At 31.3% G+C, this 72,089-nt stretch overlaps 4 protein-coding genes and 1 pseudogene across 7 annotated transcripts in view; 1 reads left to right on the forward strand and 4 right to left on the reverse strand.

Moving 5' to 3' along the window:
* LOC113849417 (uric acid degradation bifunctional protein TTL) overlaps positions 1-9,231 on the reverse strand; it is a 10,421-nt gene extending 1,190 nt beyond the window's left edge. For both annotated transcript variants that reach the window (XM_027479317.1, XM_027479318.1), the window contains exons 1-4: positions 8,825-9,231; positions 8,299-8,356; positions 7,850-7,951; positions 6,972-7,122 (exon numbers count right to left, since the gene is read on the reverse strand). In XM_027479317.1, coding sequence (XP_027335118.1) covers positions 6,972-7,122; positions 7,850-7,951; positions 8,299-8,356; positions 8,825-9,054 — 541 coding nt within the window. In that variant the 5' untranslated portion in view covers positions 9,055-9,231. The remainder of the gene's footprint in view (positions 1-6,971; positions 7,123-7,849; positions 7,952-8,298; positions 8,357-8,824) is intronic.
* Positions 9,232-11,162: 1,931 nt separating this feature from the next.
* On the reverse strand, positions 11,163-15,656 carry LOC113849416 (cytochrome P450 72A68-like). The gene is made up of 5 exons (XM_027479316.1): positions 15,377-15,656; positions 13,629-13,846; positions 13,305-13,549; positions 11,832-12,219; positions 11,163-11,594 (listed from the first exon to the last, which is right to left on the reverse strand). Exons 1-5 carry the CDS (start codon positions 15,654-15,656, stop codon positions 11,163-11,165), a joined length of 1,563 nt encoding a protein of 520 aa, XP_027335117.1.
* Positions 15,657-18,844: 3,188 nt separating this feature from the next.
* On the reverse strand, positions 18,845-19,745 carry LOC113851401 (protein yippee-like At4g27740). The gene is made up of 2 exons (XM_027481866.1): positions 19,623-19,745; positions 18,845-19,152 (listed from the first exon to the last, which is right to left on the reverse strand). The coding sequence occupies exons 1-2, from the start codon at positions 19,716-19,718 to the stop codon at positions 18,928-18,930; spliced, it is 321 nt and encodes a 106-aa protein (XP_027337667.1). The 5' UTR covers positions 19,719-19,745; the 3' UTR covers positions 18,845-18,927.
* A 15,365-nt stretch (positions 19,746-35,110) lies between these two features.
* Positions 35,111-37,059, forward strand: LOC113850639 (annotated as a pseudogene).
* A 9,546-nt stretch (positions 37,060-46,605) lies between these two features.
* LOC113849478 (putative disease resistance protein RGA3) lies at positions 46,606-59,359 on the reverse strand. 3 transcript variants are annotated; one of them, XM_027479413.1, is made up of 3 exons: positions 59,313-59,359; positions 50,568-50,700; positions 46,606-50,300 (listed from the first exon to the last, which is right to left on the reverse strand). In XM_027479413.1, the coding sequence occupies exons 1-3, from the start codon at positions 59,357-59,359 to the stop codon at positions 47,592-47,594; spliced, it is 2,889 nt and encodes a 962-aa protein (XP_027335214.1). In that variant the 3' UTR covers positions 46,606-47,591. The 3 variants fall into 3 exon arrangements, 2 of the variants coding, with proteins under 2 accessions (XP_027335214.1, XP_027335213.1); XM_027479412.1 differs by lacking the exon at positions 59,313-59,359 and having other exon boundaries at positions 46,629-47,107; positions 47,691-50,741; XR_003502097.1 differs by lacking the exons at positions 50,568-50,700; positions 59,313-59,359 and having other exon boundaries at positions 46,990-47,107; positions 47,963-48,050.
* Between the last annotated feature and the right edge of the window lie 12,730 nt (positions 59,360-72,089).

Here is a 72,089-nt window from a genome sequence, read left to right on the forward strand (position 1 = left end):
AAATCCTTCCCCTTTCTATAATAGGGTCATGCAATAATCAATCATTTCCTACATTTCAAAACAGTTCACAATGAGGATCAATGAGAAACACACTGTAATCATTTATAGTTTACTCTTGATTGCCACATTAAATAGCTGAGGTGTAGGATTTAGGGTTCCTTTCAACTGGAGGAGCATTGAGGACTAAGGAAGAATGTGTCCCACTTGTCAAAACAACATGCCTTTGCTAAGCAGTGCAAGGAAAACAGCCCAGGTTCAATCATGAGATGGCACATAGCAATTGGTGGAAGGGAATTTGCATGATTTTAGAGTATAACAAAAAAACTGCAAATTTCTTTTTGCATAGCACAGAAGCCAATTATATCTGGAGTAGAGTTTTCACGTGCTTTCTGAATCTTGATGGTCCCCAAAGCTTGGAAAAGTTATTTTATTTTTAAATGCGCTTACAAGCTTTGGAAGGAGTAAGACTAAGGAGGGGATTTCCATTCTATGGTATGTTTGGTTGGATAGAAATGGGTCTGATTTTCATAAGGAAATTTTGGTCTTGACACACAACATTCTGGGACAGACTTATTTTTCTATATCAATATAGTGCTTGGCATTGGAATTTCTTGATTTTTACAGAGAACCACCTTACACCTTAGATCCTCCTATCCCTTTGTATGAAACCGGATCTTTTCCGGTTTGCACAAAAACAAGATCGTTCAATTCCATTTTCACTTAAACGAATTCTTCCCTACTCGCTTAAGCAAGAAAAATATTTGCTTAAGCGAATATGATTAGCTTACACAAATCTAAACCTTGCCTAAGTGGGAAGACATTGGCATAAAAGGCAGTCACTTAAGCAAATTTCATCTTGCTTAAGCGAATATTAATAACCTTAAATTAAATTGGAACAAAGAGCAGAGATTAAGATAGAGGTGATCACTTGAGCAAGCCTTAAGTGAATTAAAACTCACCTAAGCAATTATTAAACAGCTTAAGTGAATTATGAACATAGAGCAAACTTTACTGGATACAAAAGTTGACTTAAGTGAATTATGCAAAAAAAACTAAAACTAGTACAAAATCTAACAATTGAAACATGGTTAGACAAACTTACAATTAAAAGACTTGCTAAAAGACATTGTTAATATTTGTGGTCTTGTAGGTTTTCCCTCAAAGTCAAAACATTAGACATTTTTAATATACAATTAGTCATTGAAATAAGGAAATAAAGTGTAATAAGGAAATAAAGTGTCAATAAGGAAACAATTCCTAAGATTACTCCAATAGATAATATACATTGCTAAAAGACATTGTTAATACACAATAAAACCTAAAAACACATTACAAAATTAAAGGAAATAATGTGGAGCCTAAATGAAAGTGATTACATAATTAACGAAATAAAGTAGTAATTAAGGAAATAAATTGAAGTGCTCCAATGTGCCCTTCAAGTCCCCCCCAATGAGTATATTTGCCACAAACTCCTCCTCCATGTGTTGTCCTTCGTTACTAACATTACTGTCATTGTGCTGATCCTCTAGTCCTTCTCTCTGTCCTGTGCATTCTTGCCACCATCATGTTGATCTTCTAGTCCTTCTCCTTGTCTTGCTTCATCCACATTTTGGTCCTCCTCATTTGGGAAACTAGGACTGTCTCCAGGCCATGAGACGTGTGTTGCAAACTTTGTTGGTGTAGGCCATGGGAAAGGGGAAGACTCTTCATGATGTTGGTGTAATGTAAACTTGTAAAATGAATCATTGAGTTGGGTGTACGCTCGATGATTGGCCGCCATTTGCTGTTGTAGGTGAATGAGATATCGTGTTAGGCGAGACTCCATGGGTGTCATGTCAGGCATGGATGCTAGGGCTGGTGGTGGTGCTGATGAGGACAGATGAGAAGAAGCTGCACTAGGCTGCTCCAATGAGTTGATGCAGTAATTCTTGATGAAATGGGCATTAATGGGCATCTTCAATTTGATAGTAGATTGAGAAGCGTTCGGAATCTGAACACCTTGGGCAACACAAAGAGCAGTGATCAGAACTGGGAATCCCAATGGTTTTGTGGCTGCTACAGAAGTAGAAGGGTTGGAGATGACAAATTGATGAATTTCCTCTGAAATGACACTAGCAATGTCTACTGTTATGTTCTCCATGATGCTATAAATCAAATATGCTCAAGACATTCGCACATCAGAGGTGTGAGTAGTTGGAGCAATGTTGGCAAACAAAAAAGAAGTCCAAATCTGAGCTAATGTCTTCAAACTTTGCCTCTTGAACCTCATGGGCTTCCCATGAGCATTTGTTTCATACGATTTGTTAGGAATGCATAAGGTCTCAGCTATGGTGCCATCCAAAAATATTGTTGTCTGCCTTTTGTTTTGTTGGTATTGGCACAACTCTCCTTCTTGTAAGGTCAAGGGGTTACCTAGCAAGGCATTTATAGCATTCCTGTCATAACACACCTCCACCTTTCGAACCCATGACCTTTTATCCTTTTTCTGTATATCCAATGGCCATGCATTGGCATAAAACTCCTTGACAATGTCTTTACTAATATGATTTGGAAGATTTGCCAAAAAGTGCCATTTCCTTCTATTTATCTCCTCTTGAAATTCTACATATTCTCCTTCACCTAATTGGACATTACGCTCTGGTAACAATTCCCTTAGTTGCAATTCTAAGAACCTTTGATATTTGGCTTTAGTCTTGAACTTAAATCGATCCCATGAAGGTAGGGGAGTGTCTATGGTGGGTGTTGGTGGTGCTTGTTGCTGAGTATGTCTTTCCTCAAGTTCTTGTGAACTTTGCCCCGATTCAAGTTTCTGTTTTTCCTATGAGGGATTAATTTCCTAGGAGTCATTCCTGCAACAACCACAACAATGGAAATTGCATGATTAACAAAGGCATTACCATTGAATATCTCACGAAAGGATGCACGAAGAATTCTGAGCATGTGACATTCTGACAAATTCGCTTTTAGAGGCACTTGAGCAATAAATTAGCTTAAGCAACACATATTCGCTTAAGCAAATTTATGGCATAAAGCAATGATTTGTTAGGGACATCAACTTCACTTAAGCAAATTAATTTTGTCTTAAACGAATTTGATTCTAATAACCTATTGAAGTGATAAAATTCACTTAAGTGATTTTATCACCTTAAGAGTATGAGTTATTGAAGACAAATGTTACAGTGAGTTAACTTGAGCATGATTCCTGCCATAAGTTAGCATTGTTGTGATATGAGGTGTCTCCAATATTAATGCAAATGGACAAAGTTTACACACATGTTGTGTTTAACTTATTCCAATAAGAGTTTGTTTTCTTCTTTATTCGAATACGTCATTACTACAATCAACTAAGAAAGATCATGGAGTGTATCACTTGATCATGTCTCAACTTCTATATCTTGCAGCTTTAATTTATTCTCAAGCATTGAAAGTGTTTAAAGCAAATGATATGAATGTTATTCTTGAAAAATATATACTAAAGAAATGGACAAGAGAAGATCGTTGTGGCATTATATATAATATAAAAGGAATAGAGGTTGAGAGGGATCTTAGACATTCTTGCATATGACGATTCCAACAACTAGCATATCAAATGATTAGTCTGGCATCCGAGGTATCTACTTTTGAATAGTATTGTCAACTACTAGATGAAAGTATAACACTATATGTCAAAAATCACAAAGCTTTGATTATAAGCAAAAACGTATTGATAAGCACAGCAATGATGTCTCTACATTGGTGACATGCCAAAAGGGAAAAGAAAACTTCAATTAGAAGTCAAGCATCTCAAGTACATATATGTATGCATATAGCAATAAACAAATCAATTTTTACTTCTTTATTATAACCATATGTCAATTTTTGGTGATATGTCCACTTAGCTATCCTTTAAAGTTAAAATCATCAAATTACCTAGCATGGTACAAATCGGTTCACATCCTTGTCAGTTTCTCATGACCTTACAAGATATGTCGCTGATGATATGTCATGCCACTATCATTGAAGGCGATTCTACCACTTTGAATCCATCTTACACATTCTGTATTCTTTAGGACAAACTCCTCTATATTGCTCTATCAAGATCTTGTGATATTGAAGCTCAAGTTGTCATGACCTTGGTCGATACCTCGTGATGCTTGGCTCCTTCTTCAGTGAGCCTTCTCCAATCACTCTTCACTCTGGAGTAAGGAGTGACTTAACTCTATTTCCAAAGGATTGGACTTTGTCGCCATCTACCTACAAACTATCCAGTTCATAGTTCACAAGCTTTTGCTGATTGGTCACCCTTTGGATGCTATTTTGATCTTGTCATCCACACACTTAATGGATTCAGACCTTCATATTTTGAATTCATTGCCTCCATTCAAACCTGTGACAATCCCATTGCATTTAATGAACTATATGTTAAACTAATTAACTTTGATATGTTCCTTCAAAGAGAAGAACGTCTACAATACTCTAGACATGTGACTGCCAATTTTGCTCAATGCCACCCTTCACAATGGAGCAAACATCCTCAAAATCATTCATCTAACTCCCCTCATTCTGGTGGACGTCAAAACAATGGGTCTATCATTTGCCAAAGTCTACAAATAAGAGGGGTCATAGTGCCTTACAGTGCTATAAGCTCACCAAAAACTTGTGAAAAAGCAACCACTCTGCCAATGTTGTTCAGACTATTGTCCCACCTCTAGAATGACTTTTTGATTTGGGTGCCTCAAACTGCTTTACAAATGACTTAAGCAATCTTCCCCTCAAATCTAAATATGATAGCTCAGACCAATTGCATGTTGCAAATGGTACACGCCTTTCCATAACCCATCAAGGTTCTGGTATTATTTCCTCATCTAAGAAACTGATAGGTACTGAACAAGAATAGATTTCTTTATTGGATCTTCTCTGAACAAGAGACGAGAATAGGAAACTGTACAACACCTTCCTACTGGAATTTCGAGAGTTCCAGCCTCTACCTCCAATCTCTGATTTCTCCAAAAAATCCCTTCCCTCTTTCTAACTAACTATTTATAGAGCATGAATCAAAATACAGTTATAACTAATACAGTTATGATTGACAATTCAAATCCTCTACAGCTGTCCTATTCTTACACTTCCTCTAATAAACTTTCATTAAAGGTGGCATATGCTTAGTAATACCCGGCGCCAAAAGCTTCACCTTGTCCTCAAGGTGGAAGGAAGGAAATGCCTCTTGCATCCTAGCTGCAGATTCCCAACTATTCTCACAAGAAGGAAGCCCTTGCCATTGTATCAAAACTTCCACATCACCCATAGTGGATTCTCTAAACTCCAAAACTGCTTGTGGGCAAACCCGCAATTCCTGATCTTCCGACAACATTTCTGGAGTGGCTGTGTTTGAACTAACGGACCCACCATTTTTTTTAACCATGAAACATGAAACACAGGATGAATCCTGCTAGTTTCTGTTTCACAATTATGCTAGTTTAATAATGTTTTTATTGAATATTTTCCATGGCATTTTGAGGTAAAGAACTTGAGCACAAGAGTGGTTTTGCTGTGCGGTTTGAATAAAGACAATGTGTACAAGTTCTCTCCTTAGTCATTTTCAACTCAAAAATCTTCCATCCACCTATGACATCATAGACTTGGTCACATGTCCTCTCGTGTCTTCATCAAGCTCTCAAGACTAATTACATATGCTTTCTTGATTCTCCAAATAAATGCTCTCACTGTCTAGCTAATCAATATTGACTTAAGCAAATATTTTTCTCGCTAAGGCGCATAGGTAAGAATTCTCTTAAGAAAATTTAGATTTGGTTAAGTGAACATAAAATTGAACAATCATGTTCCCTTTGTAGTTTGTACCCTTTCCCATATAAATAAAATTTCATTTTTTATCAATAGGCAAAAGTAACTATGCATTGAAACAAAATCTAAGAGAATGGACAATAGATTCACCACATATCCAAAACTTTGTGTTAAATAAATTAACACACAAATAGACAAATGATGCCCCCACGTGAACACACTTTTCAGTGCTCACTTCACAGTTTCTACTTACTAAAATTTCATAGGTAAATATTATTCCACTCTAACACCAATTTAGTTCATCAGAAGTACTATTCATAATTATATATTGCATGGTATACCATGCCTCTTTTTTCTTTGTCAACAATCAACTCTCTCAAAACCTTAAGCTGCTAGGTAAAAGACTCAAATGTGGTTTTATATATAACATGCCTTCTCATGGTAGGAAAACAAAATCAAGCTAAACCAATTTCAGAAAACAGCGCATCAAGTATTAGCAAACATAACTGAAGGAGAAAGAAAAAGCCTGACTATTTAAACTGGTAAAAGGGCACAGGCAAGTTGGACTACAGCGGAGTAATGCTGTGAAATAAACAATGCCCATAGGACAGCAAGCATAATTCAAGCATACAAATTTTGTTTTTCCATGGTAAAACTTAATAACTTATGGAAAAAAAATAGAAAGTGTAAATTTTATAAAACCTGTTAAATTTGGACTTTTGAGGCACTTACAAAGGACTCTTGATTTCCTGAAATTAATTATGCACCTTACAATGGGATTTATTCACATTGCCTTTTCTATCCTCTATTTGATTCATACAGTTAATGACACATGGCAATCACATGATTCTAACAATTAGTTAACATTAATTATTTGAATCTAAGATTTACCTATTAACTCACAACTTTTGATACGCAGAACGAATGGATGAAAAACTCTTCTTTTTTTTCTCCTGCTACTTCTAGCAAAAAATTTATGACTCATGATGGTTGATTCTAAATGGCCGATGATCTGCTACATTTTAATAAATACAACTACAGGCAGAACCAAAATTCAATAGTAAAAGGGTTGTCAAGGAAACAATTAGAACACCAAGCTATATCTTGCCAAAACAGATTAAAATTTGAAAAGATGTTCTTAAACTTAATCACTAACCAAACATAAAACATAACAAAGAGTATCAAAGTACCTTCTGCTTTTTTAGAAGTGGAATGCTTATCAGCTGTAGAAGAAATGTTTTCTCTATTTGAAAAGAGCTTTGCAAGGCGCAGTTCTGTAATTTTCATTTGCTCCTGAGCAGCAATCTCAAATTCAACAATTGGCCTGTTATTATAACGTCTCTGCAGAGTGTAAAATAAATTAATTTAAATTCAAATGAAAAGAAATATATGACCATTTTACTGTATCACTCAAATTCTTTTATTGGTGAAAAATTCAAAATATTGAGTTCCTGAATTTAGTAGAAACTTTTAATGGTTCAATCATGCATATACAAGAGATGATAAAGGAGATGAAAAGCCTCTGAGAAACGAATATTCTCCAACCTAACATATTTCAAAACTTGATAACATAACAACCATTCCCCCAAGTAACCAGCAACCTGGAAGAGCATATTCATGAGAAATAGACTTCCAGGAACTTGCTGAATTTTAACAGTGATTAGGTTGCCAATGCCTGCATTGAGTCATATTTAACATGAATTAATTGGTGATATTATGAAATAGTCTTTTAAAAATTGCATTAGTCTATATTGACCAAACCAATGTCAAATCAATCACCATGAAAAGTTCCCCAAATTACTGCGCATGGGTGGGTATTTCAAATCCCAAAATGACACACATTTTGTCATTTGAATATTAAATCTAGAAAAAAAAATCATCACACTCACAAGCTCAACCTTCTAAAAATAATAAACAATTCATTTCTCTATCTTTCAATAAGAAACAAATGCATATTCGTAATATAATAGCTCCACAGAAATTTGCCCGTGTAGACATTAGATGAACAATAAAAATAAAATAAATAAACACAAATATTGCCATAACTAAACTTTAAAGTCAAAAATACCTTCAGTTCAGCAAGTATCTCATCAGTGGTTCTCCCAGATGCACATATGAGAAACACAAACCCAAACTTTTCCCTATACCGAGCATTCCATTCAGACATTTCCTGCATAGTGGACCACATCTAGATGACTAACTTTCATTTACCAACAGTTAACATAACAGCTGAAGCTCGAAGCTCTTTCTCCACAATAATATTAATAATAATAATAAAAACAATAGCAAACCGTGATGCAGGTCCAGCCAATGAAGGATGCAACAATGAAACCAAATGAAATATTTGGCAAGAAACATAACTCTCTACAAGGTGTTTGTCAATTTCAATATTCAAACAATTTTCTCAGATATTCTGACAGAAGAGCCAGAAATCAATCAGTTTCAGAGTATTTCATAGCACAGGAAACAACACAAAAGTATAAGCAGTTATTTTTGTAGTAGCAGTGGCAACTAAACCTGTAAGGTGGAATCAGTAGCAGTCGCTAAAGCAGTTGATTGCTCTCCCTTACTCCACCTGCAAAAAGCAGTCCCTCAGACAAATCATTACTCAAGTCTTTCATTTCAGTGTATGCTTGAGATCAAATTTTAAAGAAAAATGAGGGGACAGATAATTTTTTTTATTTCAAGTAAATATTCTCAAAATAAAATAATAAATTACCATAAATTTAATGTATACAAATATTATATAACTTTCTTAATTTAAAAATAAAATATTGATCTTTATTTTCTTTTTTCTTTCAAAATTCAATTTTTCAAACTTACCCTTAATTTAAAAAAGAAAAAGCAGCCCAGATTTTTAAAATCGGGAACAAACTCGAATACTATCTTAAAACTCCAAATGAAGACACAAACTGACACCCATCAAGGGAAAGACACAACATTTGCATTCAAAACTGAAACTTTCATTTATTTTTGACATGAAAGAAAATGAAAAAAGGAAAGTGACCCAGATGAGGAAAAGAGGTAAATTTTGGGACTGAACTGAGCACTGGTTTGAGAGGCATGAGAGGGAGAATGGGTTTGACCGATCTGAGGGTGAGCAGAGAAGGCTTGAAGCCAAGCGTTGACATCAACGTGGTTGAACCAAACGTCTCTGGCAACAGAAACAGCGTGATCAAAGGAAGAGAAAGGAGAGGCTGAAGCCATGTGGTTGACGAATCTTGTGCTTCCACAGCATGAGAGAAAGTCCTTTTCCTCAAAACCAAACTCCATTATTCTTCAAATCACTATGTTCTCCTTTGTTGTGTTTGGACGATTGAATTGCAATTGCAAGAAGAGAAGAGAAGAGAAGAGGGTGTGTGAGATGCTAGTGGTAGTACCTCGCAAGACAAACAAAATGCCACGTTAAAAGGTTGCTTCGGCCAGCTTAAGATTGTTTGGACGGAGCCGAAGCGGCAGTGACCCAAATTCTATTTTATATTTAGATATTTTTTTAATAACCGTCCGGCGATAAGCCTACCCCATTTAATAATTCTTTTAAATAAAATTAATCAATAAAATTATTAGTTTAAAAATGAAATTAATTTTATAAAATTTTAAAAAATATATAATATTAAAAAATATTTAATCGTATTATTAAATTTTAGACAATATACTTGCATATATAAAATTTAATATGTATATTTATAAAATAATTTATGAATAAATTGATCAATTTTTCTTTTAATAAAAAATTAATAAATAATATAAATTTTTAATATCAATGAATTTTTATTTTTTCAATGTGTATTTGAAAATATATAATTAATAAATAATAGATAGTCTTTCATTTGGTTTAAACTAAAAGTGTACACTTGAATAATTACTTATTTAATAATTTTTTTAAAATAATAATTTGTCAACAATTTAATATAAAATGTATTAAAATAATTTAAAAATAATTTATTTAATATTAAAATGATTATTAAAATAAATTAAAAATAATCTATAAAATCGTAAATTATTATAAACTCTTGTATATAGATGACAAAATCCTTTCATTTAGTTAAAAGGGCTGTGGAGAAATCACTTAGCAATGCAGCGGATTTTGCCTGTAATTAACAGTTAGTCTCAACCTTGACCTTTGCACACACACACCACAAACTCTCATCACATGTCAAATAAATACTTAAATAAATTATTTATCTTCCCCTCACTGGAATATGAGATGATATGTGTTTGAGAAGATATACCTGTTATTTATTGAAACAAGATGAACTATCCCTGTTTTAGCCACCAATTGCTCTCTTTATAATTTGTATTGTATAGCTCAACGCTACAAGAAAAAGGGCACTTCAAATAAATCAACTTAAAATTAAAAATAACGTTGCACCAATTATAGCATCAATAGTAAAGGTGAAATGCCACACATTTTTTTTTTATTAGTTAAAATTTATTTAAAACTAAAAAATATAAAAAAACATTAATTTATAAGTAAAAAAAACAAAGTAAAACTCATTATTTTTTTGTAGTTTTCAATATATTTTAACTAATAGTAGAGAATATATTACAGAGTATGTGTTAACAAGTGTGTTATTAATATTATTCATAATAATATAGGTGCTTTAATACGGAAATTTTTTCTTATAATTATAAATAGTCTCATCTTTTTATATATTTTTAATTATTAACTAAAATTTATTAAAAATTATAAAAATCAGTAAATATTACTCTTAATTTAATAATTTTTTGTTGTATTTGTGTAGTTTTAATAAATGTTAGTTAATAATTGAAACAGCCTTGCTCACAACATCCTTGTCCAAAGAGCAACTTGAGGTTTAATTACGATGGACACCCCTACAGGTTACAAAAAAAATGTTGTTTAAATCAAGAAAATTTAGAAAGGTTCCTTAAATTTTCAAACTGGGCTTGTGGGAAGGAATCTCTATCTGGAAATTGTGTAAGGAAATGGAAGTAAGTAAAATACAAACTATGAATTCTACAAATCTATGGAAAGAGAGAGTTGGATTTGATCAACATACAAAGAAGGATTGTAACATATCTTGCAAATAATAGAAGTGCAGAAAGGATAGGTGATGTGGAGATGATATCCTGTATTATTTGTAGTGAAAGCAACAACAGTAAGAATGGTTTCTACTTTCAACTTGTAGATCGAAGTGAAGATTCTATTAGTATTAGTGTATTACATGGTAGCTTTGGTTAGAAATTACAAATCATTTAAGTATATATAATGGTTATTATTTAGATGTGTACTTCAGATTAGATGTGTTAATGAAATCAAACATATTACAATATCTAAAAAGGTTATTATTTATATTTCATTATACACCTTTCAACATCATTATGCAATAAAAGTGATACAATAAAAACTTTATTATTTTCTACATTTTCACTTTATGCAGAATGATATGAGCCCCATGTTGTGGCTGAAGGGTAATTACTTGAGCTGGAGCATGAGTATAGGCTGGAGAAAGTTCAAATGAAAAATGTTGTAAAATCATTGCTAAAGCCAACTTTGCTTCCACCAAGGCAAAGTTTTGTCCAATGCAAATTCTAGGACCCCATCCAAATGGGAAAAATGAAGCTTTGCCATTTGTTGCTTTCAAAATCCCTTCAGAAAATCTCTCAGGATTAAACACCTTAGCATCATCACCCCAAAGTTCACGATCATGGTGAACTAAGATTATTGGTAAGTAAAGATGCACTCCAGCAGGTAGTGTAATGCTTCCAAGGTTCATATCTTTTGGAACAATTCGAGCTAGCCCTTCTACTGGTGGGTATAACCTAAGAACCTCATACAAAATCATGGTGACCTGTAACAATATTAATCATAATAAGTATGAAAGGTGTACTTTTGAATATAAGATAATGATACAATAAAAAAATTCTAGTAATACACTCTCTAACACACCCTTTATTATTGACTAAAATTTATTAGAAAATTACAACTTGTAGTTTAATGATTTTCAGTTATACAGTTGTGGTTTTCAATAAATTTCAACTAATAACAGAAAGTGTGTTCTTAACACTCTTGATAATACAATACTTACAATCTTAAGTTGGCTTAGCCCATCAAAATCTGCCTTTTTGTTGCCAAAGACTTGAAACACTTCTTCCCTCGCACGTGCTTGCCAATCAGAGTACCTACTTAATAACACCATTGCCCAAACAAGCAAAACTGAAGTGGTCTCTTGTCCTGCAAAATAGAATAGCTTGCATTCCTCGATTACATCATGAAGATTCATTCCAACATTCTTATTGTTTTCATGTTCTTGAATTTCCTTGTGATTTGACTCTAAAAGCACACTTAGTAAGTCATTCTTAGTAGCTCCCTCTGCCTTTAGTGCTTCCTCTTTCTTGTTAATAATAAACTTGAGTGAAGCTCTGATATCTCTATCAATTTCCTTCATCCTCCTATTTATAGCAGTAGGTAGAAACCTACAAAAGTAAGGATAATTAGTCCTGTACTTGTCCATGATTCTAAGGGAATCTCTTTCCCATATTAATATCCTTCCAGTGGTTATTGTGTCAATGGGAAACATAATATGATTTTCCAATAGCTATACTTTTCTGTTTCAATTTGTAATTGAGATGGTACATATCATTTTCTCCTCACAATAACTAGTAAATGTATAGGAACTGAAAATAACATAGACTCCTAATGCTATTGCTTGATGTTGCTGGCTAATAGTTTAATTAGGAATGACATTCTTGTCCTGTTCAAGTTGCAATTGATCGATACCACATATTTCCATCACAATATCTAGTAAACTGGTTGTTGTATAAAATAAGTTTATTCCTTTTTGGGTCTTTAATTGTCTATTTCTAGGCATGGCTAACTATGTGATCAATTGGTAGATGATTCCTCTAGCTTAATCAAGTCCCTAAAGTTCCAGAAATATGGTAAAAATTAAGAGGAAGAGTTTTGACACCCATAATGATTCTACTTGAGGGAACCCAAATGTCTAATTGGTGTATAAATATTGGTGTCTTAAACCAAAAAGAAAGAAAGAAAAAGAATCCTTGAGCCAAGGTGGGGATTAGTAAAACTTTCCTTTGAATGATAATAAAGTCCAATTTGGATAAACTTCTCAATAAATACTCGTAGGAGTAAAACTCTATGTAGTAAAATAATCAAACTCCTTACATAAGTTAAAATCAATTTATGTTTCTCTAGTTTTTTACAAGGTTTTTTATTTAACTTCTTTAAAATTCAAAAAGATAAATTGTTTCTAACTTATGTGAGAAATTTTATTTATATTTTATTCTAATTCTTTATTATGAGGAATTTTCTATAAGTTTACCCAAAGTGGGCCTAACTCTAGATTCAAACTCTAACATTACTGCTTATGTTCTTTTGGGATCATAGATCACTTTTACCATGATTAAGTAGTATTGATTTTTATTAAAAAATAATTTGCTACTTGTTTCTTCCAAAATGAAATATATGGTAAAGTTTTACATCAAACTTAAGTTTGATCTTGCAGATCTATCATGTGGCTAGATTTACATATTACACTTACCTCCACCCAGGGATGTAAACTTTCTTCATAGCTTCTGCTGAAAGTTCAACTTGCTCTTTTTGAAGTTGAAATATTCTCTGTCCTTCTTCATAACTACTTCCAAATGCGGTTCGAGAAATCACATCACTAGTCATGTTTTGAAGGAAAGGCCACACATCTATTTCACATGATCCATTTAAAGACAACATGCTCTCCCATTTGCTTATCAAATCATTACAACTTTGGGAGAATAATGGTAACATATTCTGTGGTGTGATAAAAAAAGGGTGTTAAAATTTCTAATGTTTATTTATAAGATCTATATCTAGTAATCCACCAACTAACCTTTAATTTTTCTAAAGTGAATGCATGGTTGATTATCCTTCTGTGCTTGGTCCACTTTTCTCCCTCATAGTGGACAAGACCAGTAACTAGTAATTTAACAACTGGATTCAAATCAGGCTTTGGGAAGTCATAAATCTTGTTAAGTACATCTTTGATTAGGTCAGGATCTGCAAGGGTCACCCTAGGTGTTGGTCCAAACCAAATAAAAGAACTTTTGCCTACATGCCATCAGCAACTTCATAAACAGACTTAAATTGAAGATAAAACAAAACAAAAATTGGGATTTGAATAGAAAAAGATAATCAATTTGAATTTTACATTATTCACAAACAACAGGAACCTTTAGGTCCAGCCTTGAAGAGTTTATACCTTCATTTAAGGATTTCTCCAATTTAAAACTTCAGCAAAAGAATCAAAATATATAGATAGTGCTGCCTCTGTGTTTATTTATCTATATAGAGAGAAAATATATATACAAACTAAGAAATATAATTATTTTTTAAAATTTATTTTTTAAGCATCCTAATTTATCTTTTATTACTGGGTTTGTTATTCTTGAACTATCAAATAGTACAAATAGTTTATCGAGTTTTTTAGTGTGTATAGTGGACACATGTTAAGAAGCATCAAATATGGTCTACTAAATGTTTTAAATAACCTTAAAGAGTATATATTGAATGCTATTTACGAATTTGAGATAATAAATATTTTTATTATTAATAAAAATATTTTTTAATTTTAAACATATGTCCTTGGCCACACATTAAAAAAAATTAATATTACTCCTAATTTTATTTATAAAAAATAAATACATAATTCACAAGACTAATAAAAAATAGTTATATGTTATAAATTTATATATAAAATAAAGATATTGGTGGAAAGTTGAGTTAACACAAATCTTATTATAAATAAGTGAATAACAATTAATACATTTAGAAATAGGTCTTTATATCTTATAATTAGGATTAAGAGATATTAATAGTTGTTTTTTATAAATAAAATTGGACATAATATTTTATCCGGAGACAAGTGTTTCGGTGAAAGAATCATAATTAATATTAACGCAGTTTAAGTGAATTTTTAGAGAAAAATTTATAAAAAAAATTAGTATAAAAAATAAATAAAATTTATCTTACAAGTTAAAAATTACTTATAATTTTCTAATTTTAAAAAAAATTTCTTATTTAAATTTTTTTAATTTTAAAGAAATAAGCTATTTTTAACTTTTAACATAATTTTTTATTTCTTATATTAATTTTTTCTGGTTTTAAGATTTTTCTGGAACTTTACCCAAATTGGGACATTGTTTTAAACTTTTACAGATAAATAAGAACAAATTTCTTCTTTTCCCTCGACTAAAAGTTAGAAACAGAGATAATATTTTTCAAGGAAATGATTTCACATAAAATTTTTCAGTGGTTATAATTACACACAATATATAAGGCTCCCCATTGATTTTGTAAAATTTCTGGGCATATATATTCAAATCGGCAGACACTAAATAAACATAACAATACACTGAATAGGGGAATTAAAAATAAAACCACTGTCTGGAAACTAGAAAATGGCATGAGTAAAGTCCAGGAACATGTGCACCAAAAAATATAGAACAAAGGTTAGAAATTGACAAAGTTAAAAAAAGAGTGTATAAGGAAAAATACAAAAATATACAATAAGAAAAATAAGATCCAAAGAGGCAAATAGATGACAATTGACAATAAGAAGAATGGTTAGCAAAGGCATACCATGTTTATTGACACTGTAATGGAGATAGGGAAACACAGAAAACACCAAATCATCATTGAGATTCATGGGTTTAGATCTAACTTCCTTTTCCATCTTCAGGGTATCCTTTAAATCCCCATCCAAAAGCCTATATGGATTGCCTTTGAGGCCTTGTTCTCTTAGGAGTCTTTCTAGCCTCTTAGGCCTTAGCCATAACCAGTTTAGCACCTTACATGCCCATGCTAGAGCAAATGCAAATGTGAAAACTATGCTTGCAGATGTGGCCCATGTTGTCTCCATTTGCTTATGGTGGAGCAAACTATGAACTATGTTTCAACTGATATGATGGCACTACTCTCCATGAACATTATTATATACAACAATTTGGATTAATGGCCACAAGAAATTTCATCAACGAATGTATTTAATGCAGTTAAATTTTTCCTTCGATACTATGAATACTTTTCAATTTGAATTTAAAAAAACTTGATTTAATTTCTATATTGTTAAAATAACATTACTAGATGCACGCAATAAACTAATTAATAAATTTAATAAGTAAATTTAAATTTTGAAAATATTATTATTAAATAATATATATATATATATATATATATATTATTTTAAAGGAATTTTTATTTAATTAATTATATTAAGAAAGTAAACATTTTAATTTTTCTTGTTTGAAAATTCTTCTAAAGTTGGATCATTATATTGATTGTTTCTAAATATTTATCCGTTCACTTAATTATTTGACAATTGTACTTAAATAATAAAGAAAGTTTTATTACTTGTTTAATGTTTTTGTCGAGTATGTGAATTAATATTATTATAAATAATAAACAATATAAATTACATATGATGCAAAAAAATTTAACTCAAACAGTGGCTGCAGTTATAATACAACAAAATTGTTTATATTAATATTATTTTTATATTATTAATCAATTAGTAGATATTATTTTTATATTAATTATTACAAAAATCAATTTTTCTTGCTAATATGTCAATTTGTGATTAAATAACATGCAATATAAAAATCTTAATGTATTTAGATTAAATTCATTATTTATTGAATCTAAATTAATACATGTCTGATACAATGAATGTAATTATATTTACCATATAATTAATACAATACCAAAAAATCAAATAAATATATACTTATTTGGGAATACAAATCAATGATAAAACTTTGGAAGAAAATTAAAAAAAAAAATATAATTATTCAAGTGAAATTAATTTATAAATTTTATAAACTTAATTACTTATTAAAAACTTTTAAACTAATGCTTAGATTATTGAAATTAAGCGTTTATAAAAAGTTATTAAAAAAAATAAGCTAACCAAAACTTACTCTCAAGATAAGTGGATCCATCCTATGGAGGATTTGGTTACTTTATTTTATTAAAAAATAAAGAGAATAATTTTAATGTATGATTAAAAAGTTTTACAGTGCTAATCGATTAAAATATATAGTAGGTGTAATATTTATGTTAATTATCAAATACATACTTATTTGGGAATGAAAATCTTAATGATATAATTTTGGAAGAAAATTAAAAAAATAGAACATATAATTATTTTAAGTGAAATTAATTTTTAAATTTTATAAACTTAATCTGTTAAAATATTTTAAATCAATGGTTAGATTATTAAAATTAAGTGTCTATAAAAAATTATTAAACAAAATAAGCCAACTAAGACTTATTATCAAGAAAAGTGGATCCATTATATGGAGCATTTGATTGCTTGATTTTATTATAAAATAAAGAATTTAATTTTAATACACTGTTAAAAAAATTTATATTAAATATAAAAAAGTCAAATATTATAACTTATAAAATTATTAATGACAATATAAAATAATTTTACACTATTAGTGTATTTTAATTATATTCTAAAATAATTTACATATACAAATCTAATATCTGCCTAAAATCTTAATAATCTATGAGGGATTCAATGAATAACAATAATAATATTGTTTCAAATAGGTAAAATTTAAATTATTTATTCTAATTTGTTGACTGCATCCGACTTATTTAGCTCAGTCAAATGCATAGTAATTAATATAGTATATTAGTATTTATATTCTGGTAATTTAAAAAATGTTTATTTTAATGTATTAATATAATAATAATATTTAATTTTACCAACGTATTCATGATCTAGTATAACTTTATTTTTTTAACGTTTCAAAAGCATTAGCTTAAAATTGAATATAAGCAGTTTACTAACCCGTGTAATGTAATTATATTTTATTTAGAATATATATATATATATATATATATAATTTAATAATTAAAGAATATTTTTTATATAACATAAAATTATTTTAAGTAATATTTTTTTTATAAAAATACATTTTATTTAATTTCATAATTATGAATAATATGCATCAATGATAAAATTTAATAAAATTAAATCATTTTAAAATATTGTTATCGTATAGTTTCAAAATATAATTTGACTAAATGTTAATAGTCAGTATATATTAAAAACAATAAATATAAGAGATAAGACTCTTAAAAATAATTTTTAAATTTAAAAAATAAAAAAAATAATGATATTTTTTATAAATATAAAACTAAATATTTACAATATATATATATATATATATAAGGTAATAAGATAAAGTTAAACTTTAATTTCTAAAATTTAAAATAAAATTAATAAAAATGTAAGTACAAAGTAAAACTATTGTAACGCGAGAGAGTAAAATTTACACAAAATTTTTAATTAATTTTAATATTAAAATATAACAAATTGTGAAAGAGAATAACTTTATTAATATTTTATTTTCTAAATAATTGACTGATTGTTTATAATGTAGAGGTTAATTAATTTTGAGTTATTAATGTAATTGAGAAATATATAAATTAGCCTAAATTACAATTTTTTTTAATTAAAATGTGTATTTTTTTAATTAAATTTATAACTTTAGAATAAACAAGTAAAAAAATCCCTGCTAAACTTCTATTATTATTATTATTATTATTATTATTATTATTATTATTATTATTATTATTCAATTGTTCTTTTAAATTAATATATTTTCATGAATTAGTATTTGTTATGCCTAATATATATTTACGAAGATGAGAATTTACTTACTCTCAAAATAAGTTTATTTTATTTAATTTGTAAAATCATCGTCCCTCTTAATTATATTTCATAAAAAAAAAAATCCATATACATCTTTTCTTTTTGCTTTTATTTATTTATTTTGTAAATAGGTGTTTTGTCATTACAGCTAGGTGTGTTGTATAAAAAGATTGAAATCCACACTGTGATAAGTTTTCAATTTCCATAATTCTCATTAGATATTGTGAATCTTAGGCCTAGCAATCAGCACAACCTTAAGATAAGATGAAGGAAGGGAAGGTTTGGTGCTCATTAAGCAGCAAATGTTATGCTTTATTTAATAGTTATCCATGGTAAGGTCTTCCACACTAGATAAGTAATCACCACGATTCTTCTGGCATTTTTACAATTACACAGAAATGAATGAAGACAACAACATCCAAGTGAGATTGCTAATTAGAATTGCCTTCAATTTATATATGTTTTAATACTCTTTGGTTATCTTTGCCCTCTCAATTATGAAATTTCCTTCCTTGAACCTTTCTCTTGCCTCATAAGCTTGAATATACTTCCAACCCAATTCCTCACCACATTTGCTACAAAAGATGCCAGCAACACTATACACACCAGTTATCAAACTTCTATCTTGCTTTGGCCCCAAAATGATGTTCCTTGCATGAGAGAACATAAAGGCTGGCCCAGTTTTTGCCTGAATAATCAAAGATGAACACAACAGGGATGGAGCTAGATATTTTCATGGGGCCAAATACAAAGAAAACTTTTGAACCAATTCAACAGAAAGAATAGTATATGTTCAAAATTGAAGGAAAATAGTTATTACATTCTAAAATATACTCAACATAAATGGTAGCATTTTCACACTACAAAATTAAAGATGTATAAAACCCACATATAATATAGTTAACTTTTTTTCCTTGTAGCAAAAAGACAGCATTTTATTGAAAAATGAGAATAAAAAAGGGAGCTGCTGAGGAGTTTGACTGTATTTTTGGGAAAGAAAAACAGAGGGAAAAAAAGGAAAGAGTTTAATGTTAGAAGCAGTTTAGTCTTCATTACAGTGCTGAAAATAAATCATCTACAAAGTTCAGAAGAGGAAATACTGATGAAGAGTTATAGGAAGAACGTGAGAAATCCAATTGGTTTCATCAACAATATTACCCGATAGCTTTTAGAGAGTAGTTCACTGCGGAAAGCAACAGGATTTTGGCAGCTTTTGCATCTGTATGTAGCAGATTGGTCGCCATAAATCGCCATTGAACTGAATCAAATCAAAATACTACTAAAGTTGAACAAAATCAGATGAGTTTTGTTCAATGTTTGAGCATATATATATATATATATGTATAAGAGGAGATGTGGTCAAATAGAGTGTTTAGACCAAACGAAATTGACAATTGAAAAGGACAATGGTAAGTGCCACGAAAGAGAATGCAAGACTTCTCATCTACTCCACTTGACAATCATTATCATAGGTGGGTATGTGAACCAGCTTATCCTGTACCACACCTTCCCCACTAAGCTACCCCTTTTTCTTAAGATTTGTATTGATATTTTAATGTCATTAATTTATAAAATAACTGTTTATAATAAGAAGTCTTCGTCTTTGTTACGAGTGTTTTATTATGTTTTACTTGTATTATTATAATACTGCTAAATATTCAATTTAATATATATATAATATAAAATAATTATCTCTGTCACCATAACTTTAAATTAAGATGGGTAACAATGTTATAATTAAAAAAAAAAATTACAAAATATAAAAAGGAGTGGAATATAGGCTTGAATGCTATCCTTTTTTTTCATAACATTTTCTTCTATTTTCAAAAATAGCAACAAGTTGTAATTTTTTTTTTATAGATATAATATATAAATTTCTCACCTAGATAAAAAAAAAAAAAAGGCCTAATTACTATTACTGTTTTGTATAGATATGATATATATAAAAGTTGAATCATATAACGTAATGAGGAACCCATTTAAAGATAAATTCTACTCCATTTTAGCTGTATTATGGTCAAAGACATTCATTTGATTTAATATAGTTAATATGGAATAAATAAATAGTTATCTTCTACGTTGGGAGATTTTTTTTAGGTACAATTCACTGTGCCATTTAAATTCAGGCATAAATAAAAAATTAATTATCACTTAATTATCAATTTCATCTTTTAATCAATCACTGAATTAGGGTTCATCTTTTATCACTTACTTCAATTTCATCTCCATCATAAATAAAAAATTAATTATCAATTTCATCTTTTGTCACTGTTAGTGAGCATTCTGAATTACTAAAATAAAATCACAAGTTCCTATTTTTACCAATAAGAATTGCATAAGCCAAGTGAAAAAAAACCAGACACGTAACCATAATAATGTCTGCATCACAAATAATCTTAGCAGTTATTATCCCGTGCTCTACATAGTTGTATATGGAAATTGTTTTTTGCATTATTTTTTTATTATATGCACAAATTTTTTATTTTTAGATTTAATTTTTTAAAGTCTGTTTAATATCTTTTAAAATTAAATTTTGGTTTAAACTTTAATTTTTTGAAATAATTTTGTACCTTTTCAAAAATTAAAATCTCTAAGTCATATGTAAATTCTTAAGAAATTTATTTTTAAAAAAATTATATTTCTTAAAATTTAAATTTCAAAAGTGATTATAATTTTTTTAATTTTTAAAATGTATTAGTAATTTTTTATGCAATGTTCGAGTATCGTTAAATTAAAGTAAATATTTTAATAAATAATTAAAAATATGTTATATGAATATTTTTAAATTAAATAAATTTTATGATTAATATGATAATTATCAACAATAAAATCTATCATATTAAAAAATTAAAAACATATAAAAAATAAAATTTAAAAATAAATACACGATGTAGACAAAATAACTTATATGATGAGAAAAAATTTAATCCTTTAAAACACTTTCATTTCAGAATATTCCTAAAAATGCTCTAGTTAAAGAATTAGTGTTTATAAATTATATATAGAGGTTAATATAACAAATAACAAAATGAATGATAAAAAAAGTAATCTCCGAGATATATTATACCTAACAATAAGCTAGTAAGAATGTAGTTTAAGTATATTGCATTTACATGAGGAATATAATTTGTTAAATAAATCAATCATATGAGTATTAATTTATAAATATAAATATTTTTCAGAGTTAAATTTATTTTTATTATGTCAAATAAATTTTTATATTCAATATTTAATTTTTGATTTAAATTTTAAACTTTTATAATTATTTTTTATTTTAAAAATTATTTCTTTATTTAATTTTATGTAAGATAATAGAATATTTATTAATAATAATTATAATATTTATTCTTTTTTAAATTTAAAATTTTATTAAATTTTAAAAAAATGATTAATATATTTTTTGAAATATTTATTTTAATTTAATAGTACCTATACAATGAAAAAAAAATCAGTATTTATTATTTAAGTTCTTATAAAAATCAGTTAAATTGTAAGTGTATTGTATACTACACATAATTGAGATTGAACAAGCCATAAGTTAATTGAGATAATTTTTTTATTTGATATTATTACTTAGATTTAGTTTACTTTCTACATGTATATTTACAAGTAATCAACTATCACAATTGAAATAGGCAAGTTTATTTTTTACCTTTATATGTCATAATTAATTAAGGTAAGTTTATTTTCTCATTTAATAGAGCATTATAAGTTTAATTTTACTCTTCACAAAATAAAGGTATTTTGTAATTATTTAGGTTCAATTTAAATAAGCTTGTGAATATATTTTTATAAAAGAAGAAAAACAATATAACAAATAAATAAAATTTATTATATAAACTAAAAATTATTAAAATTTTTAAGATTTTAAAAAGTTAAATAAGAGTAACTTTTAAAAAATAAAAAAATATAAATTTATTTTTTCTTCAGTTGAGTTGGGCTTAAAAGTCTAAAGAAACACAAAAGTCTCAATTACAAATTTAGGAAACCAAGAACTTAAAGAATACAGTCTTAAAAAAGGCACTAAGGAAGGAAGAGTCTCCTCAAAAAGTAGAATAGGTAATCCAAACTCAGGCCCAATTTTAGCCAGCTAATTAACATACTAGTTAGCTTGCCTTAAAACATGGCTGAACCTAATAAATTTAATCCCTTAAGTAATCTCCTAATTTTACTAATAACAAAAAAGTGAGGGTGATTACAATTTTGGAGGCTAGTAACTAAGGAGATTGCCTCTTTAGAATCACCCTTAATCCAAACAAGTTGGATCTTCCTGGAAATGACTAGATGAAGATCCAAGTACAACCCTAGAGCTCAATAGTCAAGGGAGAGCACATCCAAGGCTATGTGAAAACCAACAATAAACCTTCCATGACTGTCTTGAATGATACTTCCACAACTCGCAGTTCTAGCAGCATGGGAAATAGCTCTATCAACATTTAATTTCAGTTGTAAATTCAAAGGAGACTGCCGTTTAGTGAAGCTATCCACTCCCTGCCAACTAGTTCCTCTATCCTAATTTGACCTGTCATAGATAGAAAGATAATCAAACTTAGATTTAATTTTTTAAAGAAGAGACTCACTGTCAAAGGGAGAATTCTGAAAAATCTCCCTATTTCTGTTACTCTACAAATACCATACAGATAGACCAAATAAAAGCTTCTAGGAAGGATACAGAGGAGAATTGTCATTGGACAGGTTAAACTCGAGCCAACTGCTCAATCCTTTGCTGCAAAAAAAGAACCCAAATATTGGGAAGGACAAGTTGGTTCCAAATATTCCTAACAAAACAACAATCTCTAAGGGCATGCATTACTGATTCAACACTCATTCTACACTTGAAAAAGGTAGAATAATTAGTAATATCACGATTATATCTCTCATTATTAGTTAGGAGTGTACCATGAGCCACTTTCCACAAAAAAATATTAATTTTGGGAGGGTTTTTCTAATTTCACACCATTTAAATAGATTATAAATAAAAGCTTGGTTCTGGTCAAGGAAAGAAATAAGATTATAAGTAGATTTCATAGAAAAGGTTCTATTACTAGTGAGATTCCAATAAGATAAGTCATGTCCCCCTGTTAGGATAGGAGGATTAACTTGAGTGATTGAATCAGTTATGTGGTTAGGGAGGAGAGCCTTAATCCTAGCCCAGTCCCAGTGGCCATTATGAGCAAATAGAGCCATGATCTCCTCAAACTCACTGTCAAAAAATCAGGAAACTTGGAGAAATGTATAAGATTATTGATGTAACATATTTTAAGTTTATATTTATAGTTTTATTTTGATTTATAAACACTTTTTATATGCTTTATTTTTACATTTTTTTTATCATTTTCTAGTTATTTGAATAAATTGGATTTGTTACAAATAAATATTTTAATTTCGTATTTTTTGTTATTCTGACTTATGACTACTCTTTTATCCATAACTTTTTCTACAAATATATTTTTTGGTTGATTCTAGTTGCATTAGATTCTACACATCCAGGACTTCAAAATGCATATATCGATCGCTGTATTTGAAGTTATTTTTTATTATTTATCATTTTTTGAAGTTGAGACAGATTTGCTGAATATTATTGCAAAATTGCATTTGGACCCTTGTTATTTAATAATTGTATTTGGGCTTTTAGATATTTCTGAGGCCCAAATTTGGCCACTTAATTTACCCTAATCAGAACTTATAAATAGACTAATAAGGTTCTGAATTAGGGAGTTGCGATTAGACATTGAGTTTTTAAGATTTGGCCGAAATAAAAATTCTTGTTTTTACTTTCTCTCAAATTCTCTCATTTTCTTCTTATTTTCCCGTGGGTTAAGTGCTTTGATGAAAGGCTAATAATGATTAACTTTTCTGTGGTTAAAATTAAAATTAGGATTCGATTGATATTCTAATTTGATAATTAATTCAGGTTAGGTTCAATGATAATTTGATTTAATCTGTGATCTATTTCAATTAGATTATTCGATTGAATTAATAATTGAACTGGGTAAATGTTAAAACTCGAATTAAAATCTTTAGATACTGTGATAATCAGGGTCATATGCATTTGGTATTCTGTGGATTGATATTTCTTAATTTATTTTTAGTCAATTTTAATTTATTCGTAATTTGATTTATATAATTCGCAATTTTTAAACCCTCAAACCTTACTTTCATTCTTTTAAAAAATCTAAAATTGAATTTAATTGAAGATCTCAATGAATTGACTTAGGTTGAGCTCTTTATTACAAAATTCTTAGCGAAACTTAATTATTTTAATAGCAACTCGACATCATTTATCAGTTATGTTAGGAATGGAAGCACTTATCTTTTCAAAATCTTATAGTCAGACCATCACCAATGACCTAGCCAAGACCACTATAGAAAGTGCCAAACAGAAAGCATACTTCTCCATAAATGAGAGCAATGTTGAGTACTGCCAGTATTAGGGTTCTTCCCTAGGAAAAAGTTGTATTTATTACTAATGACCTAGGCCCATAGGGTGTTGGGGGAGGCTATAAATCTCCAACATAGTTTCATGATATAAGTTTGATTAACTAGATGGGTCTTCCTAAAGCCTAAGCCTCCCTCCTTTTTTGGTTTGCAAATTTTGTCCTAGCTAATTAAATGACACTTCCTACCACCTAAAGACCCTCAAATAAATTTTTTACAGATAGTATCTATGCTTTTACACACAGCCTTCAAAATTAGCATGGATTGCATGAAATAAGCTAAAATACTCATAATGAAAGTCTGAGTAAGAGTTATTCTACCAGCCACAGATAAAGAGTTCATTATTCAAAGAGAAAACTTTTTCCTAATCTTATCAACTAGAAAGGAAAAATCTTATTTAGAGGGAGTAGGGTGGTTAAAGGGGATACCTAGATATTTACCAAAATGGGCAGAGTGCCTAATCCTTAATCTGAGACTAAGATCCTGGGATAAAATAGAGTCACAGTTTTTAGAGAAGGAAGTTGAGGATTTCTCCTTATTAATAGATAGACCATAGGCAGAGCAAAAGTCACTTAAGCAAAATTGATCACTTTAGCATTATTCATATAATCTTTAGCAACAAGGATTATGTCATCAACAAAAAATAGATGAGATATTTTGGGGGCCCTATTCTTAAAAGAGAAAAGGGTTCATAACCCACTATTAATTTTATCTTGGATTAGGTGAGTCAACCTTTCTATACAAAGACCAAAGAGATAAAAGGAGATAGGCTCCCCTTGCCTAATTCTCCTATTGTGACTTAACTCCTCTGTATGGTTATTATTCCAAATTTATTCCAAATAATGGACATAGAAGGTGTGGATACACACTCAAATATGAGATCAACTAAATTTAGGTTAAGGACAATTTGCTGTATGGTGTCTTTTATGAAAGCCCATCTAAGCATATCACAAGTTTTTTCAAGATCCAGCTTAATTATCATGTAACTATTATTACTATTTAGTTTATTGAAAGAATGAATCAATTATTGGAGAATTAAAGTGTTATTAGTGCCTTGTCTTCCAAGGATGAAACTTGATTATTTTTAGAGATTAAGATGGGAAAGATCCCATAATCTTATTAGCAAGAATTATTGTAATAATTTTATAACTAACGTTGCATAAAGAGATAGGTCTAAAGCTCTTAAGTTGAATAGGATTCTTAATCTTAGGGATAAGGGCTACAAGTGTAGCATTAACCTCAACAATTTCAAAGGGGTTACTAAAAACAGTGGGACAAAATTATAGATAAAAAGGGCTAAAAAGTCTCACTGGTTTGTAAAGAATAAGGCGTGAATACTATCAGGATCAGGAGATTTCAGATTTCCCATACTAAATAAAGAAGATTTTATTTCTTCCTTAGTTAGGTCAACATTTAAAACAACCATCTTAGGGTCTTTTAGGAGGGGAAAGGATGAGATAATGCTAAGTGGAGAGCTATTAGGGCAGGGTCAAAGTAAATATTTTTGAAATACTACATAGCAAGATCTTGAAGTTTCTAGGGATCATATTCCCAATCGCCTAAATCATTTCTAAGAGTTTCAATAAGGTTTTTTTTACCTATGAATAATAACATATCTATGGAAAAAAAATTATTTCTATCTCCTAGCTTAAGCCAATTGGATTTGTAGTGATGGAACCATAACATTTCTTCTGGGTTAAGAGTTTTTTGATATTCTGTCCATAAGAATTTCATTAGATTATTCAGGAAGAGATTCTCATTTAAGGTCAATTTATAGGATATTCCCCTAATTCTATTTAGCAAATACCTTTTTCTTTTAAGAATATTACCAAAAGTATTTATGTTCCAACTACAAATGTTTTTTTGGAAGCAGTCTAAATTCTTATTCTAAGACCTAGAAATCATCCAAGAGTTCTTTACCTAGTTAGGAAAATCATTATGGTAAACCTAGAAATTTGAAGAGTTTTTTTTTATGAGAAACAAAATTGTCCTTATTTCTAATTTTTAACCAAAGTGGTCAGATTTTAGGAGAGGGAGATGAATTAAATAGCCGTTTTAGAACACATTCTCTAAGAGTCATCCACAACGACTTTATCAATCATTTCTCTAATATTGCCTTTGTGTCAAGTGAAAGGGTTTTCTTTAAAACCTGGATCCTATAGACCACAAATATCTAGGCAATTAGCGAATTATTTGATTAGGTTTAAATTAGTAGGCCGACCCCCAACTTTTTTATGTTCATAAAGGATAGAGTTAAAGTCCCCAACTAAGCACCAGGGCTTCTTCACAGAAGAGTTGAATTCAATTAATAATTTCTAGCACTTAGCTCTAATGTTTTCTTGAGCACTAACATAGATAGATGATAAGATCCAATCCCATTGCCCATTACTAATATTTAGGTAAATAATGTATTTATTTTTAGTTATAATATTAACTTTGAGTTTTCTGGTGTTCTAGCGACACCATATCCCCCCAACAAACCCTATAGCATCTACCTTAACAACTCTATCAAGGTTTATTTTTTTAATAATAAAGTCAACCTTATTAGAGCTGATTTTGGTTTCAAAGAGAGAAATAAAGTCTAAATTGTAAAGTCTAATTAAATCATAACAAGTCTATACAAAGTCTTATCCCTAACTCCCCTACAATTTCAAAATAAGCAATTCATGAACTTGTTGATTAGGGTTTTGAGCATCTTTAGATGCTGGGACAACTCAATGTAATCACTCAAAGACAACATGTTTTTAGCAGTGTTAGACTCCAACCTAACAGTTTTGTCAAGTGCCATGGGTAATGAGACATTTAGGGGCCTATCAATAAGGGATTGCTCCCAAAAATCTTGATTCTTCCACAACATTTCAAAATTAAGACCTAGAAGGTCTTGTATAAAGTGTCCTATTTTAGAATTTTCCTAAATGTTGTTTTGAAATTGTCTCATTAGTAGGAGGGTATCCTTACTCTCCTTATCATTAGAAGCCACCTGTCTTTCCAACTTGTAATTTGGGGAATCTACCTTCTCAAGGTTTAAAGAAACCTCTGTCTTTACCTTTTTTCCCAATTTTGGAGGAAGGTTTAGCCTTAACAGATTTTTTACTAGCCTCAAGAAGATTGAGGCTATTAGGAGACTTGAAACTCAATTTTTTCCTAGACTAGTCCTTAGCCTTTAACTTATTAATAGGTAGGGGATGTGGGTTCCTTAAATTTTCAAGATTTGATTCTGGATTGACTGTAACACCTTAAATTTAATTTTCAATAAATAAGGGATTTTGTAAATTTCTGAAATAATAAAACTTTCATTTTTAATCCAAGTTTCATCAGACATTTCAAATAAAGAAAGAGGTTACAAATTTCATCAAACAGTTGCTACAAGACTTATTCAAATACAACAGTTTTCAAAATAATATCCTAAGTCCTATAGCAGTTCCATTTACCCCTTTTACTGAATCCGGTGCTGATCGTCTTGATTACCTGAAAAAGTGAATGTAAGGGTGAGTACTCTACACTACCCAAAAACACACAGTCAGCATAGAGTCTCACCTCCAACACATTTCTAATACATTAAACAAATACAATCACAGGCAGCATTATCACACAGCTTATGTCAATTTAACACCGATGCACTCACGGATATCACGTGGGCAGTCACGAGTCGCTCAACAAAGATAGTAGTCAGAGGTCTAGTCAGAAAGCGAGTGTGTGGCCCGTGGTGCACCCATTCCACAGTCGGTCTCACCACTACTTTCTTTTCCCCAAGGTATTTCTACCGTCCTCATCTTCCACACCCCCAGTGTATTGTTAAACCATTCACAACACATTACAACAGCGCTACGCGCCCCATTCACATACATTTCATTCACACATGCAATATTCATGCTTACACACAGCACACAGTCCATATTTGCATTCAAATACACAGCACTAGGCCCACATTCATTTCATATCACATGACACGTAGCCAATACTCATTTATATTACATGGCCCTTGGGCCCACATTTGTTCACAATATCATTAACTCACTAATTAATGGCATTCCATCACACACAATCACCCCACGGGACCTAACTATTCGAGCACACATCACATTGCACATCAATTTTCATTCAACACGCAATTTCTACTCCCTATTTCAGCCACATTGCATTAATTAACAAAACACACAAGAATTATAACACATTAAGATAGGGTAGAGTCCCCCCTTACCTTGGATTGAAGACCCACACTTGGATTTGACCATGAATGTTCTCCTTACATGGATTTCAGCCTAAAACACATCGAAGAACTCCATAAGAATCTAAGGAACCCAGAAACAGAGAAAAGGGGATGAGAAACGGAACCCTAACCATTAAAACTCACGTCCTAGCATTCTCCACACGGATTCAACCCTCAATCAAGCTCACGAACGGCTTTGGAGGTAATTTAATCGGTGAAAAAGGGTTTGGGAATGAGAGGATCAAAGGGAATTCGAAGGAAGAGGGAGAAATAACCCTCTCTGAACCCTAACCCCCTTTAATTCCTTTTCTAGTTATGACATTCTCGCTATCTCGCTGCAGCGACACGCCCTCTCGCTGCAGCAAAAATATCAAACGAAACTGCACCCTGATTTCTACAAAATCTCGCTACAATGAGACCCTCTCGTTACAGCGAAACTGCACCCAAAAATGTACTCCAAACTATCGCTCTCTCGCTACAGCGAGAAAGTGACAATTTCAATCCTTCCTCCCAGGGCCCTCTCGCTGCAGTGAGAACAGCGCATAATTACTCCCTACACTTAGCTCATTTCAGCCCTATCCAGTCATGCATACACACAATACACATATCCATATACTTAATACACATAAACATCATTATCAAGTAAATCAACACACACATATATATACATTTAAATTTATATAAATAATAATAATTAATATTACAAAATTTGGGGCGTTACACTAACAACTTGGTCAGGTCTCCAAAGTATATAAAATTTAGACCTTAATTAGGGCTTTCTCTTTCTACTATAAGTCCCAAGGTTCCAACTGAGAGATGGAAATTAGCTCTTGGTCTAACGGTTTTTTTTTGCTAACGTCCAAGGACCAAATTGGTTACTTTCCTGCCCAAGACTACTGCCTTGCTCAGCCATGACTAAATCTCTAGTCACCTCATTTTTATTAGCCTTACCTTCTTGATTTCTAACAGTATCAGAATTCTTATTATTATCCTGGTTTCTTTCATTGTAACTATGATTGAGAGAATTAGTACACAGTTCCTGTCTATGTCTATATTTATCACAATTAAAGTATATGAGATGCAATCCATCATATTCAACTGTGAATCCATGCCTTAAACTTTAAAGGCTAGAACCAGCTTCTTTCTTATCTATATTTCTATATAGATACTAGCAAATTTTCCTTTTGGTAAAGGGATGTATGAGGGTCAATTTTCACCATTGCTCCTAAACAGTTCCCTACTTGCCATAAAAACTTATTATTACAAAGTTCTAGGGATAAATCAGGTATGTGCACCAAGACAACAATCTTTCTTAAGTTATAATCTTTTGTCCTAAACAAAGGTTGCTATCTTTGAACTAAAAGATAGTGACCTAAGATTAACCAAGGCCTTCAAAAAGAGCATGTTATCATAGTCATCAATGTTTCAAACTTAACTAGGAAAAAGTCATTGTTAAGGTTAAGAACTTTTAAAGCCCCCCCTTTTCCCCAAATATTACCTAGTTTTTGATTTAAATAACTATAACTAGCTGACTTTCCTTAGAGTTTTATAATCAGAGTTAACTTCCACAGAGAGCACCAATTTTCATAATCTTCTAGAGAAATTTTAATATTAGTACATAAATCTTGAGAGTTATTAGAAGACTCAGTGTTATCTTCATATTTAAAATAAATATTAAAGTCTTCTAAGATAGATTTTAGTATTTCATCATCATTTAGAGTTAGATCCATTTTATGTGACTCTAAAACTTTATCTTTATAAGTGCAAAAATTAGAAAAATAAGTTTTAGAAAATAACTAATTTGCTTTGATAAGCTCTTTAGAGTGTAGATCTTCTTGTATGTGCTAGAGCTTCTCTTCTATTGGGTTCTTCATACCCATCTTGACCTTCTTTGTACTACAATCCATAAGATCTAACTCTTCCGTAGATTGTTTCTTAGCTTCGTGGCGCTCCATCCCTTTATATCCTTTGAAGTGGTGACCAAAGTATTGATATCTTTCCCTAGCGAGCACTTAAGGAAAGTTGTCTGCTTGCTAAAGCCTCATGACCCTCACTGGGGGTAGCTAGGGAGAGGAACTCTAGCGACGCCTCTTGTGGGATTCTTGAAAGAAAGAGATGTAACTAAAATAATATCACTATTTAGGGTTATAAATTCATTGAAAGAGATATTATATATGTATTTTATCAAGTGTATTTTAAAATTAATTCAAATTATGATTGATGACAATGTTTTGAATATTTCATAAATTTTTTTGTTAATCTTATTAATCTTGATTTAATTATTAGTACTCTGAATATTTGTAAATTTGATGATTTTTTTCTTCACATGATATTAAACACTAAAAAAAAGGTTATAAAATGACATTAGATTAAATCTAATATTCTATTCTAAACCAAAATAGGTCAAGTGTTTTAAGAATTTTAATATAATTATATTTAAAAAATATATTTATTTTAAAATAATTCTCTTTTCAATAAAACAAAAAATTAGCTGGGGGTTTATTTGGATGAATTAGTTGATCAATTTTTTTTAATTGCTATGGCAAAATTAATTTTTATTTTTTTAAAAATTTGAGCTAATTTAATTTAATTAAAATCTTTAACTATTTTTTTATTTGACTTTTAGTAATATTGAACTCACTCCACATAATCCACTACAAAGCTCTATTTTTTTTTAAAGTTTTATATGTAGTGTGCTTATTTTGACTTCAAGTTCATATATATATATATATATATATATAAAGGATGAGTTATGGTTAGAGTTAAAAATTTTAAGTTATTCTTTTAATAAAAAATACACGAGTTAATTTATTATTTTCATTAAATTAGATATTTTATTTAACATTTTTATATTTTAAATACAAAAATATTTTAAAAAATAAAAATTTATCAAATTAAGTTATTTTAATTTAAAAATAAATTTTATTAAATTAAAATGAAAAAAAACTTATATTTGTAAATATTTATTATTTTTTGTTTAGTTCACAACTTTATTTTTTTTGTTGTATTTATTTCTTTAACATATTAAACTTTATTTAAATAAATAATTTCAAGTATTTTGATAATAAATGACTTAAAAAATTTCGCTAATATTACTTTTTATTATCATTTTTGTGTCTCTATTATAATTTTAAGAATATTTATTAAATATAAAATATTTTTAAAATAATTTTATAAAAATAAAAAATAATAATATAAACATTTATATGTGAAAAATTTAATAGTTAATACTAAAATAAAATTATAAAATAATGTGTTAAAAAATTATTTATAAAATTATATGAATGGAAAATATTATTATGATTTAATAATTATTAATAATATTGACAAAAATTAGATAAATATGTAACTTAATTTGATGGTAAACTATTATATTTTATTCAGTAACAATAATTCATTCTAAATATTTAATATTATATGAATTTAATTATTCTATATATTTTTTAAGTAATTTATTTATTATAAGTTTATAGAAAAATATTATATAAAATAATTTTTTTAATAAATAATAATTTTTTAAAGATAATTAGTTAGTCTTATCACATTTAATCTTGTGAGTTTTTTAGTGCTGTAAACTTTTATATGATAGAATTTTTTACCCAAATCCACTTAGATCAAGACTTGATTAGTTAGGATTGCTTCATTTTACAACTCTTTAGTTAGAATTGCTTCATTTGATGCCTATCATGGAAGATCTTTTCTAAAAAGTTAGAACATAAGATGGGTTACATCGCATGCATGGATGGAAATAAAAAAAGTGCTATGATATGAACACACCTAAATCCAAACCTGCCTGGGAGGAACCAAAATAACATGTTCTTCTCCCACTAAATACCAAAATACCTTGATAATGTGTCAAGCATCGTGGGAATTGCTTTAATCTAATTAATTTATGTTAGGCTTGGTTTAGCATCTGGTTTCTAAGAAGATTACAGCGATTGAAGTTGAAGGGATAATGGATGTGAAAACAAAAAGGAGAACAATGCTGATGAAGGAGAAGACATAGTTCTAGCTACTCTAGTTGACATAGATGATATTAGTCCTCTTGTCCTACGCCAGCTCAATTACGTGGTGAAAAGGAAGCTGAAATTGAGAAATTCAATTAACTGCAAACTTTTAAAATATAAAAATTTATTTAAACTTTTTTAAATAATTCAAAGATTTACGGATAAATTTAACTTTCAAAAAAATAAAATCACCCAATGTCATTGCCATTGCACGCCGATAGCCCTAAAATTAATTTCTGGAAATTTGAAGCCTGTTCTTCCTCTTCTCTTTCACTCGAGCTTTTTATTTTCTTCTCGCCGTTTTCGTGCACATTCTGGTTTTCAATTTCTCTCCCTTGCGGTTTATTTTCCCAATTTCCTTTAATAATAATAGCTTTTGAGGGTTTCTTTGGGTGTGTAATGTGACGCCGTTTGAGCTCTGCTTTGGTCCTCCTTGGAGACTGAAATTTGATGCGTTTAGTTGGAACTTGGAACAGGAGATTTTGATCTTTAGTCCTAGATTTAGCAAATTCAAGTCAATGGTTATGCTGTGTCAAGGGTGATAATTTGGTACCTGGAGTATAATTAATTCTGGTCGTGACTTAGTGAAAATTGGTTACTACCATGTGAAATCTTACGATTTAAATCCCTATTTTAACTAACATTTGATGACCATCTTTGAAATTTCCACCTCTCAACTTCCCTTGAATTTGAGATTATGTTATTTCGTAGTGTAATGTGTTTTATTCCCTGATTGTGTTTCCTGAATGAGAATCCAAGTTGTTTGTCATACTTCTTTTATTTTTTTAATTTAGAATCTGGATAGTTGTGTGTGGTCGAATAGGTTGTGAATGCTTGTAGTGAATTTGCTTAACTTCTTTCATGCTTTGGTAACTCTTTACTTATGCTCTTTATTTACTTTACTCCCTTATTATAATTTGCAATATCCCTTTACATACACCCAAGTGGGATGAGATGAGATCTTTCATTAGCCATTTTTTTAACGATGCTTACTATGGTACCTGTAAACTTAAGAGGGCACTGAATATGCCCTTGAAATTGATGATTATGATTCCTCTAATATTTTAGTTACGTCTTTTCTAAATAAATCACTAACCCTACTATGCATTACTATAAAATTAACGGTGATAATTGTTCTATATGTGAGAGGGCATAGAATGCCTTCTTGATTTACAAGGCACTGCAGATTTTACCTTCTTTAATTTGTTTTGAGTTTATTTGAGAAATCTAGTAGTAGTTAACGTTCCTTGCATTATGTTTTCCTAGCATGACCTTCACCCTTTAGTGCACTAGTTCCTTCACTTTACGGCACTTGCTTTCATATATTTATACATAAATATGAAGTACATATTTTGTTTTCAATGGATATTGGAAGATCAAATTTTGTTTCTATACCAGTATAGAGAATGAAACATGTGCATCATTCTTGCTGTCTCTTAGCTAAGAGACTAAGGCATTCTTGTTTTGGACTCAGGTCAAATACTGGGATTAAATTCCTAGGTTTACTCTGCATATTTCCATAACTATTATATCTGGGGATTTGAAATGTCAATATAGAATGTAGATGCTTTGGAAGTTTAGTGAAAATCTTGAATCTTGCATATGATATCCTATTCTATACATTACTATTTAATAATTTTGCAGGAAGCTCTTTCACAGAAGAAGTAATGTCTAGGAGGCAAGTACATTCCACAAGACATGGTAAAGCTTCCCCATTTAAGAAGTCTTGCATCTAAATTCAAGATGTTCCTCCCTGTTATCCATAATTGCAGTGATCAAGACATCCCCTTTGTCTGAGGAAGGTCAGCATCAAACTTACTATTCCTAGGGATTCAGGAATATGCAACAAAATAAAGTTTTGCACTGAAATTGAGTAAGTGAAAAAAGGCAGAAACCAGAAAAGAACATGCGGAGATTTTTGGCAAAAACATTGCTGTTCTATAAATGTGATATTTTCCCTCTTCCCTTGAGAAAACCATTGGCCATTGGACATGAAAATATCATTTATCAGCTGTGGTACTGGTTCTGAGGTATGTTCTTTTCAAATCTCTTTGCAGTCACCACTAAACCATAAATCCTCAAAATTCAGTACTAACAGCATCAACAATGGCTTAACAACTCAGTTTGACCTCATTTGCCTGGACGCCAGTCCAGTAAAGCATATAAATGACCAAAGCTATGATGAGTTTGCTTCTGATGTGGAAAAGGTCTATAGAATATTGAGAAAATACCACTCAAGGGTTCCCAAATTGGAGCTTGCTCTGAAAGAATCTGGAGTTGTTGTGAGGTCACTCTGGATTAACTGAGCATGTATTGAATCGATGTGGTGATGCTGGGAATTCTGCTTATAGATTTTTTGCATGGGCTTCTAAGCAATCCAGTTATCAACACAGTCAGGAAGTGTACAAAGCTATGATTAAAGTTTTGAGTAAAATGCGGCAATTTGGTGCTGTTTGGGTGCTGCTGATTGAAGAAATGAGGCAAGAGAACCCTCAGTTGATGTCACCACAAATGTTTGTTATTTTTATGAGGAGGTTTGCTTCTGCAAGGATGGTTCAGAAGGCTATTGAAGCATTGGATGAAATGCCCAAGTATGGGTGTGAGCCAGATCTATATGTTTTTGGGTGTTTGTTGGATTTATTGTGCAAGAATGGAAGCATTAAGGAAGCAGCTTCTCTTCTTAGGACATGTGATATCGATTTCCACATTTTACTTCTTTGTTGTATGTTTGGTGTAGAGAAGGGAAGCTTATGGAAGCAAAACATGTTACATGTGTCGGTGCAGATGAAGGATGCAGGCATTGAACCAGATATTGTGGTTTATAACAATTTACTTAGTGGGTATGCTCAAGCACATGGTGCAGATGAAGGATGCAGGCATTAAACCGGATATTGTGGTTTATAACAATTTACTTAATGGGTATGCTGAAGCTGGGAAAATGGTGGGATGCTTATGATCTTTTGAAAGAGATGAGAAGGAAAGGTTGTGAACCAAATGCAACTTCGTACATGATTTTGAACCAGTCACTCTGAAAACATGAATGGTAGGATGAGGCAATGCGATTTTTTGTTGAGATGCAGAGAAATGGTTGTCATGTGGATGATGTAACCTATTCCACATTGATTAGTGGATTTTGCAAGTGGGGAAAAATCAAAAGGGGTTATGAGCTTTTGGATCAGATTATACCGCAAGGCCATTCCCCAAATCAGCTTATTTATCAGCATATTATGGTGGGCCATGAAAAGAAGGAAGAGCTGGAAGAGTGTATGGAACTGATGAATGAAATGCAGAAGATTGGTTGCATTCCTGATCTTCACATCTACAATACAGTAATTAGGTTGGCCTGCAAGTTGGGAGAGGTCAAGGAAGGTGTTCAGCTTTGGAGTAAAATGGAAGCAAGTGGGCTTAGTTCCCAGTGTTGAGACCTTTGTAATCATGATTAATGGGTTTCTTGAGCAAGGCTTCCTAGTTGAAGCTTGTGAGTATTTCAAAGACATGGTTGGGAGAGGGCTTTTTACTGCTCCTCAATATGGCACCTTGAAGGAGTTGATGAATTCTCTTCTAAGAGCAGGGAAGCTTGAAATGGCTATACATACTTGGAATTGTATTACTTCTTCTAAAGGATGTCAGCTGAATGTCAGTGCATGGACAATCTGGATTCATGCACTCTTTTCCAAAGGACGTGTGAAGGAAGCTTGTTCATTCTGCATAGACATGATGGATATGGATTTAATGCCACAGCCAGATACTTTTGCAAAGCTTATGCGAGGTCAGGAAATTATATAAATTTGCAGCAGAGATCACAGAGAAGGTAAGGAAAATGGCAGCTGATAGGCAGATCACTTTCAAGATGTATAAAAGGAGAGGAGAAAGGGACTTGAAAGAAAAGGCAAAGGAGAAAAAGGATGGGAGGAAGAGACAGGCTAGACAACAGCAATAGGGTGGAGGCTGTCAGAATTTGTAATGTGCATCAGTGAAGCTTGATATAAAATCTGTAGGAATCCTGGAGGAGTGATCTTAGCAAGAATTTGGTCAAGCAATTCAATTGAATGGAAATCAAATGATGTTATTTGTTTTGATTTGACTAAAGGAGACTTAATTGGATGATGTTTGAGAAGCTGATTTATTTTTTGAGGTATCAGAGCTTAATTGGACAAAATAATTCTTATAGTTTCTAATCATTTTCGGATAGTACTCTTAAAAATTGTTTTTTCCATTTCATATTGAAGGCCCACTTTGAAACTACTCCAAGGGAGTTGGGTAATGTAATTAGTTTATTGTTTCTTTAGCACTTTTTTGGCATTTTGTGTGTATGAAGAAGAGTAGTGTAGTCTTCAGGTCTGAGATTGCGTTTGCACTTTTGTAGAGATCTACCGAAGCATGCTGAAGTTTTGAGCAAAAATGCCTCTCCTCTATGTGATGTGTCTATTGGACCCAAAGAAGCTACGGAAATGGTCAAGTTTGCCAGCGATCCAACTCATACTCCAGCTTGTTATCTGTTGTGGTACAACTGCTTCTTTTCACCATAGGTTTTATTTACCTCCTAATCTTAATTTATGTCAGAGAAAGAGAGAGCAAGTGTAGAGTGAAGAAAACAATGGAAAAAATGAAATTTACTGTTGTATTAAGTCTTGTTTAAGGTATGGACAGAAAGGACTAAATGTGGTAATTATTTGTATATTTCTTTCATGATAAATATTTTGTCAAGAGTTCTTGATACATTCATATTAAAAAATTAATCAATTTGTTGTATGATAAAGTTGTGTTGTATGTCCACTCATTCATCCGAGCATACATCCTCACTCGATTTTTGCTCATGTTGATTCTTGAAAGACAGAGTCATTCAATTTAGTCTTTAAAAGAAAGAAATATTAAAATTAGTTTTGAATATGTAATTTGTCATATTTTTTAATGGCTAAAAGATAGAGTCTTCAATTCAATCCTTGAATATTAAAATTAATCATTCAAAGTGTGGTCTATCATTCATTTTAGTTTCTAAAAGATAATAAGTCCTTCAATTTAGTCCTTGAAAAATGTGCTGTCAAAAAGGGTTTAGCCTAAGGCCCAGCCCTATCCAGCCTTGTCCTTATATTAATTAAAAAATAATAATTAAGCCCTAAATTATTTAGTCCAAAATATATGGGTCAGGTAAGGATATCTATGGGTTAGCCCTGACCCTAAAAACACTTCAAAATATATTTGGAATTAAGTTTTCCAAAATCAAACACAAACATTTTAAGTTTTTCTGGTGTGTTCCTCATAAGAACCCTAGTCCCCATTCTCTAAAATACTAAGAACCCTAATCCCCATTCTCTAAATCATACACATTTTCATTTGATCATAAGTAGCTAATGCTTTGGATTTCACAAACCCTAATCCCTAAATTGTCGATTTTCATATTTCATGAAGTGCTCGTTCAATACTTCTCAGATTCGAAGCTCTTTGTGAGGCTCAAGCTTTTAAGTCATACCACAACGTAATAGTTCAATTCTTTTCTAGTTCAATTGTTGTTTGGTTAGATGTGCTGTTTTGTTGAGGGTTGTGACTGTAAGCAAGAGCAAGAAAACTTCTCTTTTCTATAGATTAGGAAAAGCATACTTGGAGGATAAAATGTGATAGTTTTCATTTCCTGAAACTTTTAGTCATCATGATATACTTATGCTGGAATTAGGGATTTCATAAATGGAATGCAGATATTGAATGTGCTGATTCAGGATATGCACACATATCTTGGAGCTACCATAGAAGATTGGAGCAAGTTGCTCACTCATTGTTATTTTACCTCAACAAGCATATATCGGAAAGTTTCAAAACACAGTAAATCTAAGGTGTATTATACTGTGAGATATTTAGAACAGACATTTTGACATCAACAAAAGCACTAGTGAATTTAATTTCAAGGTTGGGATGTGAGAAAGTAAAATTAAGTTTTAGCTTAATTATTAATTAAAAAAAAGGCAAAAGTTCTGGGGATAGCTGTAAGTTGTTTTTATATATATTGCCAAAATTCAATTGAAACCTTGGGAGTGGATAATTAAGCACAGGTCTGCCTTATCTCTTGTGTTTGTCTGTATCGTAAAAGTAATATTATATTATCAATAAAGAGAAAGAGAAAAGTGACAAAATACCTGCTTCTAAATTAGATTTGTCCAATGCTTTAATGAGGTCCTTTGTATTTTTGTACAGGCGTCTAGTTAGTGTGTGATATAGCTAGAATTGTATTGAATTGCATCAATCCTTGTTTTATACTCACTCTTTTATTTCTCATTGAGATTCTGTGAAAGTATAGTTTGTAATCTAAAATTCTAAATTGTGGATGCAACAAATTATCTAAATCGATAAAAAATAGAGCTCTTGTTCAATGTCTATTTGAATAACTTGCTTTTATGTTTACAAATAAGTACATTATGATTATGATCTGTTTAGTTCTTAATTAACAAAAACCATCAACCAGTGACAAGAATTTATATTTGGTAAGTCCAATTTTGAAATTTTACTTGCTGCGTAATGTAATTATATAATATAAAAAGACATATATAGCCTTCCAAACCTTGATTAATTAAAAAAGTAAGGGTGTAGAAACAATGCCATCTACTGTGCTGTCTTTGTCAAAGATCAAAAGTCCTACTTCAAATTTGTTATATGGAGAAAGTTTTGATTGTAATTTGTTATTTTCAACATGTAGCTGGGGATATCACCCTCAGTTTTCTGGTGGTTTTTATTATGTTATTGTTGTGTAATTTACCTTGAAGCTGCTAGAGTACCTTTGATTTTGGTGTTAGTCCGTACGGAACTAACACTTCCATTTTGTTATGAATAGAACTAGGAATTCAATGAGAATTCGAAGAACTGTTAGAGAATAGGGATTCCACGGAAAGAAGAGAATCTGAATGAATGTATTATTGAAGGACGGAAGTGGAGAATACAAATTTGGAAAAAATGAAGGAATTACATCACACATTTTATATTTTTTTTAAGAGAGATTATACAGCAACCGATTATAACTAACTCTTCCAACTATCTTTACTTAATCTCTATCTTTTACTAAATTTAAAAATTACTAATAAGGACCTGATCAAATTTACATCATATCAGTACCCTCTCCTTAAAATAATCCTTGCCCACAAGGATTGAACGTAGGATACTTCTGCTTCAGGTCATAGTAAAACTCCTATGTTGCATCCTCTGGCAGCTGGTTCTTCCATTTCATTAACACATTAGTCACAGTGCGCCAATGGATTTGCTTCAGGTTCATCTTGTAGGTTCGTCGAAGTTGGTGCATCTCCCACATACTTTTTTAGCTGTGAAAAGTGGAAGACATTGTGTATCCTAGCATATGCTGGAAGTTCTACCTTATAAGCGACCTGTCTGATCTTGTCAATTATTTTGTAGGGACCATTTCGGAGCTAGTTTTGCATTGCTTCTAGCTGCCACTGATACTTGTTTATAAGGATGGAGTTTGACAAACACCATATCACCCATTTGGAGCTGTCTATCTGTTTTGTGCCTGTATGCTACTTAATTCATTCAATCTTGTGCTCTCTGTAAATAAAACTTAAGCACCCTAAGCATTTCTTCTTGCTTAGTCAAACTTCTGTCAATCACAGCATTTTTGGATTCACTAGGTAGGTATGGAAGGAATGCTGACGGTGGTTGCCCATAAACCACCTCATAAGGGGTTGCCTTTATGGAGGAATGATATGTGGTGTTATACTACCATTCAGCTAATGGAAGCCAGTGGAACCACTGTGTTGGTGTGTCTGAACACATGCACCGTAAATGTCTCCAAACACTGGTTGACTATCTCAATTTGTCCATCTGTTTGTGGATGGTATGCTGAAGACAAGCGAGTTTCTACCCTTGCAACTGCATGAATTCTTGCCAAAAGTTACTGATGAAGATGGGATCTCTATCACTGGTAATTGTTTCAGGGAACCCATGGAGCTTAAAAATATTATCTAAGAAGGCCTGTGCCACATCACATGCATGGTAAGGGTGGGATAACACAATGAAATGTGCAGTCTTACTTAATCTGTCGACAACTACGAAAATGACTTGCTTCCTTGCAGAACTAGGTAATCCTTCTATGAAGTCCATATTGATATACTGCCATATGTGATCAGGGAGAGGTAATGGCTGAAGGAGACCAGGAGAGGCTGTGGTCTCATATTTGCACCTCTGGCAGGTTACACACTTCTTGATGTGTTCTATGATATTTCTGGTTTAGTCCTTTTCAGTAAATGACTAACTTAGCTCTTTGAATTGTGGCATTTCTACCAGAATGGCCTGTTGTGGAAGAAGAGTGCATCCAATTCAATATTTGAGTCCTGAGGTCACCATCATTCCCTACCACAATTCTACCTTTTCGTCGTAATTCTCCATTTTGCTAGGCGTAGTGTTTATGAGATGCAGGGTTGGATTCCATGTCGTTGATTATTTTTTGCAGTGATGGGTCTGTTCTCCATGAAGCTTGAATCTTGTCAAGAAGGTCAGTACTCACAGTATGAATGTTGACTGAACAACATGTAGGATCGTCCTTCCTAGATAAGGCATCTGCTGCTATATTCGCCTTACCTTCTTTATATTCGATGGTGAAGTCGAGTTCCATCAGTTTGATCAGCCACTTCTACTAGAATGATGTTGTTAATCTCTAATCTAATATGTATTTTAAGCTCCGGTGGTCAGTTTTGATGACAAATCGCCTGTTCAGCAAGTAGTGTCTTCACTTTTGAACAGCAAAGACCACTGCAAGTAGCTCTTTCTCATATGTAGACAATGCCTATTGCTGTGAACTAAGAGCCCTGCTAATGAATGCAATTGGGTGGTACTCCTGCATTAAGACTGCTCCTATTCCATACCCACGAGCATCCACTTCTAAGACAAATTGCTTGTTGAAATTAGATAATGCTAGTATAGGAGCCTGGATTAACAAGGACTTCAACTTTTAAAATGCTTGCTTGGCTTCCAAGGTCCAAGTGAAGTTGTCTTTTTTCAATAGTTCACTGATTGGTTTTGCAATGTCGTCAAAGAAAATTAAGAGGAATTGTCTCAGGTACTCCTGAAAGACTGAATTCATAAGGCCTTGAAAGGTTGCCGGGGCATTGGTGAGGCCGAATGGCATTACCAAATACTCATAATGCCCCCCATGAGTTTTAATGCATTCTTGTGGACGTCCATAGGGTGCTTTCTGACTTGGTTGTATAACCTGATCGGAGGTCTATTTTTGAGTAGATGACGGATCCATGCAATTCATCCAAGAGTTCTTCCACAAGAGGGATTGGGAATTTATCCTTAATAGTGGCTTTATTGAGTTCCCTATAATCCACACAAAGTCTCCAACTGCCATCCTTTTTCCCTCCTACGACTTCAGGACTAGCATAAGGACTGTTGTTTGCCTGAATGATGCCTCTATTCAAGTACTCCTTAACCAGTTTGTCTATGACATCCTTCTGATGTTTTGCATACCTGTAGGGTCTCTTATTCACTGGGTTGCTTCCCTGAATGAGGGGAATTTTATGATCATGGTCTGGTCTCACAGGTGGCAATTGTGTTGGTTCCTGAAAAACATCTTTAAATTCCCCTAGGATGTGTTGTATCTCTGGTGTAGGAGCAGGTAGCTGTCCATGTGTTGTCAAGAGTGTTTAACAAAGCACCTTCGTGGCTGCATAATTGTATCATTGAAAGATGTACTCTTTTAGTAGTAGTTCTTAGTTTTTTTCTCCTCATTGTCTTTATTCCTTGTAGCTGAGCACCCCTTAAAACATGCTTTCTTCCATGTACATAAAATTGCATACTTAATTTATCAAAGTTCCATGTAATGTCACCCAAGGTTATCACATCATTCCAACGGTAATAACATCATGTCCGAAGTAAACATTGTTTGCTGTATTGACCAGTTAAACTCTTTGACCACAGCTTCTATATTTAACCTGTTGCGATCTGCTAAAATAACATGCATGGGTTCCACTTTATCAATCTGACAGCCTAACTTCTGGGCAATGTTAGCGTCCAAGAAGTTGTGTGTACTGCCACTGTCTATAAGGATATGCAAGGGTTTCTTCTTGTAGTAACCAGTAATTCGCAAAGTTTTAAAGTTGGGGATACTTGTCAAAGCATGTACTGAAATTTGTGGTTCACCTACGTCATCTGTCTCTGAATCATGCAGTTCTTCCTCAAGTGATGGCTCATTCGATGCTTCTTCCAAAAATAACATTTAGTTGTAGCCCCTTGTGTGTAAGACTGTGAGCATGAGAATATGGTTCATCACAGAAGTAACACAGTCCCTTTAATCTCCAATCAGCCATGTACGCTGGAGTCAGATTTCTGTAAGGCTTTGCTCTATTCGAGGTAAGTTCTGATTGATTGTACTTAACCTGTTCTGTTGGTGTGGGCAACAAGGGTTTTGAATTCACAATGTTCATGCTGTTTCTTGAACTCAAAGAAAAGGTCTTTGAGGCAATCGCAATCGGTCCTTGGGGTTGTGAGGCCTCATACATCTTGGTCAGTGAGAATGCTCTCTGAACACTGTCGGGTCTAAACATGCGTACCATCATTTGAATTTCTTGTTTGAGTCCTCCCAGAAAGCAACTTAACCGGTATTCCTCTGTTAAGTCTAGTCTAGAAATTATTGCATCGAAAGTCTCATGATATTCACTGACCCCTTTTTCTTGCCTTAACTTCATAAGTTCTACCATAGGATCATCGCAAATATCTTCAAATCGATCCTGTAACATCTTCATATATTCCTCCTATGAAGGTCGTTGATTTGCCATATTCTTAGAATTTGCCGTTGCCACTGTAAGGGTTTGCCTTCAAGGTGAACAATTGCTAACAGGACCTTTACATCCTCCGGTGTGGCATCAATCAAGAAGTAATTTTTGCATTGATATATTCATTGATTGATGTTTTCGCCATTGAATCACGGAAAATCAATTCTTGCAAGTCGTGTCTCACAAGAATATTGATTTGAGCCTTTGTTACCATTGGAATTGTTGCTAAAGGAAGGTGAGTGACTTCCTGAATCAAACCGAGTCTTGAATAGGTTTTCCATCTTCTGCAATAATGCCTCAGATAAGCAATCTTGAATCATGTCGGCAAGTTGCATGATCGGTTTATCAATCTGCGAAGATAGCTTGGTCGCCAATCGTTTTTCCATGTCTGCCACGCTGTGTTGATTACGGGTTATGACCATGACTTGTCCATGCTGATACCAATGTTATGAATAAAACTAGGAATTCAATGAGAATTCGAAGAACATATGTTAGCCTTGGGGCATATACTGTAGGGATCAAATTATTGACTACTGGATTTGGGGCAACATGTTAGCTTTGGGTTTAGCCACACAAACATATACCATACTGATTGGCAAGGTCGGAATCCCTATATTATATTTTAATTTTTGTGCAAATTTGTAATTGAATGGCTGACAATCAAACATATGATTTCCTTTAGTTTTTCCTTTTTGTCCCCACTCCTTTCTTTTGGGTGGGCATGATAGAATGCAGGCTATACTGGCATTCTTCTTTTAAAATAGCAATGATGAGGTGCATTCTTTGTATCCTATTTATAAAATGACAAATTGCTAGAAAACCGAGGAAATAAAAAATAAATGCATTGGTATGGCCACACCGTAAGTTTGTGCTTAACTGTTTGCAACTAGATGCCTTTCAACTTTCTGGTAGAACCATCAAGATTCATTTTAACAACACGACCCGTTTGTACTCGCTAGTTTGCTTACCAGGTGTAAGTAACTAGGTCCAAAAGTATCATTATGTTCAAGGATGCTATGTGATTCAGATTGCTGCTAAGAGAATGATGTTTATGATGTTAATATAATGTACAAAGTTAGTAAAGCAAAAATGATGTTTATGATGTTCTTATTTAGAAACCTTTGCTTCTCTACATCACCTCCCGTCTTACCTTTTTGCCGTGAAACTAATACTATGCTGTGTATTTTCTATTTGTTAAACATATCCTTTGACCCTAACCCTCGTCTAGTACGCTTTTTGGCCTATAGAGCTCTTCATTTAGTGAGCCTTTTGGCATACAAGCTTTTTGGCCCTAACCAACACGGGTAGGGCTAAGACTGGTTAGTTGGACTTTTTGACTTATCTAATTGTCAATTAGTATCAGTTTGGTTCCAAGTTTGAACTTGTTTTCTTCGTAATTCCCCTTATAGAAGTGTTACCCCTTCAATGAAAACTTGAGGTATACAACTCAAAATCAAAGGCCTTTGATTCTGTTGAAAGCTAACTTGCATGGTTTTAACCTCTTAAAGTTCACATTCTATTTCACTGTATTGAAATACTAGATGATTGTATTCAAATTGGAGCCAATTTTCTGTATAATGCACAGTTGGGTTTTGAATACTTTTTGGTTGTTCTTATAACTTGGTGTATGTTTGGATGAGCATTTGCAAAATTGAGTTTGAATGAACTTCATTTTGTAGAAATGATTTTATTTGAAAGTGAGTTTAAAGTGATGTGATTTATATTTGAAAACTATCACTTAAAGGTTTGTTGAAAAATTCAGTATAAATAATTTTTCAACTGAACGCCGAAGCTATAATTTGTCATGTTGACTCAAGTGTAAGTTTAGAGATAAAATTAATTATGTCATACAATTGCCAAACATATTGGCACAAATTTCAAAACACGTTTACATCTTTAAACATGAGATTAGAAGCTTACATTGCTCATCCAAACATGCACTAGAATCGGTGTTTGTCCCTGATGTCTGTCATGTTTGAAAGTTAGATGGTTCTTCTAGGTTAGAAAAAGTTTGCAGGTTTGATTCAATTCCTGTGGTTTCTAGTGCACTTTTACAGAAGCATATCAAAATTCTATGACTGCAGTTAGTTTATGGACTATCACACGCCTATAGTAAGTAGCCTAGTGCTTACTTGGATCCGTAATAGTGATTTTTACTTTTTAAAATATTTTAATTATTATTTGAAAAAAATAGATGTCTCATGTTAGTTAGGAACAGAAGAAGAATGCTGCATATAAGGACTTAGGTAATTCTCCTCATAAAAACTAGTTTTTAGGTGTAAATTAGACCTAAGTTTCTTAATATGGTATGAACACCTATTGTAATCCGATAATATGCAAGTAGATTTGATAAGCAACCCTTGACTAAAAAAAAAAAACGATAGATCCTAAAAATATTTTTATAATTTAACACTCAGAGTCGTTGCTATGGAATAACTAAATGATTATAATTGACAAATTATCAAAATCCAAAATTAAAACAGGAGAAAAAAAAACACTGTTGTTTTATTGTAAATAGTTTTCAACGTTTTGAAAATTCAACAATTTTTAGGAAGTCTTTAATATTTAGAATTTTTTTTCTCTTTTCTATTTTCACTTATAAATATTAAAACAATGACTCTTCTCATGATAAAACTAAAATTTGAAAATTTACTTTCAATTCAAAATTAAGAATGAAAGTCTAAAAACTTATAAAAAGTAAACATAAATTGAAACTATACAAAACATTAATTTATATTTTACATTTATAAACTACAAGAAGTCAAATTAGTGTATATTTGTTTTATATCAATGGTTACATAAATACCTTTATAATTTGGTCCTAAATAAATACGCAGATCAGTACCTTTGTTATAAGTAATCACTAATGGGGGAAGTGTGCGATTTGGCGACTAACAACACTTGTCTCTGTTCGGCATTCTTTAAGTAAGAGGGAACACCACCTGACCTCAAAGATCTTCAAGTTGGTAAGACCATTCATTCCTTTGGGGAGCGATGCCAAATTTGGGCAACGGTAGATGTCGATGTGCTGAAGCGATGAGAGGTTGCAAATCCAGTCTGGCAAAGCATCTAGCCTTTGACACTTATGTATGCTGATTTTTCGCAGAGAAGGAAGGCAGTTGGGGTCGTCCCTAAACCCAATTTCAAATTCCTCAAGTGTTTCACTGTCACACCATTGAATTTGAAGACACTCGAGAGAAGTCAGATTTTGCATCCAACCTTTTGGTAAATTCAGGGACGGGAGACGTTCAAGCGGTGGGAGACAGCGACAATTATCAAGTTCATAGAGACAAATGTCAACAACATTGCACATACATACTAAATATATGAATTAAAATAATTACTGATTAAACAAATATGTTACTACTATGCAGAAAAAATTAAATACTACCATTATAAATATTTTTTTTACCTATTATTTAAGAAAATTATGAAATCATAGTATTTTAAAAATATGAGCCTAAGACAAATATAATCTAACTTGCATTCAACAAGTACCAAGTCAATTTTATAGAAGAAATTGAATTCTTATAAACTTTCTTTGGGAAGATGTCTGCTTATTATGACCAATCAAAACAAACCTAAATAGATGCAGTCACACAATAGGATTTAACCAAGCTGCTTCGTCACCTTAAGTATCTTTACACCATTTCTGACAACTTCAACAAGAGCAATACAAATGAAAAAAAATTATTATTGGGCATTATTTTAGCAAATATATTTGTGGGATGTGTGCGATTTGACGCCTGACAGCACTTGTCTCTGTTTGGCATTCTTTAACTAAGAGGGAACACTCTCTGACCTCAAAGATCTTTAAGTTAGGAAGACCACTCATTCCTTCGGGCAGCGATGCCAATTTTGGGCAGTATGAGATTTTGATATGCTGAAGCGATGAGAGGTTGCAAATCCAATCTGGCAAAGCCTTTAGGTTTTCACAATCATATAATGAAATTTTCCGCAGAGAAATAAGGCAGTCGGTGTCGTCCTTAAACCCAGTTCCAAATTCCTCGAGTGTTTCAGTTTTATACCATCCAACTCGAAGAGACTTGAGAGAAGTCAGATTTTGCATCCAACCCTTTGGTAAATTCATAGGATCAGAAATCGTCAATTTTTTGAGCATGGAAAGAGGAGCAGCGGAGGAAGATGAGTCAACTGAACATGTTGAATTTAGTGTTCCTGTTAATGGCTCCGCACTGCTATGAAGCCATTTTAAATCCTTAACGTTTGGAAAAGTAGGCATGCAAGTCAACTGTGGACATTCAGAGACAATTAGTAGAGAAAGAGGAGGAAATGAAAGAGGTAAAGAGAGATTATGTGAATCATTTATATCATCTCCCCGCCTCCGCCATCCCCTGAGCTTGGGACAATGAAATAATGTGAGGCTCTCCAAAGAGGGGAAGAAGGTTACTGCAAAACCATCTTTGTAGAGATATATGTATTCCAATTCATAAAGATACCGCAGAACAAGTGACTTCAGGGATGGGAGAAGTTCCAACGGTGGGAGACACCGACAACTAACAAACCCAAAGAGAGTGATGTTAACAACATTTGTGAGGAGAGAAAGCCAATTTGGGAAAAGCACCCCTGGATAATAAAACACCTCCAAATGCTTAAGATTACGGTGGGGTTGAAGGTTTTCCAACAATTGTAAGCTGTCACTGTCACTGTTACGGATGTCTCTGTGCTCTTCAATGGACCATCTCAGAGTCAGGGATTGAAGGAATTTTTTTTCTTTTAAATTTACGTGCTGTGATTCCAGAGCCACGTCTCTGACCCGATCGAGATGCTTAATCTTTAATTCTCCTCTTAGGTTTAAGTTCTTCAGTTCATTTAGTGTGCCATATTTTATTTCTTGGCTGTCTCCCACAAGAAACGTCGATAAGAATTGCAAAGAGCATAATTTTCCCAACCCAACTGCCATCCCACTCATCATGGAGCGATAACCAGCAATATCAAGGCACCTCAAGTTGACTAATTTTGTGACTACTTCTGAAAATGATTCTTCATCACAATCGCACAATTTTAATGTTTGTAGGAAAACAAGATTGCTCATGGATTTGGGAAGACTTGTTTGCTGCGTTAAATCAAGGTATCTTAAATGCTTCAAATGTTCGGTGGAATCAGAGAGATGAGGCGTCCTCAAGACAAGTAAGTATTTGAACTTTGCAATAACAGACAAATATTCCTCTTCTTCCCAGTAATACGGCAAAACCAAAGGCAAAATCAAAGTTCGCAGCCTGCTCGGATCTAATGATTTCAACAAATGAATGGTCTCATAAGATTCCAATGATACGTGCATGGGTCTACCTTCAACTTTTTCTGCCTTACTATCCAAGTAACAGCAATCATTGCCAGAAACAAGCATTGCAAGATCATGAATTAAATCATGCATTTTGAAACAAATGATCTCACCATGGTCATTACTTTCTGCATCTTGAAAAAATGAGTTCATAAAAAACATCTTTACAAATTGATTACCGACATCCTCCATCTGCTGTTTTTCAGTTGAACATTTAAGGTAACCCTGTGCCATCCATAACTGAATCAACTCATCCTTTCGAATAATCCAATCCTTGGGGTACAAGGAGCAATAAGCAAAACATTGTCTCATTTCTGGTGACAAGTTGCTGTAACTGAGTTTTAGAATTGGCATAATACTATCTTGCTCTTCACATAATTTCCAGAAGTCACCGCGTGAAACATTCTCCCATACACTTTCTTCGTTTTGTCCTCGTAAAAGGCCTCCCACGGTTTTAACTGCCAGTGGAACCCCTTTACATTTTTTGGCTATTTCTTTCCCCATTGATTCTAGATTTTGATTCACTCCTTTGAAATCATCCTCAAATGCAATGCTCTTCAACAAAGTCCAAGATGCTTCATCACTCAAACCTTTCAAAGGATAGGAAGTGCTAGCTGTCATTGCCTTAGCTACATTTTCACTTCGAGTTGTCACTAAAATCTTACTATCTTCAGCGCCACACATCAAGTACTTTCTCAATTCAATCCATTTGTCACGTCTCTCATTCCAAATGTCATCCAGGACCAACAAATATTTCTTGCCACTCATCTTTTCATTAAGTTTTCTTTGCAAGTTGCCCAATGATAATTCAACTTGGTCGCCGGTAATTGATTCTAATATTTTCTTCAGAATAGTTTTCACTTCAAAGTTATCAGAGACACACACCCACATTTGCATTTCAAAAAAATTCTGCACTTCCAAGTCATTATACACCAATTGTGCAAGAGCTGTCTTCCCCAAACCACCAAGGCCAACAATGGCAATCACAGAAGCTTGTTGGTTTTCATGAGGTTGTCTCAACAGACTAATAATCTCCTTTTTACTATCATCTCTTCCAATGATATCTGTCTCTAACACAAAAGAACACGTTTCCCTCCATCCACTGTCAGTTTGCTTGACTACAACCGATCTTGGGCATAAATTCAATTTATACATGCCTTTTACAACAGCATCAAAACTTTCTCGTGTCTTTTTAATTTCTTCGGCCATTTGAATGGGAAAATCAATTCGATTTGAAGATGAAAAGGAATAAAGTACCTTGTTTTCTTGTTTTCCATGTCCTTCATCCAATTTGTGTCGCATAAATTCGATAGCAAGGTCATCCAACAAGTCATCTGCGCAATGAAGTACTTCTTTGAAGTCCATTATCCAATTTCGCACACGAACTTGATCCTGTTTGTGGTCAGCATCAAGGAGCACATCATTGATAGATTCAATTGTCTTCTTAAGCTCTTCCAACTCTTCCTTCACATCATACGCTCCTCCAAATTCAATTAAATCCGCGGAGGCCAACCTGTGAATGAGATGTCAAGCGACTTAGCCATCCTTAAAATGACTGAGAAAGTCTGTAGAAGGCTATAATAAATATTTTACTATCCTCATCTGTCACATCACACACCTTATCATTATTGAAGACTATAATAAATATCTTTTTGTTTTTTCTTTTAAAAAATTCTGATCAAATGACATTATTGTTAAATTTTTTATAGCATATGAATATTTACATCTAAAGATGTTTTTACCATCAAGTTATCATTTATAGTTAATATTAAATATGATTAAATTATATGTATTAAATAAACGTTTTAATTATTGATTTTAATAAATATTTGTTAAAAATTGAAATGTAACGAAAAAGTGTTTGAAGCAAATTTGCTGTCAAGAGAAGGGATGTTTCTAATATTTAACTGCATAACATAATTGTAATAATGGCAAGTAATGTGTGAATTTGGTCATTCTTTAAAAAATATTTTTTAGGAATTATATTTTTAATAAATTATTTTAATTTTTTATATTAAAGATAACTTATTTAAATCAATTTTAAAATTTACAGATGATCGCCACAATGTTTTTATTTTATTTTATAACATTTTAATGCCTTAATAATTGAAAACTATACATACATTAATATTTTTACACATAAATTATGAAACAAATTTTTACTTTTTTTTCTGCTTAAATAAATATTTTAATTTTTATAATTTTAATAGAAACCCCACAAAGGCAATGGCATAAAATAAACTATCAATATAAATAAATTATAATATAAAAATATTTATAAATAATATTTTCAGATAATAAAATAATTTTTTTAAAAAATATATTATTTTAAAAAAAATCATAAAATTTAAAAATGTGGTCAAATATTTTCTTATCCTGTTTAAAAAAAATAATATAATAATTTAATCACAATATTATATTATCTATATATATAAAACTATAAAATCAAAATAGAATAATTATTTGTAGTATAAAATTTTGAAAGTAATAAAATAATATTATACAGCTAAAAAACGAACAATAAAATTACAAAATATTAGTAACATGATTTGTCTAAGTATTCATTTGTTATTTTTTTTATCATGTTTCTTAAATGTATACATTATTATTTTATTTTAATATTAATTTCTTATTTTAAATTTTTAAAGGAATCATACAAAAGAATTATTCATTATTTTATCAATCATGAACATTATACAATAATAATAAAAACTTAATTAAAAAGAATTTCTTGACATGATAAAAAATTAATTATAATTTTTATTATAATGAATTAAATATAAACTCATACCAATTAATATAAAATTGATTAATTATAATTAAATATAAAATATTAACATAATATATTTTTTAATACTTTATCTAATATTTTATACCTGTTAAAAATATATCTTTTACTTAATTTATTTTAAATTAATAATTTTGATATTTTTAAATATATGTAAACACTTTTATTTCTACAATTTATTCAAATTTTAATACCTATTACTTTGTTTGGTTAATATAATTTTTGCTTGTTTTTATATTTTTTATTATTACGTTGTGTTTTTATTTTCAATCAATGTAATATCATTTTTGATACTTTTAGTATTTATATTTTAAAAAAATATAAAATAATTGATACAAAATATGAATACTATGGTTTATTTAAAAAAATTAAATAAAGACACACACGTGTATGTATATTATATTTTATATATATTTAAAAATATCTCCTAATTATTAGTTATTGCCATTATCTCTATTATTATTAGAAGATAATCTAAAATATGAATATTATATTTTATTATTTTTATAATTATTGTCGTTATCTTTATGATCGTTAGAAAAATAATTTAAAATATTATATTATTTAAATATTAATATTTGATTCCTATGTATGTATGTAAATTATAATATATAATGATAGGATACAATTCAAAATTTTAAATTGGTATAAAAGCCTTTGATCCAAGCGTTTTTATTTTTACATACTCAAATAATTGTTTTTTTTTTCTATTTTAATTACCACTACCACTATCATCACTATTACTATGGTTGGACAATTAATTAACTTCGTCACTATGTGATGAAGTATAAGCTTTTGTGTCTGTCTTGCCATGATTGGTAAGAATTACAATTTATCTTCTTCAAATACCTTATATTTTGTATTTGAGGATTTTTGAATAATTGACTCTGGTGCTTCCGATCATACGACTCCTAACATTTCTTTTTTTTACTTTTTATTCCACTTTATTTGGTACACATTACATTATAGTTGCTAATGGTTTAAAACTCCCATTCTTAGTTATGGTAATATTTAACTCACTACCTCTTTTATTAAAAAAAATGTTCTTTATATTTCTTAACTCTCCACTAATCTTATCTCCATTCATAAATTCACTAGTGATCTAAATTATGCAGTAACCTTTTTTATTTTTCACCTCATTATGTTTTTCAGGATCTTGTCTTAGGGAGGCTTCCCCTCTCCCTCGAAGGAAATGAAATGATATTTTTGCAGATAAAATAATAAAGAATTAAATTAACCAAATTTAAATAGTTATATTACTTTCTGTCAGTGAAAACTAAAATCCAAAAATAATTTTGAAATAGGGAGACTCAAATTTTGTAACTAACCTTCTTGTGAATATGACTCTTCTCAATTTGTCTTCAATGTAAGTGTTTAGGTCATGTACATTCTAGATTGCATAAAAATATGTTGTTTCCTTCTTTATTTTTGAAAGAATAAGTTGAATTTTTTTAATGTGATGTTTGTTAAACATCATCGTGTTACTTTTTAAGTTGAATTCTAGATTGCCCCTTTTGATTTATCCATTTTGATGTATGGGGATGTGATTCTATTGCTAACTTTTTATAGTGCTTAATGGTTTGTATTGATGATTACACACTTATGATATGGATCCTTTTCATAAAGGATAAAAAAGAAGTGACTCAATAATTTGTGAATTTTTATCACTTACTTCAAACTCATTTTGAATAAGCAATTAAATGTTAATGGGCAAAATAATAGATAAGCATATGTGAACTAAAACTTGTTTCAATTGCTACAAGAAAATAGTATTTTTCATGAGTTGACATGTTTAGATACTCTTCAACAAAATGTTGTTGTATAAAAAAAAATAAAATTGACATCTCTTAAAAGTTATAGAACTTTGTTATTTTATATGACAATGTCAAAATCATATTGAGAAGAATTTTAAGGACTACTTACTTATCAATAGGTTGTCAAGTCACATTTTGAATGATTTTAGTTTGGTTTAGTCTATGTCTACTTTTCATCCTTTTGTTCATGTCCTAAACAACCTTGAAGTTTATGTCTTTGGTTGTATTGTTTTTGTTTCATGTTCAAAGTCAACATTGTGACAATTTAAATCCTTATGTTGTTAAGTATATTTTCATAGGATATACTCCAAATAAAAAAGGTTGTACATATTATCATAAATAAAAAAGGTTGTACATATTATCATCCTTTGAGTTTCAGTCTATGTTTCTATAGATGTCACCTTTAATAAGACAAGTTTTAGTCACATATTCAACTTTATGGGGAGAGTCATCATAAGGTTAAGTCTAGTGGTCCTTATAATATTTATCTGTTCTTCCTCTTAACCCTTATCATTTGTAGGAATTTACTCTCCTTCCTCCAACTCAAGAAAAGAAGAAAGTGACTCATTGCAAACAAAAGCAAGCACACCTATCTTGAGGAGAAGAAAACATGACTTTATCCAACGAAAACTCAGTCAATTGAACCAGAGGTAAGTTTAAGTACTATTAATCTTGAGTTATTAAATGTTCTTTTAAACAATTATGAGTCTAATATATATTATTTTCCCATTGCTTTGCAAAATGAAAAATGTTCCTATGCCAAGTATCATATTTCTCAGTTTATATCTACTTAACATCTATTTGTACAACATCAGAGGTTTATCTCTACTATTGATTTTTCAAATATCCCTAAGTCAGTTTATAAAAATAATTGTGAGGGTTAAAAATAACAAGGGTTGTTAGATATTAAGTAGGAATGTAGTTAATTTCGTCACTTTCACTTGTATAAATAGTATTATCCTATTGTAACGTAGATTGATAATCTTCAATCTAACAATTGGTATCAGTTTGTCGGGCAACGATGGAAGGCAATACAACCAATAAGGATTTGGAGCATCGGATCGAAGGTCTGGAGAAGCTCTTGGAGAATTCACAGCGCGAAAACCACAAGATTCATCAAGAAACTTAAACGGCCATTGCAGAATTAGAAAAAAATCATAAGTTGACGATGGATTCTATACATTCTATGATGGAGAAACTCTTAAAACAAGTTCAATTGATGGGTAGAAAAGCACATTCAGAAGATGAGGAAGAGGTGGTCAGCGATGCACATTCGAGCAAGATTTTGGATAGAGCACAGATTCCGTTTCCTACTTTTGATGACATGAATTATCACGAATGGAGAGCCAAATCTAAACAGTTCTTTGAATTGGAGAATACGCCTCATGATCAACGGGGAAAGCTTCTGTTATTGTCAATGGAAGGGAAAGCATTTGTGTGGCAAAGGCATTACACGACTCATACCAACAATAAGGTGAAATCTTGGCAGTAGATTCTTTAGGATGTGGCTTCAAGATTTGACATGGGCAATTATGATGATCCCATATCAGAATTATCTAAACTACACCAGGATGGTACTTTGCTTGGTTATTTTGAAAAGTTTGATCAATTATTAGCTAGAGTAGATGTTACTGAAGAAATGGCTATCAATTTTTTCTTGGAAGGTTTACATGTTTCATTAAAAAAATCAGTCCATATTCCCTATTCCATTGATTGAAAATTTGTTGGATGAGTTGGAAGGTGCCACTTATTGTTTTAAGTTGAATTTGCGAAGTGGGTATAACCAGATTCGTATGTGGGAGTCTGACATTCCTAAAACTGCATTTAGGACTCATAATGGACACTATGAGTGGGTGGTCCTTCCTTTTGGATTAACCAATGCACCGGCTACCTTCTAGAATTTGATGAATGATGTTTTTTGGCCTCATTTACAGAATTTCATCTTAGTCTTCTTTCATGATATTTTGATTTATTAAAAAACATGGAGAGAACACATGGAGCATCTTTCCTTAGCCTTGCAACTTTTAAGAGCTAAAACACACTAGTTCTGCACAGAAAAAAAATGTAGTTTTGCTAAACATCAAGTTGAATACTTGGGCCATGTAATTTCTAAATTAGGAGTAGCTCTTGATGCAAACAAGATAGAAGCAGTCCAAAAGTGGCCAAGATTGACCACAATCAAACACCTGAGAGGGTTTTTGGGTTTGTCGGGGTATTATAGGAGGTTTATCATGAATTATGGTAAGTTGGCACAACCTCTAACATCACTTCTTAAGAAAGACGTAGAATTTTAGTGGAATGAAGCAACTGAGAAAGCAGAAACCTAACTCACTTTTAGTTTTTAGAAAGTTTTTGTAGATGTTTTTGTAAACTTTTGGTCAAGATAAAGATTTTACTATTTATTTTATTTAATTTCATATCTTATATTTTTTACTCAGTCTAGAGTTCTTTTATAGGCCATGATTATTTTATTTTTTTGAATGGATAAAATTTCTATTTTTAATTTTTGAGTAATATTGTCTTTCAATTTGTAATTCTTTGTTTTTAAAATTTTTTTTAAGCCCAATAAAATGTTGAAAATTGTAATATAAATATTTATGTTACTTAAATAAAAGAATATATATTTAAAGATATAAAAATTTATCTAATTAAATTTATTTTACAAGCTTAACATAAAAATATATTTACTAATATAGTAAACCATAATTTTTTTCACATTTTTAATAGAATTTTTTTTATTTTATATTATTTAATTAGGCTAATACAATTTAAGTATTATATAGTTGATATGAGATTGACTTTTTTTAAAAATTTATTTATATATGACATATACAAAATATTTAGAAATTTAGTAATTAAAATTATGTAATATTATATTGACTTGAGTTAAATAAGGTTTTTAGTTTTAGTTCTAGCTTTGATATAGGTAATAATAAATGGAAAATGTACATGGAATAACTTCTTCAAGAGAATCTGAAAGTAATTTTTCTCCTATTATTTCCATTACTCTTACACAAAATGCTTTTAAAAGTGTTTTTTTTTTTAGGTCTTGGAGAATGACAGTACAACACTACAAGTTTATGAGTTGGTTGTTTTAGAAGATCTTGAAGATTATGTGTAAAATTTTGCTTATAATTTTTCAGTACTTTAGTCTAGAAAGTTGATATATTAAGATACGCTTAATATTTGTGATCTTTGAATATTTATTTTTTATCTATATTTAAACTTTGTTTAGTAGTTATGTATCAAACTTTTATATTATTATGCTATTTATGTAAAATTATATAAGCAAATTTTTTTATAAGTATTTTTTTAGGCAAGCGCAAGTAATAAGAGCGGATATGAGTATGCAGGTGGGTACAAGTATGGGGATTAAATTATTATCCATGCGGGTACGGGGTTGGGTATGAATATTTTTTTAAAATGTGAGTACGAGAATGATCATTATAGTATCCTACCTATATCCTACTTATTGTCATTCCTAAATTTAACTATATAAAATAATTATAAAAACAATAAAAGTTAAAATAAAATAATAGGTTAGTAAATTAAAAATATCATCTCATTGATATTTAATAGAGATATAATGATATTAATTATTAAGAATTTAATTAAAAAGATAAAATTATAATGATTTAATTAAAAAAATTTAACTATAAGGAGTTAATTAAAAATAAAAAGAATCTGTGTGGAATTATAGTTCATCTTTTTTTATTTAACTTCTTTTACAAACTATTTCACATTATACATAGGTTTTTCTCTTCTTATTATCATGATTGAGTCGTGGTATTAATTAATAAATATAAACAATATCTTTATAAATTAATAATATAATTTGAGTCAACCCAATATTTATATTTATTAAAATATTAGAATCATAATTGATGAAGAAACGATAAAAAGAAAATTCTTCTCGGCAATAAATAGAATATTAAATTAAAATTTTCTATCATAAAAGATGCATATATTACACTACTCTCTCTTCTATTTTAAAACTATATAACTTTATTTTTTTAAAAATTAAAATGCATCACAATTTAATCCATTTTTAAATTTTTCTTTAAAGCATTATTTAATTCTATTTTAAATTTTTTTACTAAAATAAATTTTACACTTTTTTTTGTTAATTTTTTAAAAAGATGAACGAGCTTAACGTATATTTTTATGAAATTGTAAACACTTGTTGTTATAAAAATTTTAAAAACTTATCTATGCAACAAATAATGAAATAAAGCTAAATATTCTTACCTTTGATGAAAATGTACAATTGATATAAATAACTTACAACTTTAACATATTAAAAACTGGTGAAGTAAAAAAAAATTAAAAAAATAAAACATTTAAATGAAGATTAGACTATAAGTAAAAAAATAAAAGAAAATTAGGACATACAAGTGTTTAACAATGCTTTACAAAAATCTTAAAATGGATTAAATGTAATATATTTTAATTTTTTTTTTATGAGAAGACGTTATATAATTTTAAAATAAAAATGAGAGTAATATAATATACATATCCTTATTCAATACTTTTAAAAAACTGAAAATGTAATTTAGTCCAGCTTGATATTTTTTTTTTGATTAATTTATTGAAATATTAGAGTTAAGATTGATTGAGAAACAATAAAACGAAAATTCTTCTGGATAGTAAATAAAAGATTAAATTAAAATTTTTTCTCTTAGAAGATTCATATTACACTACTCTCTTTTATTTTAAAATTATATAATTTTTTAAAAATTAAAGTAATCACAATTCAATCTATTTTAAACTTGTCGTTATAGCATTAATAAATATTTATTTGATTTTTTTTACAAAAATAATTCTTTTAATAAGTTTACCCTTTTGCAAAAGGCTCAACGAACTCATCAATGTACTTTTTATGAAACAATAAGTACTTATTATTGTTATAAAAATTTTAAAAGTTTGTGCCAAGAGTAAATAATGAAATAAAACTAAACAAATTCTTAAATTTGATGAGTTACAACTTTATTTGGCCTATTCAAAGAAAAAGGTAAAGTGCAAAATTTTTTAAGAAATGAAGGCATTTAAATAAAAATTAGACTATAAAAAAAATATAAAATATGACGTTTTCAAATTTTTATGGGGAGAGATATATAATTTCAAAAATAGAAAAGATAGTATCATAATATATCCATTTGTTCTGAGAGAAGATTGTAATTTCCTCAGAAGAAAATGATTGTGGTATTTTTACATGACATTATCTATTCTAATAAAATATTTTTTAAATAATATATTAATAGATCACATGCCAAACATCAGAGAAATTAAGAAACAGAGACATAAAACTGTGTTAAAAGCAATTAGAAGTCAAGAAATATGAAATAAACAGAGATTAGAAAATAGAATAAAATAAAATACAAACTAAACAATTTATATGAAAGAATAAAAAGCACAGATGATTAACCGTGTGTTTGGTGCAAAGTTAATGAGTACGCCTTGGAACAGCAATGGAAAGGTGCGCTGAATTGAGTTAAAGGTTGAAGAAAGGCTGAGGAAACGAACCTGTGAATGAGATTTGAAGTAACAGCGAATGGAATTGATTCAGCCATGATCGAGAGAGAGTGTATCGAAAATAAAGCTGCAATGTGTAGATTTTGAGATTGGAAACGGTGAAAGCAAAAACCCTAATCGCATATGTAACGAGTTGATGAGTCAGTCAACCCATATATAATTTATTAATTCAATGCTTTCATCTAATCTTCCATTATTTATTCGTTTAATGCTTTGATCTTATCTTTAATCAAATAATACACATATATAATAAAAATGTTTATAAAATTGTCTGAGACTTGACTCCAACTCATCAAATAATGTAAAGATAGAGAAAAATTAATATTTAAAGTAGCATTTACGAATAAAAACATGGTGGTTGGTTGGTATCTAAATGTGACAGTGAAATTTTTTTTTATGAGAATTAATATTAAAAGCAGCAATATTCAGAGAGATTAAATTCTTATTTAATTTTATTTTTACATTTATATTTAAAAATGTAAAACTTTTACATTAATAATTAACACTTCATTTTATTATAAATTTCACGACACACAAATTGAAAACTAAATAATTAAATTTGATAACAATTTTTCTTCGTAAAGAAAAGCATGTAAGATTTGAGAAATATGAAAAATGTAACAATTGTTTTTTTCTAAAAATTGTAAGTGAGAGAGTATATTTATTTTTCTTTTTAAAAACAATTTTCGGTTTTTAAAACTAAAATATAATACAAATTTATATTATACTTTAATTTTTCATTTTTTAGAGACATTTTGAAGGTATAAGAAACTTTTAAGAATAATTTATTATTTTTATATAGGGAGGCAGTGGTGTAATCAATTTGTTAAGGATCAAAATAATTTTTTTTATTTTCAAATTTATATCATTTTAGTGCTTGATTGGTTCAGCCTTCGATAGCAATACGTCAAATTCTGAAAAGAAAATCACTAGTGCCAAGAAATAATGCACGCTTTACAAAAACATGGTGAGCAACATACTCCTCAGGTATTTTTTTTTATAAAAAATAAAAAATTAAATTATTAGAATTAAAAAAAATAATTAAATCAGTTATATTTTTTTATTAATATAAATTTTATTTTAAAATTATTTATAATATTAAATAGTATAGTTAATAACATACTTAAAAAATAGTCCATTTCATAAACATACATTTAACAATAAAAAAAATATAAAAAAATTTAACAATTAATACATCTTAAATTTATCTTATATTTCTTATAATTAGAAGAAGAAAAAAAACTTCATTTTGATCCTTGCAAAAATGGAGGGAGAACATTACATGATATGATCCTATCTGAATGGAGGACCAAGAACATTCAACAAAAGAGAATCAAACACCGATAAAAAATGACATGATTACATAAAAGATAGATACTAATTTAGGTTAAAGAATTATTATAGAGCTTATGCAAAGATTAATTTGATGAATCTTTGTTACTTGGAAGACATGCATCCACCTCCTTTAATTGAATGTATTATCTAGTGCTATGAAAAAGAAACTATTCACCTCAAATACCGTCAATCATATTTAATTCAGGATAATACATTTTTATTATTCAAGTTAAATAAGTTCAAATTAACATATACTGAAAATGCTAAACAATTTAATTCCATTTGCATATTAAATCAACCTTCACCGAGAAAGGATAATTTAATCTCAAATTGAAAGAAATAACACTTGCCTTATCACTTTTGCAAGATTTGAACTCTCATTTATATAAATAAAATTTGACATAATATATATATATAATGATTGCAATTTTTATATTTATTTGATTTTAACAAAATTTAATACAGATAATATAAATATAATTCAACAATTAAATTAAAAAATATATATTTTATGCAAAATTGTAAATTGATGTAATTTATATTGGTCTAATTTTATCTCTCTTCTTTCTCTCCTTATTTAACTTCCCAATATTGTGCAACAAAAAAAAAAAAAAAAGACTAAAAGGGCTCATTGTCTTTTATATTTCCACCTTGCTTAAAATGACGTGAGAGCACCATATTGTGCCTGAAGAGTAATTCCTTGAGCTGGAGCATGAGTATAGCTCGGATAAAGTTCAAACGAGAAGTGTTGTAAAATCATTGATAAAGCCATCTTCCACCTCTGACAATATTTATACTAATTGTAAGAATTAATTAATGGCATACTTTTTAACAAAATAATAATTTTCTTGACATGTGAAACATTGTATAGATTTAATATGGTAATATTATTAAATGTTACATTTTTTAATTAAAGCTTATTATATATAGATAATAAATAAATAAATAATAAATTAATTACAATCCTAAAAAGAGACATTTCTTATTTTAGTATATTGGAGATTATGACCAACTTTATAATTTTAAATCTATAAGGGTTCCCATCAACCTTAACAAGTCAAATCCAGTCTTCACTTATTGAGTCCATATTCCTTTATTCATATTAATTATTTTTAATCATAGTCTAAAGGCTCACAAAAATTAGATCACTATTATTGAGTCTAACAAAATGTAAATAGCTAATATAAATGTTATAAATAATATGTATTGCTTATATTAACTATTAGAAATAATTTTTTTTAACAATCTCTCACTTGGGCTTCATATTCATTTAAGCATTTATATCACAAAAGTCTTTATGTGTGCAACTGTATACTATTCACTTTTAGACTCCTTTTAAATAATCTGGTCTATCTCATTCAACAACAGGAACCACTGCAGCTTTTATCATCACTCAAAGTGACTAAACCATAATGATTACCACAATTATATGTACTCAATGACATAAATCAAATATAGATAAGTGGCATGAAAATTACATGCAATGTGATCTTAGTCATGTCTGTTTTCAACTGGTCCAAACTTTATTCTTTATAGAGATCAATCTAGAATGCAATATAATTATTGCAAAAAATTAAGTAAAGCAAAATGATAAACACCAACATTATTCTATAGAAGATGCGAAGGAAAAATAAAACATACAGTGTATATGGGATGCGTTAAAACAAGCAATGAATCAACAACCATGGTTGAAGAAGCCATAGTTTATTTAACAAACTTCCAGGAGATGCGAAGGAAAAATAAAACATACAGTGTATATGGGATGCATCAAAACAAGCAATGAATCGACAACCATGGTTGAAGAAGCCATAGTCTGTTTAACAAACTTCCAGGATATAGCTCCTCCAGCCAACTTAAAGATATTTCCATATCTGGAGTATTTGCTGTCTTGACATCCAACAAATTAAATCAGAGTTAGATCACTTAATGATCTCAAAACCATCATACTTCTGATAAGTGAGCATATACCACTTTTGTTCTCTTCAAATAGCGCATTATACGCTTTACTGCCTTCCAATGCTGCATCCTAGGATTGCTTAAGTTTCTACCCAAAACTCTAACTATAAATGCTATATTAGGTCTAGTGCAAACTTGAGCGTACATTAGACTTCCCACAGCTGAAGCATAGGGAATATTTTGCATCTTATTTCTTTCAAGGTCATTATTAGGACACTGTTTGAGACTAAATTTGTCTCTCTTGGCTACAAGGGTGTCTCTTAGTTTACTATCTTTCATGCCGAATCTATCCAAACTTTTTCAATATAGCTCTCTTCTAATAACCTTAGGATACCATGAGAACGATCTCTTAGTATCTTAATACCTAATACAAAAGAGACTTCACCAAGATCTTTCATTTCAAAATTTTTTGTTAAAAAATCTCTTGGTTTCATGCAATATGCCTATATCGCTGCTAATAAGTAGTATATCATCGACATATAACACCAAGAACATATGTTTACTCCCTATGAACTTATAATAAATAAAATCATCAACTTTATTTGCTTTAAAATCATATGAGATAACAATTTGATGAAACTTGTAATACTTACACAATATCCTGTAAAGAAACTACTAATTGTTTTATGAACGATGAAAGGTAGTAAGTCTTCATCATCTTATCAAATTTCTTAAGTTTCTGACATTATTAAAATTTCAAAATTTTGCGACGGATTTTATTTTTGCCAAAACTTAATGAAACTTGTAATACCATTTACAGTAAGCTTGTTTGAGACCATAGATAGATTTCTTTAGTTTGCATTCCATAGATTTTGAGTCACCAAACACAATTTTCTGTTTGCATCATATAGATCGTATCTTTAATGTTACCATTTAAAAACGTAGTCTTAACATCCATCTGATGAAGCTGTAAATCATAATGAGCTGTCAGTGTTATTATTATTCTAAAAGAATCCTTTGATAAAACTTAGTGAAAAGGTTTCTTTGTAATCAATGCCTTCCTTTTGAGTGAAACCTTTAGCAACTAAAGGAGCTTTGTAACACCCTACATTTCTCCGTTTTAAATATATTCATTTTCATAAAATTTTGGAAAGAATAACCAAACTTTCCATTTAACCATTAATCGAATTTACAAAAATAAGACCTTTCATAAAAGTAAACTCATATAAAAAAACTTTAAGAAAACTTACTGCATGAAATATATTACAATTTAATATTTACATATCATTATTCAAAATAGATCAAAATTTACAGCAATTTGTACTCCTTTCCACAAACTGAGGAACTAAAACTAATCATCTATATTATCTTAGTCTTCAATTACTGCTAAGTTCTCAACGGTTAATTCATTATCCTTTCCAAGATAGGCGTCACTAGAGTCCACCACCAATTTTATACTAGGGAATCTCTCGAATGTGTAGCTATTAGGTCTTCCTTACAAATCATGATCATGATAAGTGAATATGTTATTCATGATCCAAGAATGCCTTTCGATTCCCAGGTATAGATAAAAATCAAAAGACTGATGAATTTGACCACTAGTTGGAAAATAAAAAAGAATTGCATAATTATAGATTACTTCTAATGTATACTCCTATTTCCAAAATATACTCTAAAATATAAATGTACAATGTGTCTATATTCCCTAAATGCATAATGTAATCTACTACTAGCATAGACATCTACTATATCAATCCGCATAGGATGAGTTATCATCTTTACTACGTGTATGATGGTGTCAAGGTAAGCACCAATCCTATTTTACAATCCAATGCAAAGATATCATAATAACATCATAACTATACAATTAGATAACGATTTATATTATATTACCACACGTTATATATATATATATATATATATATATATATATATATATATCATTTATCACACATATTCACACTGTAACACCTTAATTTTAATTAAATAATAATTTTGCAAATCGGATAACTAAATTTTCATAAAAGATTTCAAAATAAGTGAAGGGTTACAAATTAATATCAAATAACTGCTACAGGACTAGTTTAATTATAACATTTTCAGAATAAAATCTAAGTCCTATAGCAGTCCATCCGTCCCTTCACTGAGTCTGGTGCTAATCGTCTTGATTACCTGAAAAATGAATGTAAGAGTGAGTACTCTACACTACCCAAAAACACACAATCAACGTAGAGTCTTACCTGCAGAACATTTTCAACACATTAAACAAACACAATCACAAGCAGCATTTCACATCCATAAGCAGCATTGTGTCACTGTGATCAAAGATTTACATCATGAACGGTGTCGGTTACCCCCGCCTCACGGATACCACGTGGGCAGTCACGGGTCGCTCAGCAAAGATAGTGGTCAGAGATCTAGTCAGGAAGAAAGTGTGTGACCCGTGGTGCACCCGTTCCACAGTCGGTGTCACCGCCACTCCCCCTTCCCCATGGTATTTCTACCATCCTCATCTCCCACACTCCCAGTGTATCGCTGAACCATTCACAGTACATTACAACGGCACTAACATGCCCATTTACACATAGTCCATTCACGCATGCAGTAATCATGCTTACATACGACACACAACCTACAATTATTGTTCATATTACACGACCCTTGGACCCATATTTTTAAAATATTCATTCAAATATACGGCACAAGTGCCTATGCTCATTCACAACACTCGACATACATGCCCTCATTCTATCACACAACATTTACATACAATTCACATCCATCAACTTTGGGTCAACACACATAATGTTCACATATTATGGCACATGGCCCATATCACGGCATATGGCCCACAATATTCAGCAAAATAACAACAATTCGTGCACAAACGAGTAGGATAGAGTCTCCCCTTACCTTGGATTGAAAATCCACACGCTAAATTCACCAAGAAGTGCTCTCCCTCACGGATTTCGGCCTAAAACACATGGAAGAACACCATGAGAACCCAAAGAAACCCAGAAATAGAGAAAAGGGTATGAGAAACGGAACCCTAACCATGAAAACTCACCTCCAAGCGTTCCCCACATGAATTCAACCTTCAACCAAGCTCCCGAACGCCTTTGGAGGCAATTAATCGGTGGAATAGGGCTTTGGGTCGAGAGGATTGAAGAGATTTGGGAGAAAATTTGAGAAATGAATCTAAAATCCCTAAACCCCCTTTTAAAACCCCTCAGATCGCGATACTCTCGCTACAACGAGAAATTCTCGCTGCAACGAGGTATCTCTCGCTGTAGCGACGCCCTCTGTCGCCACAGCGAAAATCTCAGATGAAATTGCATCCTGGTTTCTAGAGAATCTCGCTACAGCAAGACCCTCTCGCTACAGCGAGATTGCACCCAGAAATGCACCCCAAACTATCGCTCTCTCGCTACAGCGAGAAGTGACAGTTTCAGTCCTTCTTTCCAGGGCTCTCTCGCTACAGCGAGAATCCTCTTGTTGCAGCGAGAACAACCCAGTATTACACCCTACACTTAGGCACTTAGCCCATTTCAGCCCTATCCAGTCATGCATATATATATATATATATACACACACACACACACACACACACACACATCCACAACATACATATATGTACATATATTCGTACTCATTACACGCAAAACACCATCATTACGCAGTCAATGTAAAATTTCAACATCCATTTACACTTATACACACACACACACACACACACACACACACACACACACACATATATATATATATATATATGCATTTAGATTTATATAAATAAAAATAATTAATGTTATCGAAATTTGGGGCATTACAAACACAATCTCATTGACACTTCCATTTCTAAATTTGCACTTTAAGTGCACTGTGATCACAGTCATCTGATGCCTCTAGGAGTTCTCAAGATCTTACTCAATCATATAAATAGTTGTTCGTTAGCTTATGTAATACGGATATAACGTATGCAATCACGAGCCCCTTAGAAAAGGTATAGTTAGAAGTCTAGTCAAGAAACGAGTCTGAGGCTCTGTGGCACATTCGCACTCAACAATAACATATGTACAACCGTGAATGTCATTCACCATCCTACATTTCTCTGATATTTTCTTATCATCTTCAAACTTTATACCTTTAGTGTATCTATGTAATTATTTACACTGATCCATTCATAAGATTGTGCTTAATAGCACTTCCAACTAATTCTATATTGCTCATCACTTATGATCTCAATAATCACATCATTCAATAAATCATCGATGACTCATTCATCATTTTCAAGCATATCTCAGCAATAAGTTCATATCACACCCAATACATTCATTAAATTTGGTTAACTATAATATTATACTTTTTTTTTCATCATATTTTTTCATGTTTTCAAAGTGGAATCAATCAACTAAACCATCAAACATATACATATTAACAATCTTTCTTCATCAATACGCAGTTCTCATACATACATCATCAAAATTGGTACATAAACATGCTCTCATGAACTCAACATATAAATCACATCATACAATCTAAATAGGTGTTGATGATGAAGAACGTTAAAAATGGTACTTCTACATATGTAACACAAATTTCATCCTCCTAGAACTAGGTTTAAGGAAAACAACGGTAAAACACAATTTAAACGTAGAGAAACTTACTTAAGATTGCGTAGAACTAACGTGAAATCACAAAATTTAAGAAGAACTGGAAGTTTTGAGGGGTTTAATATGATAAAATGAAGAGTGTTTAGGGAAACAGAGTTGGGATGGGAGAGAAGGTGAAAAATGAACTATTCATGCATGAAAGCCCTTATATACCCTCAGAATCGCGATATTCTCGCTATAGTAAGCCTTTCTCGTTACAACGAGATACTGTCACTACAGTTAGACTCTTTCTCCCCACAGCAAAAATATCAAACAAAATTGTATTATGTTTTCTGCACTTTTCGCTACAACAAGGGACCTCACCCTACTACGAGATTATTCTCGCTACAGCGAGACATCTTCCAGAATGTTCCATTTCCACCGCCTCTCTCTCGCTGTAGTGAGAATAATCTTGCTACAATGAGAGTCTTACAGTTTTGATACTTTTGAAATCTCTTAATATCCATTCACACGCATTTTTATCATACAATACAAATTTTAATTAATATAAAAACATGGATGTTACAAGCTTTATATCTCTCGATATTACCTTTGGAATCCCTCTTTGTTTTAAATATACATTTACAACCAATAGGTTTCACACCTTTAGGTAATTCAATGAGATCCCAGGCATCATTGTCATGCATAGGCTTAAACTTATCCTTCATGATATCAATCCATTTTTAAGAGTTAGAATTGTGCATAGCTTGATAGAAGTAGATAGGATTATCCTTTGTGTCCCTATTATAAGAGAAATATCAAGTCCTATTAAGGAATCCAGTGATTTTGGCTTAGGAAGATCATTGCATCAAAAGGCTATTCTACTGCAACCTCAAAGATCATTGCACCAAAAGGTTATTCTGCTTCAACCTCCGGTCACCGTCAATGGATCAAGGTAATCCTAAAACCTCCTATCTCTCAAAAATAGCATAGACACTTCACTCAAGAGAACATGCAATAACAATCATCATTAGGAACTACTCCCCCATACTTAAAACAAAACATGGTCCTCTATGTTTGAAAAAATAAAAATAAAAATAAATAAAATAAAAAAAGTAAAGATAAGAAAAAAAGGGAAAATACTGGCTGGTGGAATCGAGTGTTGATAATGCTCATAGTGTTGACCTTCGAATATTGGCAATGTGATGGAGACGAAGTACCCGCATAGTAGACCAGCTTACAATAGCAAATATATAAAAGAAGCTAGAGTTCAAGTACATGAAATGAAATAAAAATAAGAAAAATAGATATTAAACTAAAAGACATAAAAGAAATCATAAAACTCATTAGTCATTGGGGAGGGGGAAATGATACTAGAACAAGCGGAGCAGCTCTGTGATCTGGGTCTCCTGCTGGTCAAGGTGCTGATGGACCGATGCAGAATACTCAGCCAATTGAGTCTCGTACCTATCCATCCTCTGATCAATATGCTGGTACAACTGCTGTAGATCTGGATGGTGAGCAAGAGCAGGGGATGCGGGTGGCTCCATTAGAGCATCATGAAACTCACCATCCTCGTCAGCAAGATGAGGCTCAGGTTGCTGCTCTGGTACTGCTGGCTCCTCTCTGGCTGGTGCATGGGGTGGGGCTAATACGAACTCCCCATTTCCTGCTCGGACTAATATGCCTATCCGGTAAAAGGTGTCCGCAGTCAGTGGGGTCATCTCGACAATCCTCGTGTCTCTCCGCTGTGTGGGAATGTTGTCTAAAATTACAGAAAAGAGATAGAATTGAGAAGAGTGTGTGGGAGTGCTCTGTTTGGGGAAAAAGGGCGTGCACTATCTATGCACCCCATCCCCCCTTTTATTTTTCAAATCCTACTCTGCACGGCCGTGCATATATGAAGCACGGTTGTGCTTATTTAATGAAAGCACGCCCAAAGTACCTTTTCTGACATGGGATTGAGCAGGGTCGTGCTGTATGAAAGCGCGACCATGCATTGCTCATCTACCCTCTTCATTATGTGTAAAAACAATGAAAACTTAAAATAAAATTAAGAAAAGTGACATAATTAAGAAAACATAACATAGGGTGCCTCCTGGAAGTGCTTGTTTAATGTCGCAAGCCTGACATCTTGCCTAGGCTAGTCAAGTGTTATCGTGTGACCAGGAGGGGTCACATTCTCTATGTATAGCTTCGCTCTCAACCCATTGATAAGGAATGGTTCTTCTCCATGCTTGGACACTTCTAGTACTCCATATGGAAGAACCTTGACCACATTGTAGGGGCCATACCACCTGGATTTCAGTTTTTCAGGAAATAGTCGCAACCGAGAGTTATAGATCAGAACCCTGTCACCTGCTTGAAAACTCCTATGATAAATGTGTTTATCATGCCACTTCTTAGTACGCTCTTTGTATAACTTGGCATTTTCAGATGCTTCAAAACGCAATTCATCCCATTCATTGAGCTGCAACAATCTCTTTTCACTTGTGACCTGTGAATCAAAATTTAGGAACTTCAAGGCCTAGTAGGCCTTGTGTTCAAGCTCAACTGGTAAGTGACATGCTTTACCAAAAACCAAACGATAAGGGGACATACCAATAGTGGTTTTGAAAGCACTGCGATAGGCCCAGAGTGCATCATCCGATTTCAGAGACCAATCTTTCCTGGAGTTGTTAATAGTGCGCTCTAAAATTCTTTTCAATTCCTTATTAGATATCTCAACTTGCCCACTAGTTTGGGGATAATAAGGAGTGGCCACCTTATGGGTGACATCATATTTTGTCAAAAGAGCTTCAAATTGTTTATTGCAAAAATGGGTGCCACCATCACTAATAATAGCTCTAGGGTGCCAAATCTAGTGAAAATATTTTTCTTTAGAAATTTAATCACAACTCGAGTATTATTGGTGGGTAATGCTACAGCTTCTACCCATTTGGAAACATAATCAACAACTACTAATATGTATTCATTATGCATGGATTTAGGGAAAGGCCCCATGAAGTCTATGCCCTAGACATCAAATAATTCACAAATCAAGATATTACTAAGAGGCATTTCATGTTTCCTAGATATATTTCCACTTCTTTGACACCTATCACACGACTTAACATATAAATGAGCATCTTTAAACAAAGTAGGCCAATAAAAACCACACTGCAGGACCTTATGAGCAGTTTTCGATGGGCCATAATGACCTCCCACCTCCCTAGAATGGCAATGGTTAAGAATCACATTAACTTCACTCTCTGAAACACACCTCTTAATCATATTGTCCCCACAAATCTTAGAGAGGTAAGGTTCATCCCAAATATAATGCTTCACATCAGACCAAAACTTTCTAAGCCTATGCTTGTCAAGTAGTTTAGGAGTTACATTACTTGTCAGATAGTTTACAAAATCCGCATACCAAGGTAACTTAGAGATTGCGAGGAGCCTCTCATTAGGAAAAGAATCCTTGATCTCCTTCATCGTGGGTTCCCTTACTGAAGCATCTAATTGAGACAAATGATCTGCTACAACATTCTCACTCCTTTTCTTGTCTCTAATTTCTACATCAAACTCTTGGAGGAGAAGAATCCACCGTATAATCCTTGGTTTAGCATCCTGTTTTGACAACAAATACTTGATGGCAGAATGGTCAGTAAAGACAACAACTCTGGACATTATCAAATAAGAACGAAATTTATCAAATGCAAAGATAACAATAAGTAATCCCTTTTCTGTAACGGTGTAATTACGCTGAGCATCGTCCAAGGTTTTACTTGCATACTAAATAGCCTGAAACACCTTATCTCGCCTTTGTCCTAAAACTGCTCCCACAACTGCATCACTAGCATCACACATTAGCTCAAAAGGTAAAGACTAGTCAAGGGCCACAATCACAGGAGCAATTGTTAATTTCTCTTTTAATTTCATGAAAGCAGATAAACATGCTTCATCACATTTAAACTCTACATCTTTAGCCAATAATTCAGAAAGGGGTTTTGCTCTTTTTGAGAAGTTTTGTATAAACCTCCTATAGAACCCAACATGCCCTTGAAAACACCTGATTGCCTTGACACTTGTAGGGGGAGGTAGTTTAGAAATAATCTCAATCTTGGTAGGGTCTACTTCAATACCTTTTCCTGACACCTTGTGTCCCAAAACAATGCATTCATCAACCATAAACTAGCACTTCTCCTAATTTAAAATCAAATTGGCTTTCCTGTATCTCTGTAAGACTAAATTCAAGATATGTACACAACTATCAAATGTGGTGCCATATACAGAAAAATCATCCATAAAGATTTCAATAAAATGCTCTAACAAATCTAAAAATAAAGCCATCATACACCTTTGAAAGGTTGCGGGGGCATTACATAATCCAAATGACATTCGTTTATATGCAAATGTACCATAGGGGCATGTAAAAGTAGTTTTTTCTTGATCTTCAAGAGCTACGGGTATTTGCATATAACCAAAATAGCCATCTAAACAACAATAATATTCATGCCCAGCTAACTACTCTAACATCTGATCAATAAAGGGTAGAGGGAAATGATCCTTTCTAGTGGATTCGTTAAGCTTCCTGTAGTCAATACACATCCTCCATCTGGTTACCTTTCTGACGGCGATGAGCTCCTATTGCTCATTCTGCATAACAGTAGTCCCTCATTTCTTTGGTACAACTTGCACAAAACTTATCCAAGGGCTATCAGAGATTGGGAATATGATATCAGCATCTAACAACTTAATTACCTCATTTTTCACTACTTCTTTGAGATTGGGATTTAATCGCCTCTGAGGTTGCACTTTTGTTTTGAACTCCTCCTCCAGGTAAATTTTATGAGTGCATATGGAAGGACTGATGCCCTTAATATCATTGATGCTCCACCCGAAAGCCTCCTTGTTCTCTCTTAGTACTCTCAGAAGCTTTTCCTCAATGCTACCTGTCAAATTG

This window comes from Abrus precatorius, unplaced genomic scaffold (assembly GCF_003935025.1).
Source record: "Abrus precatorius isolate BTA unplaced genomic scaffold, Abrus_2018 Scaffold9, whole genome shotgun sequence".
NCBI classification, from domain to species: domain Eukaryota; kingdom Viridiplantae; phylum Streptophyta; class Magnoliopsida; order Fabales; family Fabaceae; genus Abrus; species Abrus precatorius.

What these genes read in the sequence shown, in the direction of transcription:
- LOC113849416 (XM_027479316.1), bottom strand. Translation starts at nt 15,656, where the DNA reads ATGGAGACAACATGGGCCACATCTGCAAGCATAGTTTTCACATTTGCA. An exon ending in TTACAGTGTCAATAAACATG is followed by an intron (nt 13,847 to 15,376) that starts GTATGCCTTTGC and finishes GATGGCATGTAG; the next exon opens with GCAAAAGTTCTTTTATTTGG. An exon ending in GTTTACATCCCTGGGTGGAG is followed by an intron (nt 12,220 to 13,304) that starts GTAAGTGTAATA and finishes TTACTTTTGTAG; the next exon opens with GTTTCTACCTACTGCTATAA.
- LOC113851401 (XM_027481866.1), bottom strand. Translation starts at nt 19,718, where the DNA reads ATGGCGATTTATGGCGACCAATCTGCTACATACAGATGCAAAAGCTGC. An exon ending in TACTCTCTAAAAGCTATCGG is followed by an intron (nt 19,153 to 19,622) that starts GTAATATTGTTG and finishes TTGATTATTCAG; the next exon opens with GCAAAAACTGGGCCAGCCTT.
- LOC113849478 (XM_027479413.1), bottom strand. Translation starts at nt 59,359, where the DNA reads ATGGCTGAATCAATTCCATTCGCTGTTACTTCAAATCTCATTCACAG. An exon ending in ACTTCAAATCTCATTCACAG is followed by an intron (nt 50,701 to 59,312) that starts GTTCGTTTCCTC and finishes TCTCATTCACAG; the next exon opens with GTTGGCCTCCGCGGATTTAA. An exon ending in ACAAACAGGATCAAGTTCGT is followed by an intron (nt 50,301 to 50,567) that starts GTGCGAAATTGG and finishes GTTGTAGTCAAG; the next exon opens with CAAACTGACAGTGGATGGAG.